The sequence below is a fragment of the Erythrolamprus reginae genome, chromosome 2 (assembly GCF_031021105.1).
Source record: "Erythrolamprus reginae isolate rEryReg1 chromosome 2, rEryReg1.hap1, whole genome shotgun sequence".
NCBI classification, from domain to species: Eukaryota; Metazoa; Chordata; class Lepidosauria; order Squamata; family Dipsadidae; genus Erythrolamprus; species Erythrolamprus reginae.
The window spans coordinates 13,367,307-13,439,395 of NC_091951.1; the positions used below are offsets into that span (position 1 = coordinate 13,367,307).

At 42.5% G+C, this 72,089-nt stretch overlaps 1 protein-coding gene across 1 annotated transcript; it reads right to left on the reverse strand.

Annotated features, from left to right (window-relative positions):
* Nucleotides 1-11,223: 11,223 nt before the first annotated feature.
* On the reverse strand, nucleotides 11,224-44,990 carry LOC139159761 (major histocompatibility complex class I-related gene protein-like). Its single transcript, XM_070737134.1, has 7 exons — nucleotides 44,592-44,990; nucleotides 29,693-29,968; nucleotides 27,453-27,728; nucleotides 22,226-22,504; nucleotides 17,894-17,989; nucleotides 15,729-15,761; nucleotides 11,224-11,950 (listed from the first exon to the last, which is right to left on the reverse strand). Exons 1-7 carry the CDS (start codon nucleotides 44,656-44,658, stop codon nucleotides 11,859-11,861), a joined length of 1,119 nt encoding a protein of 372 aa, XP_070593235.1. The 5' UTR covers nucleotides 44,659-44,990; the 3' UTR covers nucleotides 11,224-11,858.
* Nucleotides 44,991-72,089: the final 27,099 nt, after the last annotated feature.

Consider the following 72,089-nt stretch of genomic DNA (forward strand, 5'->3'; position numbering starts at 1 on the left):
CCTGTCCTATTGCTCTCCTATATCTCCTATACCTTTCTTCTATTCCTATTTCTCTTCTTCTATTCTTCCATTGATATGTTCTATTACTATACCTTCTTTTCTGTTATTTCTTAGATATATTTTACTATGAGTATCTCCTCTATAACCTTCATCATGTATTTTACTATGTGTATATAGATATATACCCACTAAAACCCTCATTGTGTATTGGACAAAATAAATAAATAAATAAAATAAATAAATAAATAGAAAGACTAGCACACAAAGGAGAGAGAAAGGCCTACAATGGGCTGAAAATATGAAGGTCAGCTGTTCATGCTTTCTTTTGGCAGTCAGTTCTTTTACTCTGTCCACTTAAAAAACTGTGCAGTTGCTTAGTGATCAAAACCAGGAGACTCCGGGATAGTGGTCATTTAAAAAAAATATTTATTTTTAATAATAACAACAGATACACACTACACAAAAGGCAGTGCACAGTGATGCGTGAGCCCACCATACAACATCATTCATTCAGACCCCTCCACTGAAATGAGGGTATACTGATTTATATTATTTTAAACTGAGAACATTATCATGCTTACCAATTATAGAGCAATTCCAGTTTACCCTTTATAACTCGGTCTCAAATTTTAAACCAAGAACATTACCATGTTTACAAATTATAGGGTGATTCCAGTTTATTCTTTATAACTCGGTCTCAAACCTCTAACCCTGTCCCATCTTCCCATCATTTTTTTTCACTTTATTTCCATTAATCGTATTGATTTTTGTATCCATAATTTCAAACTGAATGTGTTCCACCATGTATGGTACCAATTTTGTATTGTCTATTCTGTTGCATGCTTCCAATCTAAGACTATTACTGCTTGGGCACTTTCTATAGCTGCTTCCTTGATTTCTCTGAATTCACCCATATCACTCCTTTGGGATAGTGGTCATTGAAGACCAGCTGTCAGTTGCTCCCAGTTCGGACCGGTCCTTAGAACCAGTAGTGCCAGTGGTGAGAGGCTGTGCCCATTCCACCCGGATGCGCAGAACATGTGCAATATGCGCAGAATAGTTGTAATAATAATATAATATCCGGAACCGCCTTCTACCGCACGAATCCCAGCGGCCAATAAGGTCCCACAGAGTTGGCCTTCTCCAGGTCCCATCGACCAAACAATGTCATTTGGTGGGCCCCAGGGGAAGAGCCTTCTCTGTGGCAGCCCCGGCCCTCTGGAATCAACTCTTCCCAGAGATTAGAACGGCCCCCACCCTCCTTGTCTTTTGCAAATTACTCAAGACCCACCTTTGTCGCCAGGCATGGGGGAGTTAGGATATTCCTTCCCCTTTGCCATTACAAGTTATGTATGGTATGTTTGTGCGTATGTTTGGTTTTTTATAATAAGGGTTTTTAGTTGTTTTATTAAATTGGATTGTTACATGTTGTTTTTTATCATTGTTGTTAGCCGCCCCGAGTCTGCGGAGAGGGGTGGCATAATAATAATATTTTATTTATTTATTTATTTATTTATTAGATTTGTATGCCGCCCCTCTCCGAAGACTCGGGGCAGCTAACAACAATATAAAAAGACAATGTAAACAAATCTAATATTAAAAGACAATTTAAAAAACCCCAATTTAAAGAACCACTCATACATACTAGCATACCATGTATAAATTCTATAAGGGAAGGGAAATTTCAATTCCCCCATGCCTGACGACAGAGGTGGGTTTTAAGGAGCTTGCAAAAGGCAAGGAGGGTGGGGGCAACTCTGATATCTGGGGGGAGCTGGTTCCAGAGGGTCGGGGCCGCCACAGAGAAGGCTCTTCTCCTGGGTCCCGCCAAACGACATTGCTTAGTCGATGGGACCCGGAGAAGGCCAACTCTGTGGGACCTAACTGGTCGCTGGGATTCGTGCGGCAGAATATAATAATAATAATAATAATAATAATAATAATAATAATAATAATAATAATTTATTAGATTTGTATGCCGCCCCTCCCTGAAGATTCGGGGTGGCTCACAGCAATAATGAAAGACAATATAAGCACATGCAAGTGCATGCAAGTGCATGCACGAAGTAGTGGCAAAATAATTTACAACCAGGGGTGGGCAGCAAGCCCAGCTCCAGCTGATCGGCGGCAGTCACTTCCGGGATTACCGGTCTCAGCTGGGCTCTCCTTTTCCCCCCTGCTGCTGCACCTCCTTGCTTTTTTCCTCTTTCCTCCTTTCTGGCCTCGGATGAGCTTCCCTCTCTCCTGCCCTGCTCCCCTCCAGCCTCACACGGCCACCTCCCAAGGCCAGGAAGGAGGAAAGAGGAAAAAAGTGACAAGCGCACAGCAGCAGCAGCAGCAGGGGGAAAAAAAGGAGAGCTGAGCTGAGCCACACCAAAGCGGTCTGGGCTGCGGTCTTTTTCCCCTTGCAAAGCCCTCACCCCGCCCACAGCTGAGATGAAAAGATATTGTGCAGCAATAATTAGATTAAATTTATTGGATTTATATGCCGCCCCTCTCCGCAGACTCGGGGCGGCTCACAACAATGGTAAACAAAACATAGCAACAAATCTAATATTTCACAATCTAAATTACAGTTTTAAGTTAAAAAATCCAAAAGAACCCCAATATATTTAAAAAAAAAACCAAGCACACAATCGAATCATACACAAAAACTACATGGGCAAGGAGGAGATGTTTCAATTTCCCCATGCCTGACGGCAGAGGTGGGTTTTAAGGAGTTTCCGAAAGGCAAGGAGGGTGGGGGCAATCCTAATCTCCGGGGGGAGTTGGTTCCAGAGGGCCGGGGCCACCACAGAGAAGGCAATTGCCCCCACCCTCCCTGTCTTTGGTAAATTACTCAAGACTCATTTATACTGCCAGGCATGGGGGAGTTGAAATATTCCTTCCCCCTAGGCCATTACAAGTTATGCATGGTATGTTTGTGTGTATGTTTGGTTTTATAATAGGGGTTTTTAGTTGTTTTTTATTATTGGATTGTCACATGCTGTTTTTATCATTGTTGTTAGCCGCCCCGAGTCTACGGAGAGGGGCGGCATACAAATCCAATCAATCAATCAATCAATGTTTCCCCCACATTCACCTCCACATTCATTGGGGCAGGAGCTGGGCCAGAGCTAACCACAACACCACCTACATGTAATCCACATGTAATCAGATTTGGCCCACAAGCCTTATGTTTGACATTTCTGCTCTAAAACAAGGACTGGCGACTTTTAGCATTGAGATGCTGTGGCTACTGGTTGCAAAGACTGAACGTAACTCAACAGAGTGTCAAGAATTGCAACTTGGTGTGAGAATCACAACCACTTCCTTTTCGCCAGAAAAGGATGGGTTGAGAACAAACTACCAGGCCAAGCAAACACAAGCACACAGAGAGGAAGTTTGCTCCCTTTACTCAGTGAACTTTGCAAGTAAGTAAACAAATGAATGCAAATGCATGTACAGGCGATCCTCAACTTACCAACACAATTGAGCTCCAAATTTATGTGGCTGTGAGAAATTTATTAAGTGAATTTATTAAGAGGAATCTGCAATTTCCTCATTAGGTCTGAAGCAAGCTCTCCCAAACAGCAGCAGTGAGCATTTTTGGCAGTCACAAACCAGGACAATGTGGACTGTAAAATTTGTGCTGGAGCAGTTCGTGGACGGAGCATTGAAACTGAGTGAGATAATTACCGACTTTTACTTTAAAGATCTGATTTAAGTCAGATCACAAAGAAGGAAGTCAACCTATTCTCTAAAGCACCTGAGGGTGGAAACTAAACAAGGAGAGAAGTAACTTAGAACTAAGGAGAAATTTCCTAACAGAACAGTTGATCAGTGGAACAGCTTGCCTCAAGAAGTTGTGAATGTCCCAACACTGGAAGTTTTTAAGCAGATGTTGGATAACCATCTGTCTGATGTAATGTAGGGTTGCCTGCCTAAGCAGGGATTGGACTAGAAAACCTCCAAGGTCCCTTCCAAATCTGTTGTTGTTACAAGAATTTTAAAAGATAGGTAGAGGGAGGAGAATACAAGATGCAGACTGATGAATAAGAGTTGAATATTGCTGCAAAATAAGATATTGACTTATGATAGATTGACTGATTTAAAATGGTAGGGAAGGTTTGCCTATTTGCCGATGACTCTAAAGTGTGCAATAGGGTTGATATTCCTGGAGACGTCTGTAATATGGCAAATTATTTAGCTTTACTAGATAAATGGTCAAAGCAATGGAAACTGCAGTTTAATGTTTCCAAATGTGAAATAATGCACTTGGGGAAAAGGAATCCTCAATGTGAGCATTGTATTGACAGTTCTGTACAGTGATCCCTCGAGTTTTGCAACCTTGATCTTCGTGAAACGCTATATCACGATTTTAAAAAAATATTAATTAAAAAAAAAACCACTTCCGCGTTTGGCTTCGGGAGTCAGCTGGGAAGCGGCGCGGCTGTTTTAAAAGGTCGCAGCCGGCCTAAGGGGCTTCTCAGCACCCCCCCGAACCCCCAACCCGGGTTCGGGGGGGTGCTGGGAAGCCCCCCAGGCCGGCTGCAACCTTTTAAAACAGCCGCGCCGCTTCCCAGCTGAGTCCTGAAGCCAAACGCCAAAGGCGAACTTCCGCGTTTGGCTTCAGGACTCAGCTGGGAAACGGCGCGGCTGTTTTAAAAGGTCGCAGCCGGCCTGGGGGGCTTCCCAGCACCCCCCCGAACCCCCAACCTGGGTCTTCCCGGCCGCCCACGCAAAGGGGAAAACCCGGCTCCTCGCTGATGCCCGCCGCTCGCCCGCCCGCCAGCAAGAGGGGGAAGACCCAGGGAAGGTTCCTTCGGCCGCCCAGCAGCTGATCTGCTCGGTAGCGCAGCAGCAGCGAGGAGCCGAATCGGGGTTTTCCCTTTGCGTGGGCGGCGGGGAACGCAAACTCCACCATCTACACATGCGCGGCCGTAGAAAAAAAAGGGCGCACATGCGCAGATGGTGTTTTTACTTCCGCAACCCTACATCGCGAAAAATCGATTATCGCGAGAGGGATCACTGTATTAGCAAAATCTTCAGAAGAGAAGGATTTAGGGGTAGTGATTTCTGACAGTCTCAAAATGGGTGAACAGTGCGGTCAGGCGATAGGAAAAGCAAGTAGAATGCTTGGCTGCATAGCTAAGATATAACAAGCAGGAAGAGGGAGATTGTGATCCCGCTATATAGAGTGCTCATGAGACCACATTTGGAATACTGTGTTCAGTTCTGGAGACCTCACCTACAAAAGGATATTGACAAAATTGAACAGGTCTAAAGACGGGCTACAAGAATGGTGGAAGGTCTTAAGCATAAAACTTATCAGGAAAGACTTAATAAACTCAATCTGTATAGTCTGGAGGACAGAAAGGAAAGGGGGGACATGATCGAAGCATTTAAATATGTTAAAGGGTTAAATAAGGTTCAGGGGGAAAGTATTTTTAAATAGGAAAATGAATACAAGAACAAGGGGACACAATCTGAAGTTAGTTGGGGGAAAGATTAGAAGTAATGTGAGAAAATATTATTTCACTGAAAGAGTAGTCGATCCTTGGAACAAACTTCCAGCAGACGTGGTTGGTAAATCCACAGTAACCAAATTTAAACATGCCTGGGATAAACATATATCCATCCTAAGATAAAATGCAGGAAATATTATAATGGCAGACTAGATGGACCATGAGGTCTTTTTCTGCTGTCAGTTTCTATTTTTCTATGTTGTTGATATATAGTATTTTAAGGCTGTGATGGCGAACCTTTTTTGGTTCACATGCCAAAAGGGTGTGTGTGCATGTGGTAGCACTCAAGCATGTGCCCACACCTATTCCCCCTCATGCCTGCACACACACCCGCACTGCCCCTGTGCTTGCACACAATCCTCCACCCCATCCCCGCACATGCTCAAAGACCTCACTGAAGTCTGGGATGGTGAGAAAACAGGCAAAATGGAAGTTTGGAAAAAACAGTCTTCCTGTTTGCCCATTGTGCTGTTTTTTGCACTCTGGAGCCTTCAAGGAAACTTCCTGAAGCGTCCCTAGTGCAAAAAACAGCACAATGAACAATAATAATAATAATAATAATAATAATAATAATAATAATAATAATTGATTGGATTGGTATGCCGCCCCTCTCCGTAGACTCGGGGCGGCTAACAACAATAATAAAAACAACATGTACAATCCAATAATAAAAACAACTAAAAACCCCTATTATAAAACCAAACATCCGGAGGTAATCTGGTCCAATGCCATGTAAGTCCATTTTTCTGAACTTCCGGCTTGTCCTTTGGGCAGTTTTTTGCACTCCCCTGAAGCCTCTGCAGGGCGAAACAGCCTTCCCCAAGGCCGAAAATCAGCTGGCTAGCACACATATGTGCACTGGAGCTGACATAGGGCAACGCCTCATGTGCCCTCCGATATGGCTCTGTGTGCCGCCTGTGGCACATGTGCCATAGGTTTGCCATCATGTGTGTATTGATATATAAATGGAATTTGTAGAAGAAAATATTTTTTTAAAAATTAAAAAGATAACTTCCAAACATAAGATTAAATACATGGGGTGGGGTGGGGTGGCTGAAAATCAAGAGGTGAAAAAAGCCCAAAGAGAGCTTTGAAACAACAAAAAGCCTGTGAAAAAAGCTTAAACGATTTGAAAGGTGATTCTCCGGTGAACCTGTTTTGTTTATTTGTATTTCTAAACTCCCTGGATTTATTGGATAATCAGCTGTTTTCAACAGACTGTTTAAGCTTGGATTTGAAAACAAGAGAGCCATCTACTGGAACAAGAGAAGTATTACAACACTATAATCACAGTACTGTACTGTATACTCAGGGAAAGTGAATTCAATTCATAGAACAGAATAACATCTGGAAGACAGCGTGACTTTGACTTTATGCTATGACTTGGACAATTTGAAAATATTTTTTTAAATTTTATTAAATTTTATTTTTTAAAACCACAAAACAATACATACATCAACCCACATCAACACATAAACACTGTTTACAGCAATTTTGTCGCAGTAATATTGTATTATTTATATATTTTATATTTTCCCCTCTTAAACTTATCTGATTATATTTACATTGATTTACCTATTTTCACATTTCTATCTTAGAAACATAGGAGATTGACGGCAGAAAAAGACCTCATGGTCCATTTAGTCTGCACTTATATTATTTCCTGTACAGTGATACCTCGTCTTACAAACTTAATTGATTCCGGGACGAGGTTTGTAAGGTGAAAAGTTTGTAAGACGAAACAATGTTTCCCATAGGAATAAATGGAAAAGCGATTAATGCATGCAAGCCCAAAACTCACCCCTTTTGCCAACCGAAGCGCCCGTTTTTGCGCTGCTGGGATTCCCCTGAGGCTCCTCTCCATGGGAAACAACACCTCCAGACTTCCATTGCCAGCGAAGCACCCATTTTTGCGCTGCTGGGATTTTCCTGCAGCATCGCAAAAACACGGAAGTCTAGAGGTGGTGTTTCCCATGGAGGGGAGCCTCAGGGGAATCCCAGCAGCACAAAAACCGGCACTTCGCTGGCAACAGAAGTCTGGAGGCGTGGTATCCCAGTGGCGGTGGCTTGGGTTTGTAAGGTGAAAATAGTTTGGAAGAAGAGGCAAAAAAATCTTAAACCCCGGCTTTGTATCTTGAAAAGTTTGCATGACAAGGGGTTTGTAAGACAAGGTATCACTGTATTTTATTTTAGGATAGATATGTTTATCCCAGGCATGTTTAAATTCAGTTACTGTGGATTTACCAACCACGTCTGCTGGCAGTTTGTTCAAAGTATCTACTACTCATGTGAAGAATCTTTGTTTCTTCACATGGATTAGAACAAAGTGGGTGTCAACAAACTCAAACTCAACCCAGACAAGATGGAGTGGCTGTGGGTCTTGCTTCCCAAGGACAATTCCATCTGTCCATCCATCACCCTGGGGGGGGGGAACTACTGACCCCCTCAGAGAGGGTTCGCAACCTGGGCGTCCTCCTCGATCTACAGCTGACATTGGAACAGGGAGTCATTGCTCACAGTCACTCATGCCCTCATCACCTCGAGGTTCGATTACTGCAACGCTCTCTACATGGGGCTACCTTTCAAAAGTGTTCGAAAACGAACCCGCCGCAGCGAACGCCAAACCTGGAAGTTCGGCAAAAGTTTGGGTTCAGGAGAACGCCGAGAAGCACCGCCACCCATCTGTCACCTTCTGAAACAGCTGGGGGGCTTCTCGGCATTCCACCGAACGCCGAACCTGGAAGTTCGGCAAAAGTTCGAGTTCGGCATTCGAGTTCGGGAGAACGCCGAGAAGCGCCGCTGCCCGGCTGTCACCTTTGCAGAAGAGCCGTGGAACTTTCGACCGGTCGGGAGGCTCAAACAGAGGTGGGGAATCCCAATAGGGAATTCCATGGGCGGACCTTTGATGTCACGAAGATGTCCTTCCTGGAGTCCACGTTTCGGCCGGGCAGGAAGGACATCTTCCTGACGTCAAACCTCTGCCCATGGAATTCCCTATTGGGATTCCCCACCTCGGTTTGAGCCTCCTGACCGGCCGACAGCTCCACGGCTCCACGGGGTCCACAGCTCCATGGGGCAACATTTTACGGTGGTTCTCCTTCTACCTCTCTGGTCGGTCAGTCGGTGTTAGTAGGAGGGCAGAGGTTGACTCCCAAGTCCCTACCTTGTGAGGTTCCTCAGGGGTTGGTTCTCTCCCCTCTGCTGTTCAATATATACATGAAACTTCTGGGTGAGATCATCCAAGGGCATGGGGTGAGTTACCATCAGTATGCTGATGACACTCAGCTGTACATCCCCACCCTATGTCCACTCAGTGAAGCAGTGGAAGTAATGTGCCAGTGTCTGGAGGCTGTCAGGGTCTGGATGGGTGCCAACAGGCTCAGACTCAATCCAGACAAGATGGAGTGGCTGTGGGTACTGCCTCCCAAGGACATGTCCATCTGTCCGTCCATCACTCTGGGGGGGGGAACTATTGACCCCCTCAGAGAGGGTTCGCAACTTGGGTGTCCTCCTCGATACACAGCTAACTTTAGAAAACCATATTTCGGCTGTGGCGAGGGGGGCCTTTGCCCGGGTCTGCCTGGTGCAGCAGTTGCACCCCTATTTGGACAGGGAGTCTTTGCTCATGGTCACTCATGCCCTTATCACCTGGAGGTTTGACTACTGCAATGCTCTCTACATGGTGCTACCTTTGAAGAGTGTTCGGAAACTTCAACTCGTCCAGAATGCAGCTGCGCGAGCAGTCTTGGGCCTTCCAAGAAATGCCCACATCTTGCCATCACTTTGCGGATTGCATTGGCTACCGATCCATTTCCGGTCACAATTCAAAGTGTTGGTTATGACCTATAAAGCCCTTCATGGCATAGGACCAGATTATCTCCAAGACCGCCTTCTGCCACACGAATCCCAGCGACCGGTGAGATCCCAGAGTTGTCCTCCTTAGGGTCCTGTCGACCAAACAATGTCAGCTGGTGGGAGCTAGGGGAAGAGCCTTCTCTGTGGGAGCCCCAACCCTCTGGAATCAGCTCCCCCCAGAGATTCGCACTGCCCCCACCCTCCTCGCCTTCCGAAAGAGCTTAAAAACTCATCTTTGCCGCCAGGCTTGGGACTTTTAAATCTTCCCCCTGACCAATGAATGTTTAAGTATGAGTGTTGAATGATTGGTTTGATAGGTTTTCCTTTTTTAATTAAATTAAATGGTTGTTTTAATGTAGTATTAATTATTATTTAATTAATTGGATTCAAATTATTGTTTTGTTTCTTGTATATGCTGTGAGCCGCCTCGAGTCCTCAGAGAGGGACGGCATAGAAATCCAAATAAATAAATAAGTAAGTAAGTAAGTAAGTAAGTAAGTAAGTAAGTAAGTAAGTAAGTAAGTAAGTAAACAAACAAACAAATAAACAAACAAATAAAGCCTTTGATTCAGTGATACACGACAAACTACTTCTGAAACTATAATCATGCCTTAAAATGTTGATATTAAAAGGACCTAGCGTGTTTTCTCCAAAATAAGCCCCAGCTTGATTTTTACATGTGTGCTCAATATAAGCCCTACCCCACAAAATAAGCCCTAGTGAAGATCCCGCCCACTCCATTGCATCTGGTTGCCTGGGGTGGGGCAAAGTACATGACTAAAAATCAAGCAAGGGTTGGAATTGTGGGGTGGTGCTGCTTATCATAGAAACATAGAAACATAGAAGTCTGACGGCAGAAAAAGACCTCATGGTCCATCTAGTCTGCCCTTATACTATTTTCTGTATTTTATCTTAGGATGGATATATGTTTATCCCAGGTATGTTTAAATTCAGTTAATGTGGATTTATCTACCACGTCTGCTGGAAGTTTGTTCCAAGGATCTACTACTCTTTCAGTAAAATAATATTTTCTCATGTTGCTTTTGATCTTTCCCCCAACTAACTTCAGATTGTGTCCCCTTGTTCTTGTGTTCACTTTCCTATTAAAAACACTTCCCTCCTGGACCTTATTTAACCCTTTAACATATTTAACTGTTTTGATCATGTCCCCCCTTTTCCTCCTGTCCTCCAGACTATACAGATTGAGTTCATTAAGTCTTTCCTGATACGTTTTATGCTTAAGACCTTCCACCATTCTTGTAGCCCGTCTTTGGACCCATTCAATTTTGTCAATATCTTTTTGTAGGTGAGGTCTCCAGAATTGAACACAGTATTCCAAATGTGGTCTCACCAGCGCTCCATATATAAGGGGATCACAATCTCCCTCTTCCTGCTTGTTATACCTCTAGCTATGCAGCCAAGCATCCTACTTGCTTTTCCAACTGCCCGACCATACTGCTCACCCATTTTGAGACTGTCAGAAATCACTAACCCTAAATCCTTCTCTTCTGAAGTTTTTGCTAACACAGAACTGCCAATGCAATACTCAGATTGAGGATTTCTTTTCCCCAAGTGCATTTGGAAACATTAAACTGCAGTTTCCATTGCTTTGACCATTTATCTAGTAAAGCTAAATCATTTACCATATTACAGACCCCTCCATGTTAAAACAAAATGCATAAGCCACGCCCACAGTGTGATAGTAAAAAATTTGGTAGCCCATCACTGGGTGGGCCGGCAGTGGTCACACAGGCTCCCACTGGGTAGGACTGTTGTTGCCACTGCCACGAGGTGAGACAGTGGAAGACATTCCCTGAAAGTAAGACATGGCGCCTCTTTTGAAGACAAAAACACACGCAGAGAGATATAAATCCCGGTCTTATTTTGGGGGAATTTTCCCCATATAAAAATAAAAGGTAAGTTTATCAAGGTTCTTCTTTAAAACACAAAATCTAGAAAGGGCAAAAAAAATTGTAGTGTAATCCTGGGTAGATGTAGATTTAAGTTTATAAAAGTCCAGCAAGGTATTATAAAGTAGAAGTCAACTAGTCATAAATCAAACAACTGTAAAATGTAAGGCTTCAAAAAGTGCAAAAAGTGCAATTAAAACCCAGGCGTGTTTATGAATGACAAGCATCTGAAGGGAAAAGGTGGCAAGAGATTAGATGTGGGCATCGAGACTCCACTGTTTCATGTAGCGTATATAAGCATATTATAAGCCATCATTGTCCAGAAACCATTTTCCTTGCGAGCAATACAACAGGAAACAATCACGTGAACAATAGAGATGAATCCTAGAGTGGCAATGTGATACAACAGCATGATAGATAGAGATGCATAGAAGGTAGGCATAACACCTGTAACACACACACCCTCCTGCTTCTCCTTCAGTTCATGATCATCTGAAACTCCGCTTGGGTCCTTCCTAATCTCTTCTTCATAAATCCAAGAGCAAAGCGACCAAATAATCAGCTTGGTGGCAAAAGTAACTGTTCATCAGCAGCAGAAAAAGAATCCTTGACAGTTCAAGACGCCATCTTGAGGGAAGAGTCCCTTCCTCTGTCCTTGTGATGGAGAGTCCACTCGTGCTGCAAAGAGGAGGGGGGAAAAACAGGCAGGGTCAGTCTGAGAGGGAACCAAGAGGAGGAATCCGTCCAGGCTGAGGGATCTGCAAAGATCAGCCCAGCGAAGGAACAAAAGCTGCAGATTCAAGAGAGGGATCAGGTGGGGTGGGATTTTCCTAAATACAAGATGGAGGGTGTTCTGTTGGGCTCTCTGGTAGACTCCTCCCAAAAATTTACAGGTACAAATTTCAGACACACACACACGTTTGAAAATTCAAAACAATGTTCTTTATAATGAAAATTCACTTAACCTAAGCCCTCTTTTGGTATAGCAAAGAGCACTCATCTCCAAACAAACTGGTGATTTGTACAAGTCCCTTATCAGTTCTGTGATACTTAGCTTCCTTCTTCTTTCACAAAGTGAAACACACTTTGCTCTGGTTTAGTTTCATAGTGGGGAAAAATCAGCACACAAAGGTCAAAGTCAGTAAAGCAGTCACGAAACACAACGATCAGATAATCCTCCACAATGGTCAAACCCACAGGCTGCTATTTATAGCAGCCTCACTAATGACTACAGCCCCACCCAACCACAGGTGGCCTCATTTTCTTTGATAATAATCTCTCAGCTGTTGCTGCCTATGCATCGCTCTCCGCATACGTGGCTGTATCATTAACTCTTGTTCTGAATCCAAGGAGGAGCTAGATAATTGATCTCCTTCTGAGCTGTCTGCCACACTCTCCTCCTCCCTGTCACTCATGCCTTCTTGGTCAGAGGAGCCTTCATCAGCAGATTCCACAGGGAGCAAAACAGGTCTGCGGCATGTTTTATTATTTATTTATTTATTTATTTATTACTTAGATTTGTATGCCGCCCCTCTCCGAAGATTCGGGGTGGATGTCTCCCTCACATCCGCAGTCCTTGGGGCAGGAGCTGGGCCAGAGCTAACCACACCACCACTTGTTAGCAATAGCACTTTATTACAGAGCCAGCACATTGCCCCTACAATCCGGGTCCTCATTTTACCCACCTCAGAAGGATGGAAGGCTGAGTCAACCTTGAGACAGTGATGAGATTTGAACCGCTGACCTGCAAATCTAGCAGTCAGCTTTAGTGGCCTGCAGTACTGCACTTTACCCACTGCGCCACCTCGGCACATATCTGATCAGCAGAAGTAGCTTGCAGTATTGCACTCTAACCACTGCACTACCTTGGAACACCCACTATAGCTTGCATGGGTGCATTTTAAACTAGCGGAAGCCTCGAAATGCTTTTCAAGGGTAACCTCATATAGAGAGCATTGCAATAGAGAAGGCGTGAGATGATGAGGGCATGAGTGACCTTGTGAAGAGCCTCCTGGTCTAGGTAGGGTTGCAACTAGTGCACAAGACAAACCTGTGCAAAGCCATCCCCCCCTGCAGCCATAACTGAGAGATATTAATCTAGTCTCAGCTGAGAATCTAGGAGGATGCCCAAGTTGCCAACCTTATCTGAGGGGGTTATTTCTCCCCCACCCAAGACAGACAGATGGTATGGTCCTTAGGAGGCAGAACCCACAGCCACTCAGTCTTGTCCAGGTTGAGCTTGAGCCTGTTAACTCCCATCCAGACCCTCACGGCTTCCAGGCACTGGCAATTACATCTACCGCTTCTCTGAACTGACTCGGGGTGGAAATGTACAGTTGAATATAATTGAACGGGTCCAAAGACGAGCCACAAGAATGGTGGAAGGTCTTAAGCATAAAACGTATCAGGAAAGACTTAATGAACTCAATCTGTATAGTCTGCAGGACAGAAGGAAAAGGGGGGACATGATCGAAACATTTAAATATGTTAAAGGGTTAAATAAGGTTCAGGAGGGAAGTGTTTTTAATAGGAAAGTGAACACAAGAACAAGGGGACACAATCTGAAGTTAGTTGGGGGAAAGATCAAAAGCAACATGAGAAAATATTATTTTATTGAAAGAGTAGTAGATCCTTGGAACAAACTTCCAGCAGACGTGATAGATAAATCCACAGTAACTGAATTTAAATATGCCTGGGATAAACATATATCCATCCTAAGATAAAATACAGAAAATAGTATAAGGGCAGACTAGATGGACCATGAGGTCTTTTTCTGCCGTCAGACTTCTGTTTCTATACAATTGTTAAAGGATTTAGATATTGAAGTGAGTTATGCCAATATCTGAAGATACAACATATATACAAATGGCAACAGGAGAGAGAGAGAGAATAAAAACCAGAAGCAAGCACATTGACATAAAATATTGTAATGTCAGAGAAGCAGCAGAAAGAAATTACAATAGATCTAATTTATTGTCCATCAGAAATTAATTTAGCTGACCTCATGACAAAGCCATTAAGTATACAAAAAACACAAGGTTCTTACAGTATATGCTGTCCAGCTATAAATAGATAGATATTGCTAGGATATTGGATTTAATAGCTAGAAGAGTAAAGTGTACATTAGGCCAGAACACCCAGTTGTAGTAGTAAAAAGGGTTTAACTCATGCATGAGGCAATTGACGCTATGATTGGCTGCCTTAAGTATAAAGGGGGAGTTTCCCTTCCACTCCCCTCCTTTTTTTCTTCTCTATTTTATATATAACTTGGCTTATGATATTCCTGAGTCCCTTACTATCTTGTGTTTTTCTTTCTGGATGGTGACAAAGGCTGCTGTAAATTTCAATCAAAAATATATTTATTTATTTATTTATTTATTTATTTATTTATTTATTTATTTATTTATACATACATACATACATACATACATACATACATACATACATACATACATACATACATATATATAAAATACAACTTCGTGTAAGTATTAATGACTCCATCTGGACAGATACTATGCAATTCTTTGACAATAACAAATTTATTTATTTATTGGATTTGTATGCCTCCCCTCTCCAAGGACGCGGGGCAGCTCACAACACATATAAAAAAAATAGTGGTACATCTAATCCAAATAACATAATTTAAAAAACCCTAAAAATCTTAAAATAATTTAAACCAATTCACAATCACTCATTCCACAAAACACACTAAAAAACACTTGTTGGTCAGGGGGAAAGATCTAATGACCCCAGGCCTGGCGACAAAGATGAGTCTTTAAACTTTTCCGGAAGGCAAGGAGGGTGGGCAAATCTTGGGGGGGGGAGCTGATTACAGAGGGCTGGGCCCCCCACAGAAAAGGCTCTTCCCCTAAGTCCCGCCACTCAACATTGTCTGCTGAGGGGACCCTGAGGAGACCAACTCTATTGGACCTGACCGGACACAGCAGAAGGCGGGGTCTCGGAGGTAATCGGAGTGATCGGCATATAAATGCAATAAATAAATAAATAAATTACTTTTTTCCCAATCAGTTTATACTTAGAGAGCCTTTGTTGATGGGAGACCAAGACGAGATCCAGCTGACATCTCCCCCAAAACTCCTTTTCCCTCAAAATGTCTATTCCTGATCTGTACTTTTACGGAGCTTCCTGATCATGCTTAGGCCAACCCTTTCCGTTCTGCCTGCTTGGAAAACAGAGCAACCTATCAGAGGGATCTTCTACTCAGCTGGGTCCTTCCACAGTTTCTCCTATCAGATGTTTCTTCTTGGGTCTCCGCTCACAAGAACAGCCTGGCCCATCTTCCTCAGCGTAGTTTTCGGTCCTCTGAAAGCTTCATGAGTTGCTCAGGATATTTGGATTCGCAGGGACATGGTCATACTTCTGAACTCATTGGAGCCTCTGATCCCTATTCTGAGTGGGAGTTAACATGTCAAGCGGGGGGCAAACCACTCACTTGTTCCTGCTCTGTAGCCATCCTTTCGGTATCCTGCAAGGGAAAAAAGATATCAGTGAAAAAATGAATCCACCAGAGATCATAGAAACATAGAAGACTGACGGCAGAAAAAGACCTCATGGTCCATCTAGTCTGCCCTTATACTATTTCCTGTATTTTATCTTACATTGGATATATGTTTATCAGTTACTGGGGATTTACCAACCATGTCTGCTGGAAGTTTGTTCCAAGCATCTACTACTCTTTCAGTAAAACAATATTTTCTCACCTTGCTTTTGATCTTTCCCTCAACTAACTTCAGATTGTGCCCCTTGTTCTTGTGTTCACTTTCCTATTAAAAACACTTCCCTCCTGGACCTTATTTAACCCTTTAACATATTTAAATGTTTCGATCATGTCCCCCCTTTTCCTTCTGTCCTCCAGACTATACAGATTGAGTTCATTAAGTCTTTCCTGATACGTTTTATGCTTAAGATCTTCCACCATTCTTGTAGCCCGTCTTTGGACCCGTTCAATTTTGTTAATATCTTTTTGTAGGTGAGGTCTCCAGAACTGAACACCAGCCAAAAACCAGCCGGCTGGCACACACATGTACATTGGAGCTAAACTAGGGCAATGGCTTGCGTGCCATAGGTTCGCCATCACTGCCCTAGGGACGCAGGGAGGCTCACAATAAAGACAGGTATAAATCAATATAAAAGATGTTTCAATTTAAAATAGTTACAGTCATCCAAACATTCATGAGCCAGCCTCGCTAATCATCTCCCCGAGGTCAATGGACCCAGGCCTGTCAGAAAAACCAGGTCTTTACAGCTTTCCGGAAGGCCAATAAGGCTGGGGTAGTGCAGAAGGTAGTTGATTCCAGACAGTTGGGACCACAACAGAGAAGGGTCTGCCCCATGGACCCTCTAGCTGACATTGTTTAGCTGACGGGACCCGAAGAAGGCTAACCCTTCTTCAAGGCGTTAACAAGGGGACACAATCTGAAGTTAGTTGTGGGAAAGATCAAAAGCAACATGAGAAAATATTATTTTACTGAAAGAGTAGTAGATCCTTGGAACAAACTTCCAGCAGACGTGGTTGGTAAATCCACAGTAACTGAATTTAAATATGCCTGGGATAAACATATATCCATCCTAAGATAAAATACAGGAAATAGTATAAGGGCAGACTAGATGGACCATGAGGTCTTTTTCTGCCATCAGTCTTCTATGTTTCTATGTTTCTAACCCTGTGGGCTCTAACCAGTCACTGGGAGGTATGTGGTAGGAGGTGGTCTTGGGCCATGTAGGGCTTTAAAGGTAATAATAAGTTCAGAAAATGGACTTCCAGTTTGTCCGTTTTGCTGTTTTTGCACTCTGGAGGCTTCAGGAAGCTTCCCTGAACCCTCTGGAGTGTAAAAAACAGCACAATGAGAAAACCAGAAATTCATTTTTTTGAATGTCCAGTATACCCACTAGGCAGTTTTTTGCACTCAGGGGCTTCAGGGATTACTTTTTTTCCAATTAGTTTATACTTAGAAAGCCTTTGTTGGTGGGAGACCAAGAAGAGATCCAGCTGACATCTCCTCCAAAACTCCTTGAAGCCTCCGGAGGGCGAAATGGCCTTCCCCAAAGCTGAAAATCACCCGGCTAGCGTGCGCATATGCACTGGAGCAGACATAGGGCAATGCCTTGCATGCCCCCCAATATGGCTTTGCATGCCACCTGTGGTATACATGCCGTAGATTCACCATCACAGCCCTATATCATTTCAAAGAAATGGTTGTCCAGTCCCTTCTCCAGTGTTCCGTCCCCTGTCCAATTGTCTCTCTTTATCTCATTTATCTTTCCTTCCTTTCAAATATGTTCACCTATACTTTTATATCTTTTCTTCTATTCTTTTCTTTACTTATATTATTACATATCTTTCTCTTCGATGTGCATTATGTATTGGGCAAAATAAATAAATAAATGAATGAATGAATAAATACATACATACATACATACATACATACATACATAATAAAACAAAACAAAACAAAACAAAACAAAATAAACTTCTGAAGGCAAGAGAACAGAAGGAAGCCCAGAAAAAGCCCTCCCCCCTAAGGGAGCAATTTGAGAGGTATCTCCCCATCTTCCTTCAATCACCCACCCCACCCACCCACAAAAAAAGATACTTACTGATGAATACCAGGATCCCAGCCAACAGCATCACACATGCCAGGAAAATACTAGCCACAATGATGCTGATGAAGAGCCTCGGGTTGGATTCTGGAACTGAATTGGGAGAAAGAGAAGATAATTGAACGAGAACCCCAAACAATCCTCCCAATTAAAGGAGAGAATTAATGCAGCCCAAGGACTGCAATTTCCCAAAATTAGGAAGTTTAAGGGTCTCATCTTCATGTCCCTCCAACTGTAGCATGAAGACCCAAGATAACCATTGTTATAAGTCATGTCCTCATGATACTGCCTTCTCACACTAGCCCATCATGAAGGCAGCTGATATTCCTCTTTAGATGTTCAGCTCCAAAACAGTAGTTTGCAATCTTGTGACTCTCAGCAATTTATATACAGTAGTACCTCTAGATACGAGTTTAATTCGTTCCAGAACGGAGCTCGTATGTCGAACAACTCGTATCTGGAACAAATGGCTTTAGACTTTGTTTTTCCCCTCCGAGATAACCAGAAGCAAGGATTCTTGCGCCACCTAGTGGAAGCTCGGCTTGTATCCCGAATTTGAGCTTGAGTTTCGAAAAGAAATTTCGCTCCCGTCGTGGCTCGTATCTTGGAATACTCGCATGTGGAGCAGCTCGTATCTAGAGGTACTACTGTATAAACAAAAACTTCAATAACACAATCATGTATCTATCATCCATCATTTATCCTCTCTTTCTATCATCTATCATCTATCTATCTATCTATCTATCTATCTATCTATCTATCTACCTACCTACCTACCCATCCATCCATCCATCCATTCATCCATTAAAAACCACAAAATAAAAATATTTTTTGCTTTTTATAAACTGTTTTGATATGTCATAATTGTGGAATTGGGCATCTTTTCCCTTATGCTTGACTATTTACATTTTATTCTTTAATCACCAAGAGTTCATATCATATAGTTTCAGTTTGTTTGCTTCGTAAAAATTAGAGCCAGTTGGTCTAATAGTGACGATCTACAAAAGCTACAAAGCAGGAGAGATGGTGAATTGTAGCATGGCCTTAGCCATAAAAGCCAGCTGGGGGACTTTGGACCCTCTCTCTCCCTATCCCTCTCTCTCTCTCTCTCTCTCTCTCTCCAATTTATCTCACAGGGTTGTTGTTGTTGTGGGAAAAAATAGGAGGGGAAAGGTGTGTTGGATCTGAGTTATTTGTAAAAGTAATAAAGGCCCCGCAATGAATGAGATCTAGTTCACCAATGGCCTGTACGTACATTAAATGTCTCTGGCTGGTGAGACTGGGTCTGTGAATATCATATTTCATGCCGGTACTTTAGGACAGAGTTTCCCAATCTTTCTGGGTTGTCGAGCCAGAGCTGGAGGAGGAGGGAAGGGGGATGATTTTGTGGGAGGGGCAAGCACATGGGTGTGCTTGCAATGTTTGCAGTGATGCTCACACGAGTGAAGCCGCAAGCACCTATGACAAAGCTAGCACAAGTGGGGCTGAAAGCACCCACCACAAGGCTCGTGAGTGGGGGCACAAATGCTCATGATGACACCATGCATCTGAGGCACACACACTTGCCAGCGATTAGCCTACAGCCTGGTAGTTGGCCATGGCCCACAGGCTGGGACCTCCTATTTTAGGCTGAAATATAATCCAGGCAAGGTGGCTAACCCTTCCAAGGCCATCTCATTCAATGTGTAGCTTGAATCTATAAAGGCTCTATAAAGGCTAAGACAAGGTCATTGGTCAGGCTCCTCTTTGGTTTATCAAAAGCCTTTTCACACTGCTTTGTTTATTCTGCTTGAATCAACTCCCAGGACTTCCTAGGCCCCTTATCCTGCTAGAGCGGACTTAAACTGTCAGACCCATCTATTTCTTCCTCATTTTTCAACAGATAATTGAGAGGATGAGCTTCCCAACAGATGGTTGGTAAAACTAGCATTTCTCCAGGGACAGGTTCAACCCTTCTTCAAGGAGATTAGTCAGAACCTTCTCCATGTTCTCAAGTCTTGAAACCAAGACTTACGGAGAGATTGTGGGAACTGGGCATGGATAGCCTAGAGAAAAGGAGGGCCAGAGGGGACATGATAGTGGTATACAGGTATATGAGAGATTGCCACAGAGAGGAGGGGGGCCACTCTATTCTCCAGAGCACCAGAGGGCCAGGCGGGGAACAACAGCTGGAAGCTGACCAAGGAGAGATTCATCCTAGAAGTAAGAAAGAACTTCCTGGCGGTCAGAGTGATCAACCAGTGGAACAACCTGCCTGCGGAGGTTGTGAACTCCCCAACTCTGGACACTTTCAAGAGGAGATTGGACTGCCACTTGGCTGGGGTGCTTTAGGATTCCTGCTCAGGCAGGGAGTTGGACTTGATGACCTGCATGGTCCCTTTCAACTCTAACAATCAATCAATCAATCAATCAATATTGTTCAAGAGTCACACCAAACATGATATCGTCTAGGTATACCAGCACCTCTATCAGATTCATGTCTCCTAAAGGCCTCTCCATAAGTCACTGAAATGTTGCTAGGGCCCAAAACATAGCAACGTGTTCAAGCGTCTGATGTATTCTGCCAGAAGTCAAGAACAGAGAAAAAGGACTATTTGGGAGTAAGTCTTGGAGATAATTGTTCCCTCCCAAAGGTTATATAATGGGAGCACACAGAAGGGCTCATCACAGGAAGCAACTTTGTTCAACATGTGTCATTCTAGCTCAGACTCTTTTTTTCTGTTTGGCCTTGCCAAGTTTGTTGCTAATTGGTCTTTGGAAGCTTGTCAAGGAAGTTTAAGGTTGGTGTGCTTATCTGCCTTTCTCTGAAAGACTGTTGTCAGACTTGTTATCATTATTTGGGACTTATTACGGCTGGGAATGAAAATAATTACCACCCGATAAAATAAAAAAGGACTTTGGGATACCGTTTGTGCTGATCAGGAAGCCTAGGTCAGAACACCCTCTCTCTCTCTCTCTCTCTCTGGCCCGTATCACTTCTCACACAGGCCGACCAATCAGGGATCAAGAGGCAGGGTAGTGACAGGATAAGCTGACAAACATTCCCTCCTTTATACCTGCTATCCACACCTTCTCCTCCTCCTCCAATATACTTCTGCCTCAGTCTCCACTGTCTCTTTTTATTTTATTTATTTATTTATTTATTTATTTATTTATTGGATTTGTATGCCGCCCCTCTCCGTAGACTCAGGGCGGCTAACAACAATGATAAAAACAGCATGTAACAATCCAATCCAATACTAAAATAACTAAAAAAAACCCTTATTATAAAAACAAAACATACATACAGACATACCATGCGTAAATTGTAAAGGCCTAGGGGGAAAGAATATCTCAGTTCCCCCATGCCTGAGGGCAGAAATGGGTTTTAAGAAGTTTACGAAAGGCGAGGAGAGTGGGGGCAATTGTAATCTCTGGGGGGAGTTGGTTCCAAAGGGCCAGGGCCGTCACAGAGAAGGCTCTTCCCCTGGGTCCCGCCAAACGACATTGTTTAGTTGACGGGACCCGGAGAAGGCCCACTCTGTGGGACCTAACTGGTCGCTGGGATTCATGCAGCAGAAGGCGGTCCCCGAGATAATCTGGTCTGGTGCCATGAAGGGCTTTATAGGTCATAACCAACACTTTGAATTGTGACCGGAAACTGATCGGCAACCAATGCAGACTGCGGAGTGTTGGTGTAACATGGGCATATTTGGGGAAGCCCATGATTGCTCTTGCAGCTGCATTCTGCATGATTTGAAGTTTCCAAACACTTTTCAAAGGGAGCCCCATGTAGAGAGCATTGCAGTAGTCGAGCCTCGAGGTGATGAGGGCATGAGTGACTGAGCAGTGACTCCCGGTCCAAATAGGGCTGCAACTGGTGCACCAGGTGAACCTGGGCAAACACCCCCCTCGCCAGAGCTGAAAGATGTTTCTCTAATGTGAGCTGTGGTTTGAGGAGGATGCCCAAGTTGCGGACCCTCTCTGAGGGGGTCAATGACTCCCCCCCCTAAGGTGATGGACGGACAGATAGAATTGTCCTTGGGAGACAAAACCCAGAGCCACTCCGTCTTATCAGGGTTGAGTTTGAGTCTGTTTTTATCCTTCATGCTGCTTCTCTCCTTTCTTTACTCTCCTTCTTCTCCTCTCTTTACAGGCCCTTTTTCCTGAGCCGCCCCTTCCCCCCTAATTTTCGGGAGGTCTTTTATCTGGTGATGATCTCCTGAATAAGTACCACTCCTGCAACCATCCTGAGCACCCCCGGTAACTTGGTACCACCTTCTAGGATGTCCCTAGCTAGTTGCCGCTGATCGAATTGAGTCTTGGGGTACCCGCAACTGAGCCATTTACCTGTGATAGCCAAGTCCAGGGGGTCCTGCAGGCCATCGTGCTCCACATGGCACCGATAGCGGCCCCTCTCTTTAGGATCGATCTGGATGCTGATCCAGTAGTGGTAGGTCCCATCTGCGTTGGGGGCCACAAACCCATGGAAGGTGTCCTCCAGCCAGACCTCCCCGTCCCTTGTCCAGGAGGCATCGATCTCCCTGGGGTAGAAGCCATGGATCCGGCAGATGTGCATCTCCATCCCATCCTCAACCTCCATCTTGCTCATTGTCACCACTGGGGTCTCTGCAGAAATGTCACAACAGGAATTAACACCAAATTTCCCCACCATTTGACAAAATAAATAAATTCATTTTTGATTTGTTTCCTTTTATAGGACTGCCTGGAAAATTTATTTATTAATTTATTTATTTATTTTGTCCAATACACAATGAGGGTTTTAGTGGGTATGTAGCCTAGAGGATAATTCTCTGCCTTACAAGGCAAAGGTTGCAGGTTCAAGTCCCAGTGGGTATGGCTAGCTGATGAGGCCAAAATAAGGCCGAAATAGATCTATTCTAGTCTCCCTTAATTTTCAAATTCAGCAAAAAAAATGTGAGACATATATATATGTGTGTGTGTGTGTGTGTTCGTAGATTTTCACGGGTACAGGTATGACGGTCTTGGTATATTCGGGTTTCTTCCCGTGTAGGATTTGGAAATTTCTGGCGACGTTTCGACGAGGTCTCAGTCGTCATCTTCAGGCTGGTGTTTCTGTCCTTGTTCTCAGGTTAACATATATATATATGTATATATGTATATATGTATATATGTATATATGTATATATGTATATATGTATATATGTATATATGTATATATGTATATATGTATATATGTATATATGTATATATGTATATATGTATATATGTATATATGTATATATGTATATATGTATATATGTATATATGTATATATGTATATATGTATATATGTATATATGTATATATGTATATATGTATATATGTATATATGTATATATGTATATATGTATACAGTATACGTATGTACGTATGTACGTATGTACGTATATACGTATATACGTATATATGTATATATGTATATGTGTAGATTGTTCTGAGTTCGGGTTTTGCCCCGTGTAATATTTTCCCAATTGAAAACATCATATGTGGAGTTGAAGCTACCCTAAATAAAATCAACCCAGATGAAGCCAATAAAAATCAGACTTGAAGTCACCAATATTCTCTGCTCTAGAAAACCACCCAGAAGCAACATACAAAAAGAAGAACAAAATGCACTTATCAATTTGAAGAAAGACAACAATATAATCATCCTCCCAGCAGACAAAGGAAACTCCACAGTGGTGATGAATACATCAGACTACAAGGAAAAACTATCCATCCTACTACAAAATCCTGCCTACAAACTTCTAAACACAGATCCTACCACCTACCTAGAAAAAAACCACCAAATCCAAAATAAAAGCCTCTCCCAACAGTGAAGAGATCCAACAAAGAATCATCCCAGAGAAAAATCATCAAAATATTACACGGGACAAAACCCGAACTCAGAACAATCTACATACATATACCCATGAAAATCTACAAAAACACATGTTTTTTTGCTGAATTTGAAAATTAAGGGAGACTAGGATAGATCTATTTCGGCCTTATTCTGGCCTCATCAGCTAGCCATACCCACTGGGACTTGAACCTGCAACCTTTGCCTTGTAAGGCAGAGAATTATCCTCTAGGCTACAGTATCCAATCCCTTCACACACATAGTAAAATACATGATGAAGGTTATAGAGGAGATACTCATAGTAAAATATATCTAAGAAAGAATAGAAAAGAAGATATAGTAATAGAACATATCAATGAAATAATAGAAGAAGAGTTATAGGAATAGAAAAAAGGTACAATTTGAACACAATTTTAGCAAAGGGAAAAAAAACCTCGCAGAGCTGCTTGAAATATTTGCCTCACCAGCTCTCAGAGCATCTCTTCGCTTTTGGAACTGAAATGCTACACAGTATTATCCTGCGATTTAGGAGCAGAGCTTAAACACTGATTGCAAGATGTTCTGAAAGCTGCCTAGAAGGTGTTCTGGATCAGGCTAGAATCGGCTGACTGTTAATAATAAGAGCTTCACAGACTGGTAATCTTAAAAAAAAATGACATTCCTTTTATTTCTTCCACTTCAATCCTTGTAATTTACAGCTCCGGTAGGGAGAAAAATGCTTTCAACTCTTTCAGACTAAATGTAAGGTTATAAATCTCTCTAATTAACAAGCTGTCTACTTCGAAACATTTTCTTATCTCTGAGCCTGGTTTCTGCTGTTAAAAAGCAGTAAATCATGCAAATAACAACACTAGTCTTATTAATTGTAGAAAAAAAATAGAACTGGAAAATGCCTACCAGAAGTGCAGATGACACAAAATTGGGACTACAGTGTTCCCTCAATTTTTGCAGGTTTGAACTTCGCGAAAAGTCTATACGACGGTTTTTCAAAAATATTAATTAAAAAATACTTCACGGGTTTTTTCCCTATACAGTGATACCTCGTCTTACAAACGCCTCGTCATACAAACTTTTCAAGATACAAACTTGGGGTTTAAGATTTTTTTTGCCTCTTCTTACAAACTATTTTCACCTTACAAACCCACTGCTGCTGCTGGGATGCCCCACCTCCGGACTTCCGTTGCCAGCGAAGCACCCATTTTTGCACTGCTGGGATTCCCCTGAGGCTCCCCTCCATGGGAAACCCCACCTCCGGACTTCCATGTTTTTGTAATGCTGCAGGGGAATCCCAGCAGGGCAATCCCAGCAGGGCAAAAACGGGCGCTTTGCTGGCAACAGAAGTCCGGAGGTGGGGTTTCCCAGCGAGGGGAGCCTCAGTGAAATTGCAGCATCGCAAAAACACAGAGGTCCAGAGGTGGGGTTTCAAGGACTTCGGTGTTTTTGCGATGCTGCGATTTCACTGATGCTCCCTTCGCTGGGAAACCCCACCTCCGGACTTCTGTTGCCAGTGAAGCGCCCGTTTTTGCAATGCTGGGATTCTCCTACTGGGATTCCCCTGCAGCATCGCAAAAACACAGAAGTATGGAGGTGAGGTTTCCCATGGAGGGGGGCCTCAGGGAAATCCCGGCAGCGCAAAAACGGGCGCTTTGGCTGGCAAAAGGGGTGAATTTGGGCTTGCACGCATTAATTGCTTTTCCATTGATTCCTATGGGAAACATTGTTTCGTCTTACAAACTTTTCACCTTAAGAACCTTGTCCCGGAACCAATTAAGTTTGTAAGACAAGGTATCGCTGTACCACGGTTTTTCCCACCCAATGGTGTCATATGTCAAACTTTCGTCTGCCTTTAATAAATATTTTTAAAATAAACTTTAATAAATAAACACGGTGAGTAATAATCTAAATGGTTGCTAAGGGAATGGAAAATTGCAATTTAGGGGTTTAAAGTGTTAAGGGAAGGTTTTTGATACTGTTCATAGCCAAAAATGGTGTATTTACTTTCACAACTCTACTTCGCGGAAATTTGACTTTTGTGGGCGGTCTCGGAACGCAGGAGAGGAATATTGTAGAATTATATAGGTATATAGGACTGTGTGTTTTGAAGGGGAATAATATTATTATTATTATTATTATTATTATTATTTAGATTTATTTATTAGATGTATTTATTAGATTTATTAGATTTATTTATTGATTTGATTTGATTTGATTTGTATGCCGCCCCTCTCTGTAGACTCGGGGCGGCTCACAACAATGATAAAAACAATACATAATGACAAACCTAATAATTAGAATCTAAAATAGCAATTATACATATAAAAATCTAAAAGAGAAACCCCAGTAAATAAAAGCATACATACAGTCATATTGTGCACAGAAACTACATAGGCAAGGGGAAAGTGTCTCAGTTCCCCTAAGCTTGACGACAGAAATGGGTTTTGAGGAGTTTATGAAAGGCAAGGAGGGTGGGGGCAGTCCTAATCTCCGGGGGGAGCTGATTCCAGAGGGTCGGAGCCACCACAGAGAAGGCTCTTCCCCTGGGTCCTGCCAGACGCCATTGTTTAGTCGATGGGTCCCAGAGAAGGCCAACTCTGTGGGACCTAACCGGTCGCTGGGATTCATGCGGCAGAAGGCGGTCTCTCAGATAATCTGGTCCAGTTATTATTGATTAGCTGCTGTATGCATAGGACTGTATATTTTGATATCTTGTTTGTATATGATTGCTTGACTTGAATATGTATGTAGTGGATTGTTTACTGATTACTTTATTATATATATTGTAAATAATATTTATACTCCACTTATTAGTTTGTGTTATTGGCTGAACAACTACCACTGCCCCATATACTCTGTTTTCTAAGATTAGGATTCTAACATTGGTTATAAGCCAATGTGGAATACTAACAAGCGCAAATCCCCAAACCCCCAATACTTTACCCTTAGATTATCTACAGTTGACCTATCCAGATTCCTAAGAGGTCAGTAAGGGGTGAGTACAAGTGCACTAGAGTGCCTTCCGTCCCCTGTCCTATTGCTTTCCTATATCTCCTATTCCTTTCTTCTGTTCCTATATCTCTTCTTCTATTCTTTCATTGATATGTTCTATTACTATATCTTCTTTTCTATTATTTCTTAGATATATTTTACTATGAGTATCTCCTCTATAACCTTCATCGTGTATTTTACTATGTGTATATAGATATATACCCACTAAAACCCTCATTGTGTTTTGGACTAACTAACTAAATAACTAACTAAATAACTAAATAAATAACTAAATAACTAAATAAATAACTAAATAATAACTAAATAAATAACTAAATAACTAAATAACAACTAAATAAATAACTAAATAACTAACTGAATGAATGAATGAATGAATGAATGAATGAATGGAGTTTCTCCCACAAGTGCGAGTACCCGCCACTCACACAGGTGGAGCAATGTGTCGCACGTTTGCCCACTACTCATACGGTCCAGTCCCATATGGCCTGGCAGTTGGGACTCCTGGCTTATGGCAACGTTTCCCAACCTTGCCTGCTTGAGAGTCATGGTGAACATCAACTCCCAGAATTCCTCAACCAACGTTGCTGGTTGGGGAATTCTGGGAGTTGAAGTCCGCACATCTTTAGATTGAGAACCAGTGGCTCAGGACCTCATCTCTCATCTAACATAAACCCAGCACTGTTATTTCTCTTCCGCCAGGGCACCCACCTGTTCTTGGCACCATCTCCTTCCTGTAAGACAGGTACTTCTCCAGCCATTCAATGCATTCTTCCTCCAGATACCATTTATTTCTCTGGGACCACCGTGTATTAGCATCCCAATTCCTCTTGGTGATCTGGGCCTGGGGTTCAGGAGACAACCATCGCAGGTTCTCTTTATCGAAGGTGAGGAAGGTTCTCCCGTTGTAGCCATATTGCGAATAACCTTCTTTGGTCCTGTTTCCTCTGAGCTCACAGCCATAAGCGACCTGCCATGTGTGAAACCCTGTAGAAAAAAAAATCACAAAAAGGTCTAAGGAATGCCTGGAGCGTCTTCCCCCCTCCGGAAACCCCCCACAAAAGAGGCAAACTGGAACCCATACCACATCTCAGACATCAACACCCTTGAAAATGTCCAAAGATATTTCACCAGAAGAGCCCTTCACTCCTCCACTCGAAACAGAATATCCTACGAAAATAGACTAACAATCCTGGGCCTAGAAAGACTAGAACTACGGCTCCTAAAACGCGATTTGAGTATTGCCCACAAGATCATATGCTGCAACGTCCTACCTGTCAATGACTACTTCAGCTTCAACCGCAACAGCACAAGAGCACGCAACAGATTCAAACTTAATACGAACCGCTCCAAACTTGACTGTAAAAGATATGATTTCAACAATCGAGTTATCGAAGCGTGGAACTCATTACCGGACTCAATTGTGTCAACCCCTAACCCCCAACATTTCTCCCTTAGACTCTCCATGATTGACCTCTCCATGTTCCTAAGAGGCCAGTAAGGGGCGTACATAAGTGCACTGGTGTGCCTTTCGTCCCCTATCCAATTGTCTTTCCTTTCTTTCATCTATCATATATATTCTCTTCCTTTAATATATCCTCTTCTCTAAGTTCACTTTTACCCTTATATATATTACCAAATGTCTTTTTTTCTTCCTATGTATTTGTGTATTGGACAAATGAATAAATGAATAAATAAATGAATGAATGAATGAATGAATGAATAAATAAATAAATAAATAAATAAACAAACAAACTTTCCATTCATCCCACTGAGAGTAAGCAACCACAACACCAGGAAGGTGGGTAACCACAACACCTATAACTATTAAGCTATTCCATTGCTTAATAGTTATTGACAGTCAAGACTTTTCATCTCTTGAAATCGGATGGCCTTCTGTAAAGCTTCCACACATTGCATCTTGCCCTACCTTCAGGCACTACAGAGCGTGAATCTACATCTTAGAAACATAGAAACATAGAAGACTGACGGCAGAAAAAGACCTCATGGTCCACGTAGTCTGCCCTTATACTATTTCCTGTATTTTATCTTACAATGGATATGTTTATCCCAGGCATGTTTAAATTCAGTTACTGTGGATTTATCTACCACGTCTGCTGGAAGTTTGTTCCAAGGATCTACTACTCTTTCAGTAAAATAATATTTTCTCATGTTGCCTTTGATCTTTCCCCCAACTAACTTCAGATTGTGTCCCCTTGTTCTTGTGTTCACTTTCCTATTAAAAACACTTCCCTCCTGGACCTTATTTACCCCTTTAACATATTTAAATGTTTTGATCATGTCCCCCCTTTTCCTTCTGTCCTCCAGACTATACAGATTGAGTTCATGAAGTCTTTCCTGATACGTTTTATGCTAAAGACCTTCCACCATTCTTGTAGCCCGTCTTTGGACCCGTTCAATTTTGTCAATATCTTTTTGTAGGTGAGGTCTCCAGAACTGAACACAGTACTCCAAATGTGGTCTCACCAGTGCTCTATACAAGGGGATCACAATCTCCCTCTTCCTGCTTGTTATACCTCTAGCTATGCAGCCAAGCATCCTACTTGCTTTTCCTACCGCCCGACCACACTGCTCACCCATTTTGAGACTGTCAGAAATTACTACCCCTAAATCTTTTTCTTCTGAAGTTTTTGCTAACACAGAACTGCCAATACAATACTCAGATTGAGGATTCCTTTTCCCCAAGTGCATTATTTTACATTTGGAAACATTAAACTGCAGTTTCCATTGCTTTGACCATTTATCTAGTAAAGCTAAATCATTTACCATATTACAGACCCCTCCAGGAATATCAACCCTTTTGCACACTTTAGAGTCATCGGCAAATAGGCAAACCTTCCCTACCAAACCTTCCCCTATGTCATTGACATATACGATCGATCAATCGCCACACCCCAGAGGCCCCAAGTGTCGATTCCACCTTTGCTCACCTCTATTCTGCTTGTAGCGCTTCTGAACATTCCTCAGGTCTGCTTCCAATACCTGCTGTGTGGCCTTCAAGACTTTGCTTCCTTCCGTCCAATAGTCAGGATCCTCCTTCTCCACCTTTTCTATCCAGGACACCTTTGGAACTTTCTTTTTCTTCTGGCTGTCATAGTAAGTGAAGATCTGGTCATCCAGATAGCCTGCCGTGATGAACTGGGGAAGCCCCTCATTGGGTTCAGATACCACCAAATACTTATAGAACAGAGTGTGACTGAAAGAGCCTAACAAGTAAGAGGGAAGATGAGAAAACAGGGGATCTTCAGTTCTGGACATTGTGTCAGGCCTGCCCCAGTCACCCCCCACCCCCTCAGGAAAATGACGATTCTTAGATTACTGTAAATCAAAAGAACTTTTAATGAGAGAAACTGGCTGCAGTAAAGTACTAATACTAATATCAAATGACCTAAGTGCCAAAGCCCACTGCAACAATATCGCCAAAAAAAGGCTTCTAGAGTTGTTAACCTGATCCTACGCAGCTTCTGCTCCGGCAATCTCAGACTACTCACCAGAGCCTACAAAACTTTTGCCAGACCCATCCTAGAATACAGTTCATCTGTCTGTAACCCATACCACATCTCGGACATCAACACCCTCAAAAATTTCAGAAAATTTTTACATAAATGGTATTATATACCAGCACAACTTGCACACTTCCAGGGGAAAGAGAAAGGTAATTGTTGCCATGGTTGCCAAAAGAAAGGAATTTTCATGCATATGTTCTGGGAGTGTGTAGAAATTCAGAAATTTTGGAAGGAAGTGCAGAACGAAATAAATAAAATGTTAAATATTAATTGGATAATTACAAAAGAAATAGCGATATTAATTAAACAAAGAGAACTAAGAGATTTTAAAGAAATAAAAACTGCAGCACTGGAAAGCGCTCAAGCGGTAGTGGTATTGTGTTGGAAAGAGTCTATAAAATGGACACTACAGAACTGGTACTGTACATGGTGGATCACATTCATTTTGAAATCATGGAAATAAGATTAAACAACTTTGATGAAAATAAACTGGAGAAGCTGATGGCACGATGGAATAAGGTGAAAGGTTATATGCTGAGTAGAATCTGTGACGCAAATGTGAAAAATAAACTCCAATCACTCTTTCAATAATAACAAATGCAAAGTAGAACTAAGGAAATATATATATATAAACTAGTAAATATTTGAACCCCCCGCAATTGGTGGTGGTGGTGATGGTTATTGTCAGTCGGGTGATGGGCACACGCACTGTGCACTGTTTTGTGTTTGTTTTATGTAACCGTATCTACAAAATCAATAAAAATATTTTTTTTTAAAAAACACCCTTGAAAATGTCCAAAGATACTTCACCATAAGAGCCCTTCACTCCTCCACTCGAAACAGAATACCCTATGAAACTAGACTCACTATCCTGGGTCTAGAAAGCTTAGAACTATGACGCTTAAAACACGATCTAAGTATTGCCCACAAGATCATATGCTGCAACATTCTACCTGTCAATGACTACTTCAGCATCAATCGCAACAACACAAGAGCACACAACAGATTCAAACTTAATATTAACCGCTCCAAACTTGACTGTAAAAAATATGACTTCAGCAATCGAGTTGTCGAAGCATGGAACTCATTACCTAACTCAGTAGTGTCAACCCCTAAGCCCTTAGGCTATCCACGATTGACCTCTCCAGGTTCCTAAGAGGTCAGTAAGGGGCGTGCATAAGTCCACTAGTGTGCCTTCTGTCCCCTGTCCAATTGTCTCTCCTTTATCTTTTCTTCCTTTCATATAACTTCTCCTCTATTTTTATATCTTTTCTCCTATCCTTTTCTTTATATACAGTGGTACCTCGAGATACGAGTTTAATTCGTTCCGGACCTGGGCTCTTAAGTCGAGCAGCTCTTATCTCGAACGACTTTTCCCCATAGGAATTAATGTAAATAATTTTAATTGGTTCCAGCCCTCAAAAAACTCACAAAGTTAGTCTAAATTATGCAGAAAGACATGTTTTTAATGAAGAAATGTACATGTACATATAAATGAATAATGAAGTTTCTTTCACTTAACTTGTAAACTTTCTTAAACTTTTAAATTTACATATGTTCAACTTCTCTGCCACCCAATCCTGTAGGACAGAGGTCCCCAACCCTTTTTGCACCAGGGACCGGCTTTAAGCAATCAAGAGAGGAATGGGTGAATGAATGGACGGAGGGTGGGAAGGAAGGAAGGAAAGAGGGAAGGGACAGGAACAGAGGAAGGAAGCAAGGAAACTTATGAAAGGGGAGAGTAAGAGAGGAATGAGTGAAGGGAGGGAGGGAGGGAGGGAAGAAGGTGGGAAGGAGAAAGAAAAGAAGAAATAGAGGAAGGGAACGTAAAAGAGAGAAAGAAAAAGAGCAAGAAAGAAAGAAAGAAAGGGGGAAGGGACAGGAACAGAGGAAGGAAGCAAGGAAACTTATGAAAGGGGAGAGTAAGAGAGGAATGAGTGAAGGGAGGGAGGGAGGGAAGAAGGTGGGAAGGAGAAAGAAAAGAAGAAATAGAGGAAGGGAAGGTAAAAGAGAGAAAGAAAAAGAGCAAGAAAGAAAGAAAGAAAGAAAGGGGGAAGGGACAGGAACAGAGGAAGGAAGCAAGGAAACTTATGAAAGGGGAGAGTAAGAGAGGAATGAGTGAAGGGAGGGAGGGAGGGAAGAAGGTGGGAAGGAGAAAGAAAAGAAGAAATAGAGGAAGGGAAGGTAAAAGAGAGAAAGAAAAAGAGCAAGAAAGAAAGCTGCAAGCACTCCCCCGAGCCCCCCAGGCCGGCTGCAACCTTTTAAAACACGCGCGCCGCTTCGCAGCTGTCTCCTGAAGCCGAACGCGGAAGTTAGCATTTGGCTTCAGGAGACAGCTCCTTGGCGCTTGTATCTCGAATTTGGGCTTGTAAGTAGAACAAAAATATCTCTCCCCTCCCAGCTCTTATCTCGAGTTGCTCTTAAGTAGAGCAGCTCTTATGTCGGGGTTCCACTGTACAGTGTTCCCTCGATTTTTGCGGGTTCGAACTTTGCGAAAAATTAAAAAATACTTTGCGGTTTTTTCCCCTATACCACGGTTTTTCCTGCCCGATGACATCATATATCATCACCAAACCTTCGTCCACCTTTAATAAATATTTTTTTAATAAACTTTAATAAAGAAACATGGTGAGTAATAATCTAAAAGGTTGCTAAGGGAATGGGAAATTGCAATTTAGGGGTTTAAAGTGTTAAGGGAAGGCATGTGATACTGTTCATAGCGAAAAAATAGTGTATTTATTTCCGTATCTCTACTTTGCAGAAATTCAACTTTCGCGGGCAGTCTTGGAACGCATCCCCTGCGAAAATCGAGGGAACACTGAATATTACTACTTGTCTATTCTCTTCAATGTGTATTGTGAATTGGATAAAAATAAATAAATAAATAAATAAATAAAAAACAAATAAAGTCAGGCGGAATCTGAAGTTCCCAGACAAAGCAAAAAGAAATTCTTTCAGTTTCCCAATCCCAACCTCCGACCCTGACCAGTCCACTGGCAGCCAATGGTGATGCCAAGAAGATATTTTGAGAACACTGAGGTGCCAGGCCGATAACAGTTCACATTTAGGCCTTGGAATCTGGCAATAATCTGCTGGGAAGGTAACAATCTCCAAAGACAATTCCTGTAACGTACTGACATATGGAGTAAATTTGCATAGCCACTGCTGATTGGCCAATATAGCAGCAGCAGCAGATTGAACAATTGTCACTGGCTAGCTGGGTTGCAGGGAAGCCCTTAAAAGTGGCTTCCCTGCTGCTCGCTGGTATTCTTTTTGCTTAATACTTGCTTACTACAAATAAAGGTGCTAAGTGTAATCTGTCTCGATTCGTCATTCCCGTGCAAATCTAACACTAGCAAAAAAGATAGTGGAAGAAGACAACAGAACAGAAGCACCCCATGGCATCCGCAGTCATTTTTGAAGCACGACCTGATCTGCTCCGGCCAAACTAAAAGGATGGCACCCCAACAATCACCAGCACCATCTTTTTTCGATCCAAAGACAGAAGACTGGCAAAGCAGTGGAAGTGATGTGCCGGTGTCTGGAGGCTGTTGGGGCCTGGATGGGTGTCAACAGACTCAAACTCAACCCTGATAAGACGGAGTGGCTATGGGTTTTGCCTCCCAAGGAGAATTCCATCTGTCCGTCCATCACCCTGAGGGAGAATTATTGACCCCTTCGGAGAGGGTCCGCAACTTGGGCATCCTCCTCGATCCACAGCTCAAATTAGAGAAACATCTTTCAGCTGTGGCAAGGGGGCGTTTGCCCAGGTTTGCCTGGTGCACCAGTTGTGGCCCTATTTGGACCGGGAGTCACTGCTCATGGTCACTCATGCCCTCATCACCTCAAGGCTCAACTACTGTAATGCTCTCTGCATGGGGCTACCTTTGAAGACTGTTCGCAAACTTCAGATTGTGCAGAATGCAGCTGGGAGAGCAATCATGGGCTTTCCTAAATATGCCCATGTTACTCCAACACTCCGCAGTCTGCATTGGTTGCCGATCAGTTTCCGGTCACAATTCAAAGTGTTGGTCATCACCTATAAAGTCCTTCATGGCACCGGACCAGGGTATCTACGAGATCGCCTTCTGCCGCACGAATCCCAGAGACCAGTTAGGTCCCACAGAGTTGGTCTCCTCTGGGTCACGTCAACTAAACAATGTTGTTTGGCGGGACCTAGAGGAAGAGCCTTCTCTGTGGTGGCTCCGACCCTCTGGAATCAGCTCCCTCCAGAGATTAGAACTGCCTCCACCCTCCTTGCCTTTCGTAAACTCCTTAAAACCCACCTCTGTCGTCAACCATGGGGGAACTGAAACATCTCCCTCTGCCTGTGTAGTTTTCTGTATTTGATATGACTGTATGTATGTCTTTTATATATTGGGGTTTCTTGTTTTTTAGACTTTTTAAATGTATTATTGTTATTTTAGAGTGTAACTATTAGATTTGTCATTATATATTGTTTTTATCATTGCTGTAAGCTGCCCCGAGCCTAATAAATAATAATAATAATAATAATAATAATAATAAAAAACCTACATGTCTCAATTTTTGCATGTTCTTGCAAGAGAACAATTTCCAAAATGTAACAGACAAGCAGAAAAGGGCTCTCTTCCTCCTACTGCAGGCCACAGACATACAAAATGGCTCAAATCCTGGTGGCACTTCTCTAATTCCCAGGCGCATAGCAGAAGTGGGAAAATTCCAAGTACAGTGGTACCTCTACATAAGAACGCCTCTACTTAAGAACTTTTCTAGATAAGAAACGGGTGTTCAAGATTTTTTTTTTTGCTTCGTCTTAAGAACCATTTTCTACTTAAGAACCCGAGCCCAGAAAAATTTCCCAGGAAATTTGAGAGCGGCACGAAAGCCCAGCCAGTTTCCTGCCATTCCCCCTGGAGTTTTTTGTCTGGTGCAGTGTATGGGAGGCAGTCTTGCACCGGGTGTATTGGAGGCGTGTGCTCCTCCTCGCTGCCTCAGAGTCCCTCTTTTTTCTTTAAAGCCTTAAAGTTTTGGATTTTTTTGATTGCCCTCCCCTCACCTTCTTCCTTCAGCAGCGGCTGTCCTCCTCCTCTCCTTCCTCCCTCCTCCTCCTCCCACCCAAATTCCGAGCTTTTATTTCTTTCCTAAGGGGTTTGCACACATTATTTGCTTTTACATTGATTCCTATGGGAAAAATTGCTTCTACTTGCAAACTTTTCTACTTAACAACCTGGTCACGGAACGAATTAAGTTCGTAAGTCGAGGTACCACTGTATACCTTCCTCCCCTCCTCTCCCCTCCCCCGAAGCATAGTGGCAGCAAACCAGAATCTGATGGTGGACCTGACCCATCCCTCCAATCTACACTCAGTGGCACCCAAACCAAAGGGCCATCATCTTTCTGCTTCAAATGCTGTACAATTCTATCTATCTATCTATCTATCTATCTATCTATCTATCTATCTATCTATCTATCTATCTTTCTATCCATCCATCCATCCATCCCTATCTATCTATCTATCTATCTATCTATCTATCTATCTATCTATCTATCTATCTATCTAATCTATTCTAATCTATCTATCTATCTATCTATCTATTCCAATACACAATGAGGGTTTTAGTGGGTATATATCTATATACACATAGTAAAATACATGAGGAAGGTTATAGAGGAGATACTCATAGTAAAATATATCTAAGAAATAATAGAAAAGAGGTATAGTAATAGAACATATCAATGAAAGAACAGAAGAGGAGATATAGGAATAGAAGAAAGGTATAGAAGATATAGGAGAGCAATAGGACAGGGGGCGGAAGGCACTCTAGTGCACTTGTACTCGCCCCTTACTGACCTCTTAGGAATCTGGATAGGTCAACCGTAGATAATCTAAGGGTAAAGTGTTGGGGGTTTGAGGATGACACTATGGAGTCCAGTAATGAGTTCCACGCTTTGACAACTCAATTACTGAAGTCATATTTTTTATAGTCAAGTTTGGAGCGGTTAATATTAAGTTTAAATCTGTTGTGTGCTCTTGTGTTGTTGTGGTTGAAGCTGAAGTAGTCGCCAACAGGCAGGACGTTGCAGCATATGATCTTGTGGGCAATACTTAGACCTTGTTTAAGGCGTCTTCGTTCTAAACTTTCTAGGCCCAGGGTTGAAAGTCTAGTCTCGTAGGGCATTCTATTTCGAGTGGAGGAGTGAAGGGCTCTTCTGGTGAAGTATCTTTGGACATTTTCAAGGGTGTTAATGTCTGAGGTGCGATATGGGTTCCAAACAGATGAGCTGTATTCGAGGATGGGTCTGGCAAAAGTTTTGTAAACTCTGGTAAGTAGTGTGAGATTGCCAGAGCAGAAGCTACGTAGGATTAGGTTGACAACTCTGGAAGCCTTCTTGGCTATATTGTTGCAGTGAGCTTTGGTGCTTAAATCTTTTGTTATTAGTATACCAAGGTCTGTCCCTAAACCTGTGAAAAGCAGATTCTGGCTGATGGTAAAGCCAAACTAAACCGACTCTAGCCAGTGAGATGTCCTTGATGCTCCCTGAACTTGGTTGTTTTTTCCTGCAGATGTTTCCTTAAAGAAATGAGATAACGTCATTGGGGTGGGAATAGGACAGATCACTGCAGCCAGTTGGATGTGACTGAGTGGGTGTGGTCATCTGAGTGGCATCAGGAGGACATGGTGGGGTGGGCATGGTTAGGTCAACAGAGGTGAAGCCGGTTCAGGGCAGCTGACACAGCCCGATCAGGCGGATGCAACCACATGGGTGCGGCTCAACCCGATCTTCAAAACAATGCTATAGGGCACTGCACCCAAAGACAATTAGACACAAGAAAAAAATTTTCCCTGAATGCCATCATTGTGCTAAGCAAATAATTCTCTCACCACTATCAAACTAAGGCTGCATTCTGGAGACCTCCCCTACAAAAAGATATTGATAAAATTGAATGGGTCCAAAGACGGGCTACAAAAATGGTGGAAGGTCTTAAACATAAAACTTATCAGGAAAGACCTAATGAACTCAATCTGTATAGTCTGGAAGACAGGAGGAAAAGGGGGGACATGATCGAAACATTTAAATAGGTTAAAGGGTTAAATAGGGTTCAGGAGGGAAGTGATTTTAATAGGAAAGTGAACCCCAAAACAAGGGGGCACAATCTGAGGTTAGTTGGGGGAAAGACACAACATGAGAAAATATTTAGAAGCAACGTGAGAAAATATTATTTTACTGAAAGAGTAGTAGATGCTTGGAACAAACTTCCAGCAGACGTGGTTGGTAAATCCATAGTAACTGAATTTAAACATGCCTGAGATAAACATATATCTATCCTGAGATAAAATACAGGAAATGGTATGAGGGCAGACTAGATGGACCATGAAGTCTTTTTCTGCTGTCAATCTTCTTTGTTTCTATGTTTCTGCTATTACTATTAGTCTTCTCATCATTCCTATCACCCATCTCCTCCCACTTACCACTGTATGATTGTAACTAGTTGTTTGTATCCTTGAGTTATACTGTTTCCTGATTGCTTATTTGTACCCTATGACAATCATTGTTGTACCTCATGATTCTTGACAAATGTATCTTTTCTTTTATGTACACTGAGAGCATATGCACCAAAGACACATTCCTTGTGTGTCCAACCACACTTGGCCAATAAAGAATTTCTATTCTATTCTATTCTATTCTATTCTATTCTATTCTATTCCATTCCACTCGACTCCATTCCATTCCAATCCAATTCTATTCTATTTTCCTAAATGGTGGTGGGCTAATCTTATTATGTTTTAATCTTTAAATGTCCTGCTCTGTCCTTCTTGATCCCATCTCCCTACATTTGAAGACCTTTTGTTTATGAATAGGTTGTCCTAGCTTTCTTAAATGGGCACAAATATCTGTTTCTAAAGACTTCTTGCATCTTCTGGAGCCTGTTTTACAATGTAGGAAGTTCCAATTTCTCCTTTGGGGACATACAATATTCTGCCTCTTTTAATATCTTCCAAAACGTTTCATTCTCTAGGTGGGTGCTGACTCTCTGCAAGGTTTGATCCCCCTCTTCTCTGTTACAGATGTCAGAAAACTGCTATAGAAACATAGAAACATAGAAGACTGACGGCAGAAAAAGACCTCATGGTCCATCTAGTCTGCCTTTATACTATTTTCTGTATTTTATCTTAGGATGGATATATGTTTATCCCAGGCATCTTTAAATTCAGTTACTGTGGATTCATCTACCACGTCTGCTGGAAGTTTGTTCCAAGGATCTACTACTCTTTCAGTGAAATAATATTTTCTCACGTTGTTTTTTATCTTTCCCCCAACTAACTTCAGATTGTGTCCCCTTGTTCTTGTGTTCACTTTCCTATTAAAAACACTTCCCTCCTGAACCTTATTTAACCCTTTAACATATTTAAATGTTTCGATCATGTCCCCCCTTTTCCTTCTGTCCTCCAGACTATACAGATTGAGTTCATTAAGTCTTTCCTGATACATTTTATGCTTAAGACCTTCCACCATTCTTGTAGCCCGTCTTTGGACCCGTTCAATTTTGTCAATATCTTTTTGTAGGTGAGGGTTAAATAAGGTCCAGGAGGGAAGTGCTTTCTATCATGTTAGTCCTAGACATACCCAGTTCCCACAATCATTCAACAAAAGAGTTTAATTTTGTACAATAAAGCAACTTTATGTGGGGAAAACAAATGCAATTTTTATGTCTTTGTTCTGTACCATGTTAAGAAAAAACCCCAGACTGTCCCTTTTGGGAGAAAGAATGAGTTGAGCCTTGAAAAAGTGGGGTGGGAGGACTTTCTACGGAGTTTCAGCCCTTTTTGTGTTTTTAGTACACAATTAACCATGACACCAAAACTACTGCGTCTGAGATCCTCTTTCCTTCCACAAGGTGGCAGCACCAGAACGAATAGTACTGTCAATTCTACACTCTAGGGTCAACAGTTCATTTTCTCTCCCCCCCCCTTGCTCTTCAGCCCTGCAGTGCAAATCTATATTTAAATTTCAGACATTGAAAAACAAAGGATCATCTTACTAGAGAATTGAGAAGGAGATATCAATCAGTATGTTTCTTCCATTTTTTTTAAAAAAAATTATCCACATTACACACACACACAACATCTGATTAACTATTAGTATGTTAATGGATACAACCAAGCAGACCCCAGTAGTAACTTGAATAATACAATTGGAAGGGACCTTGGAGGTAATTTAGTCCAAAATCCTGCTTAGGTAGGAAACCCTACACCACAAATGGTTATCCAATTTCCTCTTAAAAACTTCCAGTGTTGGAGCATTCACAACTTCTGGAGGCAAGCTGTTCCACAGATCAATTGTTTTAACCGTTTAGCTGAAAATATTCTCTGGACTATAGTGTGTACAGTACATCTGTCAAAGAAAGAACATTAGATCGGAGGATTTATAGCGTTCTGGCTAGCTTCCCAGATTCCTGTTATTTATCGCTAATGAGAGAATACAGCAGGAGTCATTGATTTAACTTGTATATTTTAGAACTGTGCTTGCAACAATACACACTGCTCAAAAAAATAAAGGGAACACTCAAAGAACACATCCTAGATCTGAATGAATGAAATATTCTCATTGAATACTTTGTTCTGTACAAAGTTGAATGTGCTGACAATATGTGAAATTGATTGTCAATCAATGTTGCTGCCTAAGTGGACAGTTTGATTTCACAGAAGTTTGATTTACTTGGAGTTATATTGTGTTGTTTAAGTGTTCCCTTTATTTTTTTGAGTAATATATCTTACTATGCTAGCTTTTGATTTTTCAATGTGAATTGAGTCATTGCTAATAATTAAGGAGGCTGGGCAGAACAGTTAGAGACCTGTTGGAAGACCCTATCTTTACCACATTTAGCTTACTCCATATAAAGGGACCATTCTCATTGGTTCAAATTATCACCAGACCATGCAATCAAAATGCGCCTGCTATCTTTTTCACCAGCCTCGGTGCCAAGCAACTCCATTTTTACCTGTCACAGGTGTGACATCTATAATATATAGGTGCATAAAAACATGCGTATATGAATGCAACACTGTGCTAAAATAAAAAAAATAGTGAAAAGGAAAATAATCGTAGGAAATCGAGAATTATATCAAGAAAAGGTGCATTGGGTGAAGGAGTCGACCTCCCCCAACCCTCTTTGACAACACTTAGCTAGCTCCATACCGTTCTCTTAGGTTCAAATTATCACCAGCCAATCCAAATGCAGCTCCTATGTTTTTCACCGGCCAATCAAAAGGCACCACCTATTGTGGCACACTGCTTGTAACCTGTCTCTGCTCAGAAGGGGGGAGGGGGGAGTTTGGACTAGATGACCTACAACGTCCCTTCCAACAATGTAATCTAATTGGGACATTTCAAGGCTAGAGGCTACACTCCCTGCGCCAGCCTTGGCTGTCATGAGATATGGTTGCTAAGAGTCGACAAGGAATTAGATTACACAAAATCAACCTACCAATAAATGAACCTTGACGCCAAGGCCAAGCAGCAACAGATAAAAACTAATCGAGGAGAGAAGCAATTTCCTGAGTCGGAACAATCAACAACTTGCCTCCAGAAATTGTGGCGTCTAAGAAGAGATTGGACAGAAATTGCCTGAAGTAGTATAAGGTCTCCTGCCCAAGCAGGAGGTTGGACTAGAAGACCTCCAAGGTCCCTTCCAACTCTGTTATTCTGTTACAACAATTTCAGAATACAGTCTTGAAGATTCTCAATCACCCAGCTAGAATCGTCAGGAAGTTTGAGTCATGGCACCGACATTATTTTCCTTTTTCCGTTGATTACAAATATTTGCTGTTTATCCAAGTAGCTTTTTCTGTCTGACCAGGGTGGTTGGGAAAGTCCATATATGTCCCCCATGGTGAATAGGCTTCCATATACAGTATGTCCTCCCAAGGGTGAAAAGTCCCATTAGATGAGTAGGCAGATAGTCAGAGAATGTTGGGATGTTCTAAATCCTGAATTCCTTCCCATTCTTAAGTATAGCTTTCCTGTCCCAATGGTGCTTTTTCAGGAGACAACTGGACTTTCTTGTTTTGTTTCTGCTTTTTGAAGAAGTTCCCCTTTCTCATCCAAGAAGCTTCCTCAGTTCTGACACTGGAAGCCAAGGGAAGATTTTATCCTAGACCAGGTTAATGACATAGCTTTCTCCTCCACACCACCTCCCTTTACCCCAGAGCCTAGCTAAGTAAGCATGCACGATCTGTTGCCATAAGACCAGCTGTTCTGCCTTTGTCCTGGATCTGTTTGTTATTATAACAGGCTGTGCCAGATCAAGAGCCAGGTGATCCGGATTGGGCGAAGAAGATTAACAGAGTTGGAAGGGAACTTGTAGGTCATCTAGTCCAACCCCTCCCCCTCAAGCAGGAGACCCTACCCCATTTCCAGCCTTGAAATGTCCGATTAGATTGAAGAGTTGGAAGGGTCATTGTAGGTCATCTAGTCCAGTGTTTTTCAACCAGAGTGCCGTGGCACACTAGTGTGCCGCGAGACATGGTCAGGTGTGCCGCGAAGCTCAGCAAGAGAGAGAAAGAGAGAGAGAGAGAAAGCAAGAGAGAGAAAGAGAGAGAAAGAAAGCAAGAGGGAAAGAGAAAGAGAAAGAAAGCAAGAGAGAGAAAGAGAGAGAAAGAAAGCAAGAGAGAGAGAAAGAGAGAGAAAGAAAGCAAGAGAGAAAGAGAGAAAGAAAGCAAGAGAGAGAGAGAAAGAGAGGGAGGGAAGGAGGGAGAGAGAAAGAGAGCAAAAAAGAGAGGAAGGAAGGAAGAGAGAGAAAGAGGGAGAGAAATAGAGCAAAAGGGAGGAAGAGAGAGAGAATTTTTTTGTCCAAACTTTTTTAGCCCCCCCATTCCCCCCCGCTCAATGTGCCCCATGATTTTGTATATGTAAAAAATGTGCCGCAGCTCAAAAAAGGTTGAAAATCACTGATCTAGTCCAAACTCCCCCCCTCCCAAGCAGGAGACCCCACACAATTTCTGACAAATGGCAGTCCAAACTTTCCTTGAAAGCCTCCAGTGATGAAGCCCCCACAACTTGCAAAGGCAAGCTGTTCCATTGTTTGATTGTTCTCACATTCAGAAAAATTATCCCGATTTCTAGTTGAATCTTTCCTTGTTGAGTTTTTGTCCATTATTCTTTGTCCAGCTTTCAGGTGCCTTGGAAAATAGGTTGCCCATCTCCTCCCTGTGACAGCCCCTCAAATATTGGAAGACTGCTATCATGTCTCCCCTGGTCCTTCTCTTCACTAGAATAGCCATGCTCAGTTCCTGCAAACACTTTTTATATGTATATAGTCTCCACTCCCCTAATCCTCCTGGTTGCTTTTCTTTGCACTTTTCCTCTCAACACCATTTTCATAGCGTGGTGACCAAAACTGGATGCAATACACCCCAGAGTTCTTAAAGAACTCAGATCTGTCATTGCTACCCCCCCTGACTGATTTGTTTAACCAATCCCTGTTAACAGGAGAAGTTCCTGAGGATTGGAGAATGGCCACTGTTGTGCCTATCCACAAGAAGGGCAGTAGAGAAGAAGCTGGTAACTACAGGCCAGTTAGCTTGACATCAGTTGTAGTTAAAATGATGGAGACTCTACTCAAAAAGAGGATAAATCAGCACCTAAAAAACAATAACTTATTGGACCCAAATCAGCATGGCTTTACTGAAGGCAAATCATGTCACCCTAATCTCATTGATTTCTTTGACTATGTCACAAAGGTGTTGGATGAAGGTGGTGCCGTGGATATTGCCTACCTGGACTTCAGCAAAGCCTTTGATACGGTTCCACATAAAGAGCTGATAGATAAATTAGTGAAGATTGGACTTAATCCCTGCAGAAAAAACAATTGTCGCCAACCTGCCTTTCATTAAGGACCTGTATACTGCAAGAGTCAAAAAGAGGGCAGTGAAAATATTTACGGAGCCCTCGCCTGGACAACTCCTACCTTCAAAACTTCGCTACAGAGCACCGCACACCAAGACAACTAGGCACAAGAAGAGTTTTTTCCCCCAAACCTCATCATTCTGCAAAACAATACTGTCAAAATATTTGCTAAGTCTGCACTACTATTACTACTAGTTTTTTCTCATCATTCCTATCACCCATTTGTTTTAATTAATTAGATTTGTGTTTGTGTTTTATATTGTACCTGTGATTCACCCCGAAGGACAGCATACAAGTCTAAATAATAATAATAATAATAATAATAATAATAATAATAATAATAATAATTATTATTATTATTATTATTATTATTATTTGCTCCCACTTATGACTGTACGATTGTAACCTGTTGCTTGTATCCTTAACATTTTTATTAATATTTATTTATTTTTATTTATTTATTTTGTCCAATACACAATGAGGGTTTTAGTGAGTATATATCTATATACACATAGTAAAATACATGATGAAGGTTATAGAGGAGATACTCATAGTAAAATATATCTAATAAATAATAGAAAAGAAGGTATAGTAATAGAACGTATCAATGAAAGAATAGAAGAAGAGATATAGGGATAGAAGAAAGGTATAGGAGATATAGGAGAGCAATAGGACAGAGGACGGAAGGCACTCTAGTGCACTTGTACTCGCCCCTTACTGACCTCTCAGGAATCTGGATAGGTCAACTGTAGATAATCTAAGGGTAAAGTGTTGGGGGTTTGGGGATGACACTATGGAGTCCGGTAATGAGTTCCACGCTTCGACAACTCGTTTACTGAAGTCATATTTTTTAAAGTCAAGTTTGGAGCGGTTAATATTAAGTTTAAATCTGTTGTGTGCTCTTGTGTTGTTGTGGTTGAAGCTGAAGTAGTCGCCGACAGGCAGGACGTTGCAGCATATGATCTTGTGGGCAATACTTAGATCTTGTTTAAGGCGTCTTAGTTCTAAACTTTCTAGGCCCAGGATTGAAAGTCTAGTCTCATAGGGTATTCTGTTTTGAGTGGAGGAGTGAAGGGCTCTTCTGGTGAAGTATCTTTGGACATTTTCAAGGGTGTTAATGTCTGAGATGCGATATGGGTTCCAAACAGATTATTTCCTGATTGCTTATTTGACACCCCCCCCCCCCGACAATCATAAAGTGCTGTACCTCAAGATTTTATATACGGTATATTGTCGTTCTTATATATAAGAACAGTAGGCTCGAATCCAAGGACGACAATCGCGAGCGATTCTCAGGGCAGAGTTTCTTTACCTGCATTCCCACGGTCGCTCAATAACACTGCGCGGAGAGGGGAAAAGGGAGAATTCCTGAATAAATTCCGACCAGCCAAACAAAGGTCTGCAAACCCCACGCAGCCCAGAAAGCGCTTACCGGAGGAGCCTCCCAGCAGGAGCAGCAGCAGGAGCAGGAATTCCAGGGGTGCCCGGAAAAGCCCCATCGCGGATTTCTCCTGCTGCTCGCAGGGCTCGGGCCAGAGAGCGACTGAGAGCAGGGTGGGTGGTTGTTGTGTTTGAAACCTAAGCTGTTCCGCCCCGCGAGCATTCCCTAGGCAGGAGTCCAATCTTCGTTTCTAATAAACAGAAACGAAAGCCAAAGCGATTCCAGTGAGGGGAAAACACGAAAAAGAAAGAAAACCGCAGGGCTTGCAAAGGAGGAAATGGGGGAGGGGAGGGGGAAAACCCTCCTTGCGAAGTGGGTAACGGAGGGGGCGCTAGGAAAAACGGCGACATCTTCGGAGTCCGTAAAGCGCCTGGTACAGAGCCCCCCCCCACAGCCCAGCCCTTTTCTCTCAGCCCTAAGAAGGAGGCAATGGCAAATCAACTTCAGCTTCAACCGCAACAACACAAGAGCACGCAACAGATTCAAACTTAACCGCTCCAAACTTGACTGTAAAAAACATGACTTTAGCAATCGAAAGCGTGGGACTCATTACCGGACTCAGTAGTGTCAACCCCTGACCCCCGACATTTTTCCCTTAGGCTTAGACTCTCCAGGATTGACCTCTCCAGGTTCCTAAGAGGTCAGTAGGGGGCGTACATAAGTGCACCAGTGTACCTTCCGTCCCCTGGCCAATTGTCTCTCCTTTATCTCATATATACTTTCTTTCATATATCTTCTTCTCGATTTTTATATAATTAATAATTAATAATAATTTATTGGATTTGTATGCCACCCCTCTCCGTAGACTCGGGGCGGCTAACAACAATAATAAAGACAACATGTACAATCCAATAATAAAAAACAACTAAAAACCCCTATTATAAAACCAAATATACACACAAACATACCATGCATAACTGGTCATGGCCTAGGGCAGAGGTCTTCAAACTTGGCAATTTTAAGACTTGTGGACTTCAACTCCCAGAATTCTCCAGCCAGTATAGCTGGCTAGAGAATTCTGGGAGTTGAAGTCCACAAATCTTAAACTTGCCATGTTTGGGGACCCCTGGCCTAGGGGGAAGAGCTATCTCAACTCCCCCCATATCTTTTCTTCTATCCTTTTCTTTATATATATTACTACATGTCTATTCTCTTCAATGTGTATTGTGTATTGGATAAATTAAATTAAATTAAATTAAATTAAATTAAATTAAATTAAATTAAATTAAATTAAATTAAATTAAATTAAATTAAATTAAATTAAATTAAATTAAATTAAATTAAATTAAATTAAATTAAATTAAATTAAATTAAATTAAATTAAATTAAATTAAATTAAATTAAATTAAATTAAATTAAATTAAATTAAATTAAATTAAATTAAATTAAATTAAATTAAATTAAATTAAATTAAATTAAATTAAATTAAATTAAATTAAATTAAATTAAATTAAATTAAATTAAATTAAATTAAATTAAATTACTTCTGAAACACCATCCTAGGAGCTAATCCAGGCAGTCGCCAGTGTGTTAGTGGAGTGGAGTGGAGTGGAGTAGAATAGAATAGAATAGAATAGAATAGAATAGAATAGAATTCTTTATTGGCCAAGGCTGATTGGACACGCAAGGAATTTGTCTCTGGTGCAGGTGCTCTCAGTGTACAAAAAAGAAAAAGATACATTTGCCAAGAATTATGAGATACAACAATGATTGTCATAGGGTACAAATAAACAACCAGGAAACAATATAAATCATAAGGATACAAGCAACTAGTTACAGTCATACAGTGGTAAGTGGGAGGAGATGGGTGGTAGGAATGGGGAGAAGACTTATGTAATAGCAGAAACAGAAACATAGAAGATTGACAGCAGAAAAAGACCTCATGGCCCATCTAGTCTGCCCTTATACTATTTCCTGTATTTTATCTTAGGATGGATATACGTTTATCCCATGGGGTCAAATAAGTAATCAGGCTTCCAAACAGTGTTGGAAGATATTTATTTATTTATTGGATTTATTTGCCGTCCTCCCACCTGGATTCGGTTCCAAGAGGGAGAAAGAAATCGCACCATGGCGATGCTGCAAAGGCTATAAAACTGAAAAATGGACATAAGTCCCTTGAAACTTTGAACAGTCACTAAATGAACTGCTGTAAGTCAAGGACTCTATTCTAGATCTGGGGTCTCCAATTTTGGCGGCTTTAAGGCTTGTGGATTTCCAACTCCCAGAATTCCTCAGCCATCCAAGTCTACGAATCCCAGTGACCAGTTAGGTCCCACAGAGTGGGTCTTCTCCGGGTCCCATCAACCAAACAATGTCGCTTGGCGGGACCCAGAGGAAGAGCCTTCTCTGTGGTGGCCCCAGCCCTCTGGAACCAACTCCCCCCAGAGATTAGAATTGCCCCCACCCTCCTTGCCTTTCGAAAGCTGCTTAAAACCCACCTCTGCCGCCAGGCATGGGGGAACTGAGATACACTTCCCTCTAGGCCTTTACAATTTTATGCATGGTATGTCTGTATGTATGATTGGTTTTTATATAATGGGGTTTTAACTGTTTTTAGTATTGGATTTTGTTATATAATGTTTTATTGCTGCTGTTAGCCGCCCCGAGTCTGCAGAGAGGGGCGGCATACAAATCCAATAAATAAATAAATAAACAAACAAGCAAGCAAGCAAGCAAGCAAGCAAGCAAGCAAGCAAGCAAGCAAGCAAGCAAGCAAGCAAGCAAGCAAGCAAGCAAGCAAGCAAGCAAGCAAGCAAGCAAACAAACAAACAAACAAACAAACAAACAAACAAAGTAACTTGCCAAGGTTGGAGACCACTTGAAAAATGTCAACTTAAATTTTAAAGGATTAAATTGGTTTTCTTCCCCCCCCCCAAAAAAATTAAATGCTAGTTTAAAATTTCAGCTCTGCCCAACCTCAACCACCCCGGAAATAGATCCTAGCACAGGTGGGGTGCACAATGTGCCAAATACTCCATGGATCGTTTTTTCTGTGGTTTCCTTTTCCTTTCAGATGTTTACCGGCTGTATGAATAGTCCATGCAGGGGCTACATGGAGGAGGTTATGCGGTGTGTTATCTGAAGGTCTGGCTGGGGCCTGGGTCTTTTCAAGATTTTTATATATTTATTATTATTATTATTATTATTATTATTATTATTATTATTATTATTATTATTTTATTATTATTATTTTTTACTATTATTATTGTTGTTGTTGTTGTTGTTATGTCAGTACAACACAGCAAACGAGATCACTATGCTGGATTTCGTATTTCATCACCAGTCGGGCGCTTCCCAAGCACCTAGGACTGCGTGATGTAGCGGCGAATTATGTTTGTAAAGCGGCCTTTTGCAATTGACAGATGGAGATTTTGTCAATTTCGATGGTTTTCAAATGTCCCCAAGTACCACTGGGACCACTTTCACGGGCTTATGTCAGAGTCGTTGCAGCTCGATTTTTAGATCTTCGTATTTCACTAATTTCTCTAACTGCTTCTCCTCAATTCTGCTGTCCCCTGGGATTGCAATGTCGATGATCCATACTTTTTTTTTCTCCACAATCGCAATGTCTGGTGTGTTATGCTTCAGAATTTGGTCAGTCGGAAGTCCCACAGTAGTTTTGCTTGCTCATTTTCGACCACTTTTTTATTATTATTATTATTATTATTATTATTATTATTATTATTATTATTATTATTATGTCAATACAACACAGCAAACGAGATCACTATGCTGGATTTTGTATTTCATCACCAGTCGGGCGCTTCCCAAGCATCTAGGACTACGTGATGTAGCGGCGAATTATGTTTGCCGATCCCAGTAAAGCGATGGTTTTCAAATGTCCGCTGAGATCCATTGGCACTGCGCCCAGCGTGCCAAGTACCACTTATTGTTGTTGTTATTATTATTATTATATTTATTATTTATTTATTTATTTATTTATTTCTGGCAATATTACACTGCTAACCAGAGCTTACAAAACATTTGTTAGACCAATTGTGGAATACAGCTCTCTGTTCTGGAACTTGCACACTGCATTTCGGATATTAATACAATCGAGAGAGTCCAGAAATATTTCATAAGAAGAGTCCTCCACTCCTCCGCTCACAACAGAATACCTTATGCCACCAGACTTGAAATCTTGGGCTTAGACAACCTAGAACTACGTTGCTTTCATACCGATCTAAAAGTAGTTCATAAAATCATCTGCCACAATGTCCTATCTGTCAATGAATACTTCAACTTCAACTGCAATAATACACGAGCACACAATAGATACAAACTTAAAGAGAACCACCGCAAACTCGTCTGCAGAAAATAGAGCAACAGAGTGCCGGGATTCACTACCAGACTGTGGTTTCTTTCTCAAATCACAAAAACTTTAACCTTTAGATCAGTGATGGTGAACCTATGGCATGGGTGCCACAGGTAGCACGTGGAGCCATATCTGCTGGCACGCGAGCTGTTGCCCTAGCTCAGCTCCAATGTGCATGTGTGTGCTGGCCAGCTGATTTTTGGCTCATGCAGAGGCCCTGGGAGGGCAGTTTTGGCTTCTAGAGAGCCTCTGAGGGGATGGGGGAAGGTGTTTTTGCCCTCCCTTGGCTCCAGGGAAGCCTTTGGAGCCTGGGGAGGATCAAACATGAGCCTACTGGGCCCACCAGAAGCTGGGAAACAGGTGGTTTCCAGCCTCCAGAGGGCTTCCAGGGGACAGGGAAGCTGTTTCCACCCTCCCCAGGCATTGAATTATGGGTGGGGGCACTCGCACATGCATGATAGTGCACATCTATGCTCTTTTGGCACCTAAGGAAAAAAAGGTTAGCCATCACTGCCTTAGGACTTAGATCGTGCCTGCCAGTCCACCCTGGTCCGACCACACCTGGAGTACTGTATTCAGTTCTGGTCACCACACTTCAAAAAAGACATTGAAACTCTGGAGAAGGTGCAAAAAAGAGCAACCAAGATGATTAAGGGATTGGAAACCAAGACTTACCAAGAGAGACTGAGGGAACTGGGCATGGATAGCCTAGAGAAAAAGAGGGCCAGAGTGGACATGATAGCAGTCTACAAGTATATGTGGGGATGTCACAGAGAGGAGGGGATCACTTTATTCTCCAGGGCACCAGAGGGCCGGACGAGGAACAATGGCTGGAAGCTGACCAAGGAGAGATTCAACATGGAGATAAGGAGGAACTTCCTGACAGTCAGAGCGATCAACCAATGGAACAACCTACCAGCGGACGTTGTGAACTCCAACACTCTGGACATTTTTAAGAGAAGATTGAACTGCCACTTGACTGGTGTACTATAGGGTTCCTGCTTGGGCAGGGGGTTGAACTCGATGGCCTTCATGGTCCCTTTCAACTCTAACAATAAATAAATAAATAAATAAATAAATCCTTGTCTTAGTGTCCTATTGTCCTCATTTATCAGTACTTATTTTGCTTATGTTTATGTTTATTCCTATAACTGCTATCTTGTGCATGTTTGACAAACAAACAAATAAAATAAAATGTTTCATAACTTTTCCTTCTGAGTTGCAGTGGATGAGTCTAGGACAGGGGTAGGCAAAGTTGGCTCTTCTATGACATGTGGACTTCAACTCCCAGAATTCCTGAGCTAGGAAGTTGAAGTCCACAAGTCATAGAAGAGCCAACTTTGCCTACCCCTGGTCTAGGAGGAACCCAAAGTCTCCCCCCAAAAGATTCCCCATCTCAAATATAGGTAGTCCTCGATTTACCACTCAATTGAGCCCAACATTTCTTTTTTATATATAAGGTTTTTAATTTTTTTCCCTTTATACATACAAAAAACCCCATTCTTTTTCCATCAGCCCAGCATTTCTGTTGTTATGCAAAACATTTTTAAATGAGTTTAGCTCTGTTTCATGACCTTTAATGTCCTAGTTATTAAGTCAATTACTGTCGTGGTTAAGTTAATTACACAGTTGTCAAGTGAATCTGGCTTCCCCACTGACGTTGCTTCTCAGAAAGGGGAATCACGTCATCTTGGGATGTTACAATAGTCATAAATAGGCGCCAGTTGCTGAGTGGTTAAATATTGATCATGGGACTATGGGGATGTAGCAACAGTCATATGTGAAAAAAAGGTTCTTTTTCCAGTGTCTCTGAATGGTCACCAAATGAACTGTTACTACGGCCATTAAATGAACTTGGAACAGTCACTAAAATAAACTGTTGTAAGTTGAGGACTACCTGAATTAAGGTCCTCACACCTCTTTTCCCCCATCCATTTGCTTTCTTCGTCTGACTCCAATCAATGGGGTTGACTAGGTTAGAGGAGTGGGGCTGGTTGGGTGTATTTTAAATGAGGCATAACGAGGGGTGGGGGGGAGAACGCAGTAGAGTGGCAAAAAAGGAGTTCCACCCCAGAGCACCCAATTTGCACTGAAAGATGTTGAAAGAAAATGCAGGGCGTCCTGCATAAGCCAGGCCCACAGTGTGGTAGCAAAAATATTGGTAGCCCTTCACTGGGCGTACCAAACCTAGTCAGATGTTCTCTGAGACCATGTGGGGGTTTTTCCCAGATTCTGGGAAAAACAAAACTTTCACCAGACCCACCCTCAAATACAGCTCATCTGTCTGGAACCCACACCACATTTCAGACATCAACACTCGAAAATGTCCAACAATACTTCACCAGAAGAGCCCTTCACTCCTCCACTCGAAACAGAATACCCTACAAACTAGACTTACAATCCTGGGTCTAGAAAGCCTAGAACTACGATGCCTTAAACATGATCTAAGTATTGCCCACAAGATCATATGCTGCAACATCCTGCCTGTCAACGATTACTTCAGCTTCGACCGCAATAACACAAGAGCACGCAACAGGTTCAAACTTAATATCAACCGCTCCAAACGTGACTGTAAAAAATATGACTTTAGCAACCGAGTTGTCGAAGCGTGGAACTCATTACCGGACTCTGTGGTGTCAATTCAATTCAATTCAATTTATTAGATTTGTATGCCGCCCCTCTTCGAAGACTCGGGGCAGCTCACAACAGTAATAAAATAATATTATAGTGAAACAAATTTAATATTAAAATATCAACCCCCAACCCCTAACATTTTTCCCTTAGGCTATCCACGATTGACCTCACCAGGTTCCTTAGAGGTCAGTAAGGGGCAAGCATAAGTGCACTAGAGTGCCTTCTGCCCCCTCTCCAATTGTCTCTCCTATATTTTATATATCTTTTCTCCCATTCATATATCCTTTCCTCTACTCTTCATTGATGTATTCTATTCTCATATCTCTTCTTCTATCCCTTCCCTGATATTTACTACTACACATTTTTATTCTCTTTAACTTTCAATTTGTTTTGGACTAACTAACTAACTAACTAACTAACTAACTAACTAACTAACTAACTAACTAACTAACTAACTAACTAAACCAACCAACCAACCAACCAACCAACCAACCAACCAACCAACCAACCAACCAACCAACCAACCAACAAACAAACAAACAAACAAACAAACAAATTCTGCCTCCTTTCAGTTCCTCCTTGGAACTGCCGCTGCCGCCAAAAAAGCCAATGCAATGTAATCCTAAACTGGGATAGAATCAAGATCACATGAGGTATTAGTGCCACTCTATAAAGTTTTAATAAGACCACGCCTACTTCCAATTTTGGTCATCACACTATAAGAAAGATGTTGAGACTCTAAAAACAGTACAGAGAAAAGCAACCAAGATGATTAGGGGACTGGAGACTAAAAGATATGAAGAACGGTTGCAGGAGCTGGGCACAGCCAGTCTGGTGAAGAGAAGGACCAGGGAGACAGTGATAGAAGTGTTCCAATATTTGAGGGGCTCTTACAGAGAGCAGGAGGGTCAAGCTCATCTGTTTGGAACCCATATCACATCTCAGACATTAACACCCTTGAAAATGTCCAAAGATACTTCACCAGAAGAGCCCTTCACTCCTCCACTCGAAATAGAATACCCTACGAGACTAGGCTTTCAATCCTGGGCCTAGAAAGTTTAGAACTAAGACGCCTTAAACAAGATCTAAGCATTGCCCACAAGATCATATGCTGCAACGTCCTGCCTGTCGGCGACTACTTCAGCTTCAACCACAACAACACAAGAGCACACAACAGATTTAAACTTAATATTAACCGCTCCAAACTTGACTGTAAAAAAATATGACTTCAGTAACCGAGTTGTCGAAGCGTGGAACTCATTACCGGACTCCATAGTGTCATCCCCAAAGTCCCAACACTTTACCCGTAGATTATCCACGGTTGACCTATCCAGATTCCTAAGAGGTCAGTAAGGGGCGAGTACAAGTGCACTAGAGTGCCTTCCGTCCCCTGTCCTATTGCTCTCCAATATCTCCTATACCTTCCTTCTATTCCTATATCTTCTTCTGTTCTTTCATTGATATGTTCTATTCCTATACCTTCTTTTCTATTATTTCTTAGATATATTTTACTATGAGTATCTCCTCTATAACCTTCATCATGTATTTTACTATATGTATATAGATATATACCCACTAAAACCCTCATTGGGTATTGGACTAAATAAATAAATAAATAAATAAATAAATAAATAAATAAATGAACGAACGAACGAACGAACAAACAAACAAACAAACAAACAAGCAAACAAAGCACTTGAAAGTCAGATAAGGAATAATGGATGGAAACTGATCAAGGAGAGATTCAACCTAAATATCAGGAGAAAATTTCTGACTGTGGGAACAATCAACCAATGGAACTGTTTGCTTTCGGAAACTGTGGGAGCTTCATCAATGGAGACTTTCAAGAAGAGATTGGACAGCCACATGTTAGATAGGGCATAGGATCTCCTGCTTGAGCAGGGGTTGGACTAGATGACCTACAAGGTCCCTTGCAATTCTCTTATTCTATTAAGGAGCAGGACAATTGCAAATAGTGAAATCACTGGAGGAAGGAGGGATGAGCCATTGATGACATTAGCAGGAGCTAACAAGATTGAGAAGGAAGATCTGCAGAGTTGAGTCATTGCTGAATGAACAGGAGAGGGGGAAAGGCAAGATAACAGAGCAGAAATTCAAAAGTTTCTACTCAAACAGAGCATCCCAAGCAGTAATGGGCAGCCAAAATCTTTACAGTGATCCCCCGGTTATTGCGAGGGTTCCGTTCCAGGACCCTCCGCAACGAGCGGGTTTTCGCGAAGTAGCGCTGCGGAAGTAAAAACACCGTCTGCGCATGCGCGATTTTTTTTAATTATTATTTTTAGGCCGCGCGTGCGCAGACGGTGGGGCGACGGCAGTTCGGAGGCTGGCAATGGTTATTTTTCATGCCGGCCCCCCCCCAGTCCAATTTTGAACCTGGTTTTTTTCTGGTCAAGTTGCTAGCTCTCAGTGAGTAAACTTGCCACTTATGATTTCCAAGTCCATTTTGAACCTGGTTTTCTCCTGCTCTCAAGTTGCTAGCTCTCAGTGAGTAAACTTGCCACTTATGATTTCCAAGTCCATTTTGAACCTGGTTTTTTCCTGCTCTCAAGTTGCTAGCTCTCAGTGAGTAAACTTGCCACTTATGATTTCCAAGTCCATTTTGAACCTGGTTTTTTCCTGCTCTCAAGTTGCTAGCTCTCAGTGAGTAAACTTGCCACTTATGATTTCCAAGTCCATTTTGAACCTGGTTTTTTCCTGCTCTCAAGTTGCTAGCTCTCAGTGAGTAAACTTGCCACTTATGATTTCCAAGTCCATTTTGAACCTGGTTTTTTCCTGCTCTCAAGTTGCTAGCTCTCAGTGAGTAAACTTGCCACTTATGATTTCAAAGTCCATTTTGAACCTGGTTTTTTCCTGCTCTCAAGTTGCTAGCTCTCAGTGAGTAAACTTGCCACTTATGATTTCAAAGTCCATTTTGAACCTGGTTTTTTCCTGCTCTCAAGTTGCTAGCTCTCAGTGAGTAAACTTGCCACTTATGATTTCCAAGTCCATTTTGAACCTGGTTTTTTCCTGCTCTCAAGTTGCTAGCTCTCAGTGAGTAAACTTGCCACTTATGATTTCAAAGTCCATTTTGAACCTGGTTTTTTCCTGCTCTCAAGTTGCTAGCTCTCAGTGAGTAAACTTGCCACTTATGATTTCAAAGTCCATTTTGAACCTGGTTTTTTCCTGCTGTCAAGTTGCTAGCTCTCAGTGAGTAAACTTGCCACTTATGATTTCAAAGTCCATTTTGAACCTGGTTTTTTCCTGCTCTCAAGTTGCTAGCTCTCAGTGAGTAAACTTGCCACTTATGATTTCAAAGTCCATTTTTAACCTGGTTTTTTCCTGCTCTCATGTCCTCCTTCCATCCCTCCTTCCTTTCGTAAAAAGCACTTAAACAATGACAGAATAAAAACCCCCAGCCCTCACCTGTGTTTGAATTTCATTCACTCAGTCATTCATTCATTCTTCTCTATGCCACTCAGTCTCAACACTTTCAACCCACAAATTACCATTTCCCATCCCCTTAATGTACTGTACAGTACTGTACAGTACAGTACTGTACCTCTACCTGTACCTGTAACCTGTACTGTACACATTGAATAACACTTAGTCATCCTGATAGAAACAATAAAAATATTTATTTACATTTTTACATTTTTTTGGGGGGGTTAGCATAACTAGGATAAATCGGGATCTTCTTCTATCACCATGTCTACAATGGACGCTGCAGGTGATGTTGTGGCAGACCTCTTGGTTTTCGTGACAAACATAGTTATGGGCAGTTGTTGGCGCGTTTTCTTTTGCTTGGCTAACAAGGCTCTGTATGGTGCAATGGTGTTGTCAAGGGAGGCCTTAAAGTGTATAGAGCGAGTCATGTTGGGATCCCAAAGTTCTGCCATGCGTTGCAGATGTGCAGCAGTTCTGTTCATTTCTGCAAGCCGCTCTAGCGTTAGGCCAACATCTTCTTCTTCCTCAGATTCTACAGCTCCCTCCTCTTCTTCACTCGCTGACCTGGTCAGCTCCTCCAGATCTCTGTCTGTCAGCGGTAGGCCATGTTCATCAAGCAAACCATTGACTTCCTCTGGTGTCATGTCAACGAAGCCTTCTCCACCCAGTGCCTGTGCCAGCTTCACAGACTTCTGGACTGCAGCATCTTGAATTTCTTCGGGAGCAAATCCCCTGTGATCATGCACCACTTCTGGCCACAATTTCCTCCAGCAGGCATTCATTGTCTGTGACTTCATATCCACTAAGGCACTCTGAATGTTCTTCAGACAAAATGCAATTGTGTACTGACGCCAGTAGGCCTTCAATGTGAAGTTTTGATCAGCTTCCATTGCTTCCACGATGCTTCCAAGAGAATTGCGCGTGTACAGTGCCTTAAATGCGCGGATAATACCTTGATCCATCGGCTGGATAAGCGATGTGGTGTTTGGTGGCAAGAATTCGACTTGCACCCCATCATGTTCATCTGCCAGGTCATCATGGCCTCCAGCATTGTCCATTAGGAGAAGCACTTTGAAATCTAGTCCTTTGGCAGCCAAATAAACCTGCACCTGTGGGATGAAGCAATGATGAAACCAGTCCCGCGTGAGGGGTTTTGTAATCCATGCTTTAGGATTATGCATCCAGTACACTGGCAATGCATTCTTATTTCTGTTCTTGAGGGCTCTTGGATTTTGTGACTTATAAATTAGCCCTGGCTTCAGCAAAAAGCCTGCTGCATTCCCACACATGACCAAAGTCACTCTATCTTTCATGGCCTTAAAGCCAGGGGCTTTGGCTTCATCTTGCATCAAGAAAGTCCGTGAAGGCATCCTCTTCCAGAACAGGCCTGTTTCATCCATGTTGAACACCTGTTCTGGATGGTAGCCCCCTTCTGCAATTAGATCTTTAAAGGTGCGCCGGACAAAGTTTTCAGCTGCACCTGTATCTGCTGAGGCAGCTTCTCCATGCAATGATACACTCTTCAGGCCATAGCACCGTTGAAATCTGTCAAACCACCCTTTGCTTGCTGTGAATGTGGCTGGGGCTGAAGAAGCAGAAGATGTTGATGGCTGGGGGTCTTCAGAGTCATCTACAGAGAATGACAGGAAAGGGAGAGAGAAGTGACTTGAATGAAAGCATACAGTCCTTCCCTCCTAACATCCCTCCCTCCCTCCTTCCATCACTCCCTCCTTCCATCCTTCTCTCCCTCCCTCCCTCCTTCCATCCTTCTCTCCCTCCCTCCTTCCTTCCCTTCTCTCCCTCCCTCCTAACATCCCTCCCTCCCTCCTTCCCTCCCTCCCTCCCTCCTTCCATCCCTCCCTCCTTCCATCCCTCCATCCCTCCTTCCACCCTTAACACTTAACACTTAAATACAGTATGTAATGACAGAATAAAAAACCCCAGCCCTTACCTGCGTTTCCCTCATCTGCATCGCCTCCTTCTGTGTCTTCAAGACGGTTGTACAATTGCTGTGCCTTGGTCCTTATGGTGTTGGTATCCAAAGCAATGCTCTTTTTGCGGCAGTCTTGTACCCACACAGACAAAGCAGCTTCCATCTTCATAAGGCGTTTGTTTCTAGGCGTCACTATTCTTTTTGCACCCTTGTTGAATGATATCAGAGAAGTTTGCCTTATCTTCTTCTCCTCTTTCCTAATGTATCGCACAGTCGATTCGTTGATCCCATAATGCCGACCAACCTCTACATTAGAATGTCCCGCTTTCAGCATGTCCAAAAGTTCAATCTTCTCCTTGATTGTCAGCATCTTCCGGGTCTTTTTAGTATTGCCGGCTCCACTACGGGTGCAACGTTTAGGTGCCATCTTCCACGAAGTCTTCACAAAGAGCTCCAAGACACAGATGCAAGACACAGACGCAATTCACAACTCCAAACTCCAAGACAGAACTCCAAGACAGAAACGGCTGCAAAAGTTGCAAGTTGCAAAGCAAAGCAAAGCAAAGCTGAGCAAACAACACTGATTGGCCGAGATTTCTGCCCATCAGCAATGACAACGGTGATTGGCTGAAATTTTGCTGTATCACCATTGCCATTGCAATGGCAAAGCTGATTGGCCGAGATTTCGGCCAACCAGCAATGCTACACGTCAGTTTGGTCAGTTTGGGCGGGAAAAACCGGGCAAGTACTGTATTTTTAACTTTTTTTTTTTTTAAAAAAATTGCGATGTAGCCTGTAAAGCGTTTCGCAACGATCGAGATGGTAGCAATTGCTCAAAAATCGCAAATTAGCCTGTAAAGCGTTTCGCAACGATCGAGATGGTAGCAATTGCTCAAAAATCGCAAATTACCCTGTTCGCAATGGTCGGGGACGCAATAACCGGGGGATCACTGTACTGCCACCCTGTGGGTGTGGCTTATTTTTTGGGTGTGGCTTAAGGGTCATGTGACTGGCTAGGAGTGGCTTACCGGCCATGTGACCATCATCGTTCAAGTGAACTGTTAAGTCCTTGACTTACAACCTTACCAGTGTCACTTGCTGGGGTGACAATTTGCTTTGCGTTTCCCGTGCTCTCCTTCCTGGGTCAGGCTGGGTAGCTAAAGGAACGGGTGCTGCCAGAAGCATAAATGCTGACAGTGTCGCTTCCACCCATGCCTTATGCTTGCACCTCAGGGGGGAGGTGGCCACGTGAGGCTGGAGGGGAGCAAGGCAGGAGAGAGGGAAGCTCATCTGAGGCCAAGAAGGAGGAAAGAGGAAAAAAGCAAGGAGCGCAGATGCTGCAGCAGCAGCAGCAGGGGGAAAAAGGAGAGCTGAGCTGAGCCCAGTAATCCAGGAAGTGACAGCCGCCAATCAGCCGGAACTGCGCATGCATCTTCATTTCCGCCGGTGGAACTGTGTTCCACCCCGTCCTACCTGCTGCCCACCCCTGATCCCAAGGAAGATGAAACAGTAAGGAAAGGAAAGGATGCTGAGAATTAAAAGAATGGAGGTTCTCCAAACTGCACACAATCTTAGCTAGAGGTTTATTTTATTTTTATTTATTTATTTATTTTGTCCAATACACAATGAGGGTTTTAGTGGGTATATATCTATATACATATAGTAAAATACATGATGAAGGTTATAGAGGAGATACTCATAGTAAAATATATCTTAAAAAGAATAGAAAAGAAGATATAGTAATAGAACATATCAATGAAAGAATAGAAGAAGATATAGGAATAGAAGGAAGGTATAGGAGATATAGTAGAGCAATAGGACAGGGGACAGAAGGCATCTAGTGCACTTGTACTTGCCCCTTACTGACCTCTTAGGAATCTGGATAGGTCAACCGTGGATAATCTACGGGTAAAGTGTTGGGGGTTTGGGGATGACACTATGGAGTCCGGTAATGAGTTCCACGCTTCAACAACTCGGTTACTGAAGTCATATTTTTTACAATCAAGTTTGAAGCGGGTAATATTAAGTTTAAATCTGTTGTGTGCTCTTGTGTTGTTGTGGTTGAAGCTGAAGTAGTCATCAACAGGCAGGACGTTGCAGCATATGATCTTGTGGGCAATACTTAGATCTTGTTTAAGGCGTCTTAGTTCTAAACTTTCTCGGCCCAGGGTTGAAAGTCTCCTGAACCCCTGCAAACCTCCAGCAGCCCCCCACTCCACTTGCAGGGAGTCTTTCCAAGGAGACTTAAATGATTTAGCCAGGTGTCTAATCAATGAGTCAATGTGGAGGGTTTTCAGTTCTTCCTCAGGGTGTTGGTCCCAGTTTCATTTGAACAGGTGTCATCACCAACTCATTTTCATAGTTCTCAGCCCATAATCTCACAAACCTTTTTACTCAGTACATTTGTGGGGATCATTCTGTTGCATTGAGATCCAGCAATGTGCAATAGCTGCTAAAAAAAAGAAGCCAACACAGTCCTAGGCTGAGTTAACAGACTCAAGATCACATGAAGTGTTAACACTATTTTGTGATGCCTTGGTAAGGCCACACTTGGAATACTGCATCTAGTTTTGGTCTTCACAAAAAGATGCTGAGACTCTAGAAAGAGTGCAGAGAAGAGCAACAAAGATGATTAGGGTACTGGAGGCTAAAACATATGAAGAACAGTTGCAGGAACTGGGTATGTCTAGTTTAATGAATGGATGGACCAGGGGAGACATGATAGCAATGTTCCAGTATCTCAGGGGTTGCCATGAAGAAGAAGGAGTCAAGCTGTTCTCCAAAGCACCTGAGGGCAGGACAAGAAGCAATGGGTGGAAACTAAACAAGGAGAGAAGTAACTTAGAACTAAGGAGAAATTTCCTGACAGTCAGAACAGTTGATCAGTGGAACAGCTTGCCTCCAGAAGTCTGTAGAGAATCTCAGTCATCCAGGTGATGGTTGTTCCAAAGGTGCTTTTCAGAAGGCAACTGGACTTCCTTGTTTTTTTTTTGAAGACGTTTCACTTCTCATCCAAGAAGCTTCTTCTGTTCTGACAAGTCTTCAAAAGAGAAACAGGAAAGTCCCTTTGCCTCCTGAAAAAGCACCTTTGGGACTTGCTTCCAGAAGCTGTGAATGCTCCAACACCTTAGGTTTAGAAGAAGAGATTGGACAACCTTGAAATGGTATAGGGCAGTGATAGAAACATAGAAACATAGAAGTCTGACAGCAGAAAAAGACCTCATGGTCTATCTAGTCTGCCCTTATACTATTTCCTGTATTTTATCTTACAATGGATATATGTTTATCTTACAATGGATATTATGTTTAAATTCAGTTACTGTGGATTTATCTACCACGTCTGCTGGAAGTTTGTTCCAAGGATCTACTACTCTTTCAGTAAAGTAATATTTTCTCATGTTGCTTTTGATCTTTCTCCCAACTAACTTCAGATTGTGTCCCCTTGTTCTTGTGTTCACTTTCCTATTAAAAACACTTCCCTCCTGGACCTTATTTAACCCTTAAACATATTTAAATGTTTCGATCATGTCCCCCCTTTTCCTACTGTCCTCCAGACTATACAGATTGAGTTCATTAAGTCTTTCCTGATACGTTTTATTTATTTTATTTATTTATTTATTTATTATTTAGATTTGTATGCCGCCCCTCTCCGCGAACTCGGGGCGGCTCACAACAAAAAATATAAACAATCGTACAAATCCAAATAAATTCAATAAATTTAAGTATTTAAAAAAGTTTTAAAAAGAACCCCACTATATTAACAAGCACACACACAAACATACCATACATAAATTGTACGTGGCCGGGGGGAGGTGTTTCAGTTCCCCCATGCCTGACGACAAAGGTGGGTTTTAAGAGCTTTACGGAAGGCAGGGAGAGTAGGGGCAGTTCTAATCTCCTGGGGGAGTTGGTTCCAGAGGGTCGGGGCCGCCACAGAGAAGGCTCTTCCCCTGGGGCCCGCCAACCGACATTGTTTAGTTGACGGGACCCAGAGGAGGCCCACTCTGTGGGACCTAATCGGTCGCTGGGATTCGTGCGGCAGAAGGCGGTCTCGGAGATATTCTGGTCCGATGCCATGAAGGGCTTTAAAGGTCATAACCAACACTTTGAATTGTGACCGGAAATTGATCGGCACCCAATGCAGACTGCAGAGTGATGGTGAAACATGGGCATACCTAGGTAAGCCCATGACTGCTCTCGCAGCTGCATTCTGCACGATCTGAAGTTTCCGAACACTTTTCAAATGTAGCCCCATGTAGAGAGCGTTACAGTAGTCGAATCTCGAGGTGATGAGGGCGTGAGTGACTGTGAGCAATGAATCCCGGTCCAGATAGGGCCGCAACTGGTGCACCAGGCGAACCTGGGCAAACGCCTCCCTCGCCACAGCTGAGAGATGGTTTTCTAATGTGAGCTGTGGATCGAGGAGGACGCCCAAGTTGCGGACCCTCTCTGAGGGGGTCAATAATTCCCCCCCCCAGGGTAATGGACGGACAGATGGAATTGTCCTTGGGAGGCAAAACCCACAGCCACTCCGTCTTATCCGGGTTGAGCTTGAGTCTGTTGACACCCATCCTTATGCTTAAGTCCTTCCACCATTCTTGTAGCCCGTCTTTGGACCTGTTCAATTTTGTGAATATCTTTTTGTGAATGTTCCAACACCTTAGGTTTAGAAGAGATTGGACAACCTTGAAATGGTATAGGGCAGTGATTGCAAACCTTTTTTCCTCGGGTGCTGAAAGAATGTACGTCACACTATCGTGCAAGGCGAGTGCCCACACACATAATTCAATGCCTTAGGAGGGCAAAAATATCTTCCCCCACCCCCCAGAGGCCCTCTGGAGGCAAAAAACGGCCTGTTTCCCAACTTTTTGAGTTCTGGAGACCTCACCTACAAAAAGATATTGACAAAATTGAACGGGTCCAAAGACGGGCTACAAGAATGGTGGAAGGTCTTAAGCATAAAATGTATCAGGAAAGACTTAATGAACTCAATCTGTATAGACTGGAGGACAGAAGGAAAAGGGGGGACATGATCGAAACATTTAAATATGTCAAAGGGTTAAATAAGGTCCAGGAGGGAAGTGTTTTTAATAGGAAAGTGAACACGAGAACAAGGCGACACAATCTGAAGTTAGCTGGGGGAAAGATCAAAAGCAACATGAGAAAATATTATTTTACTGAAAGAGTAGTAGATCCTTGGAACAAACTTCCAGCAGACGTGGTTGGTAAATCCACAGTAACTGATTTTAAACATGCCTGGGATAAACATATATCCATCCTAAGATAAAATACAGAAAATAGTATAAGGGCAGACTAGATGGATCATGAGATCTTTTTTCTGCCGTCAGTCTTTTTCTATGTTTCTATGTTTCTGTGTTTCTGTGTTTCTGTGTTTCTGTGTTTCTGTGTTTCTGTGTTTCTGTGTTTCTGTGTTTCTATGATGTTTCTATGATGTTTCTATGATGTTTCTATGATGTTTCTATGATGTTTCTATGATGTTTCTATGATGTTTCTATGATGTTTCTATGATGTTTCTATGTTTCTATGTTTCTATGTTTCTATGTTTCTATGTTTTTGGTGGACCCAGAAGGCTCATGTTTCGCCCTCCCCAGGCTCCAAAGGCTTCCCTGGAGCCAGGGAAGAATAAAAACGCCCTCCCCCATCCCCCCGAAGGCTCTCTGGAAGCCAAAAACACCCTCCCAGAGCCCTTGTACGACCCAAAAATCAGCCGGCTGGCACATTGGACCTGAGCTAGGGCAACAGCTCATGTGCCAGCAGATATGGCTTCGCGTGCCATCTGTGGTACCTGTGCCATAGGTTCACCATCACTGGTATAGGGTTTCCTGCTTGAACCGGGGGGTTGTATTAGAAGATCTCCAAAGTCACTTCCAACTTGGTTATTCTATTCTATTCAGTTCGGTTCTGTTCCTTTCTGTTTGCCAATGATTTCTTGGGGACACAGTGTCCACCATCGTTACTGGCACTGCAAGAATTGTCTGTGGTGTTTGAGCCCCTGAATAAGTGAGCTTCATGTCTGCATTGGTTGCTGATCAATTTCCGGTCACAATTCAAAGTGTTGGTTATGACCTATAAAGCCCTTCATGGCATCGGACCAGAATATCTCCGGGATTGCCTTCTGCCGCACGAATCCCAACGACCGGTCAGGTCACACAGAGTTGGCCTTCTCCGGGCCCTGTCGACTAAACAATGTGATCTGGCGGGACCCAGGGGAAGAGCCTTCTCTGTGGCAGCCCCGACCCTCTGGAACCAGCTCCCCCCAGATATCAGAGTTGCCCCCACCCTCCTTGCCTTTCGCAAGCTCCTTAAAACCCACCTCTATCGTCAGGCATGGGGGAACTGAATTTTTTTTCCCTTCCCCCTAGGCTTATAGAATTTATTCATGGTGTGCTTGTTTGTATGATTGGTCTCTTAAATTGGGGTTTTTTAAGATTATTTTTAATATCAGATTTGTTACATTGTTTTCTTTATTGTTGTTAGCTGCCCCGAGTCTTCGGAGAGGGGCGGCATACAAATCTAATAAATAATAATAATAATTATTATTATTAGCTATCTTCAGTTCTCTGGGTCATGGGTGTCAAACTCGTGGCATCATGTTTGCCGTCGTGTGATGTTTTTCATTTCCCCCTTCCTGGAGCTGTGGGGGGCGACTGGGCATGGCATGTGATGCATTTGGCCCACAGGCCAACAGTTTGAAACTCCAGGCTAGGTGTTCACAGCTTTTTGTTTCAGTCCATTCTTGTCTGGATGTGTGAAAGGGGTCATTGTCTTCAGCCCATCCCTTCCCCCTGCCCCCCCCCCGGGGGGGATTTTTTCTCAGATTACTTGCAGTTCTGTTTTTGACACATTTTGTGTACTTTGGATTTTGCTTCCCCAGTTTACACTTCTACTTTTGTATTTACACCAATAATATGCAGACATAAAGAAGAACAGAGTTGAAAAGGACTTTGGAGGCTTTCTAGGCCAACCGCCTGCGAGGGCAGAAAATTCTATAACGGTGATGGCGAACCTATGGCACGCATGCCACAGGTGGCACAAAGAGCCCTCTCTGCAGGCACACCAGCCATCGTCCCAGGCAAATGCTCTATCCTCCACATTGGCAAAAAGAATCCAAACCACATATATGAACTGAATAAACAAATTCTCGCAGCCAACCCACACTCAGTAAAAGATCTTGTAATACTAATATCAAACGACCTAAGTGCTAAATCCCACTGCAACAATATCGCCAAAAAGGCTTCCAGAGTTGTTAACCTGATCCTATGTAGATTCTGCTCTGGCAATCTCTCACTATTGACTAGAGCCTACAAAACCTATGCCAGACCCATTCTCGAATACAGCTCATCTGTCTGGAACCCACACCACATCTCAGACATCAACACTCTCGAAAACGTCCAAAGGTATTTCACCAGAAGAGCCCTTCACTTCTCCACTCGAAACAGAATACCTTACAAAAATAGACTAACTATCCTGGATCTTGAAAGCTTAGAACTGCGGCGCCTAAAACACGATTTAAGTATTGCCCACAAGATCATATGCTGCAACGTCCTTCCGGTCAACAACTAGTTCAGCTTCAACAGCAACAACACAAGAGCACGCAACAGATTCAAACTTAATATTAACCGCTCCAAACTTGACTGTAAAAAATATGACTTTAACAATCGAGTTGTCGAAGCGTGGAATTCATTGCCGGATTCAGTGGTGTCAGCCCCCCAGCCCCCAACATTTCTCCCTTAGACTCTCCACAATTGACCTCTCCATGTTCCTAAGAGGCCAGTAAGGGGCGTACATAAGTGCACTGATGTGCCTATCGTCCCCTGTCCAATTGTCTTTCCTTATCTCATATCTCATATATTTTCTCTCCTTCCCTTCTCTTCTCTCTTACTTTCTATCTTTATATATATTACTTAATGTCTATTCTCTTTCATATGTATTGTATATTGGACAAAGAATAAATAAATAAATAAATAAATAAATAAATAAATAAATAAATAAATAAAATACGCTCCACCGCACATGCACGCAGAAATGGCAGAAATGTAGGAGAAAGCTAGGGCACACTGGGGGGGGGGGGGAGAAACTGCGGAGGCGTGGATGGCAGAAACGCAGGAGAAACAATCTGGAAGCCAAAATGGGGGCCTGGTGGGTGGGGTGCATATGCTGTGGGGAGCTAAGCATTTTGGGGATTGTGGCATGCACAGATGCATTTGTGTTTGTGTGTGTGCTTTGGGCACTCGGCACCAAAAAGGTCAATCATATAACATTTCAGACAAACGGTTGTCCAATCTCTGCTTTAAAACTTCCAGCACTGGGGAATTCACAACTTCTGCAAATAGATGGTTTCACTGATCAATTGTTCTCACTGTCAGGAAATATCTATCATGAAATTTATATGGAATGGAATGGAATGGAATGGAATGGAATAGAATAGAACAGAACAGAACAGAATAGAATAGGTATTACAGATAGTCCTCAAATTACAGAGGGTCTTCGGAGAGGGGCGGCATACAAATCTAATAAATTGAATTGAATTGAATACAACAGTTCATTTAGGGACTGTTTGGAGTTACAATATCACTGAAAAAAGTGACATAACCATTTTTCACACTTAAATCTATTGCAATATCACCGTGATCATGTGACCAAAGTCCAGATGATGATCGGAACTTAACTTAAAACTATAGATCTATTTCAAGCTATTTTGCTCTTATCAGCTAGCCATACCCTTACCGGGATTTGAAGCTAGAGAGTCTGCCCATAAGGCAGTAGCTTTAACCTCAAGACCACAGATTCTCCCCCTCTCAGCTTATAGCTCAACAGAAAAAGACATGCACACACAAACACACACACAGAGAAAGAGAGAGAGAGAGAGAGATGGATGGATGCATGGATGGATGGATGGATGGATGGATAGAAAGACACAGTAGAGATACATAGAGGTATCTGAGATCAGGGAAGGGAGAGAGAGAGAAAGTTATAAGATGAATAAGAAACCTAAAAGTAGAAGAACGTTAATTCATTAAATCAGGCATTTCCTCTGAATCATGCTTACTCAGTTTCTGATAATGCAGGGAAATTTATTAGCAAACACTGAAGTGACTTTCCACTGCCACCTTCTGAATTTTCAAATATTTCCCAGTCTAATCTTGGTGCAGAGTGCAGATGGATAGATCATGTAAGATTGATCAGGAAAAGACCCAAATATGCCAAGATCTACTCACTTATACCCGTGAATATCTACAAGTGTGTGTGTGTGTGTGTGTCCCTCTTTGCGTGTGTGTATCTCTCTCTCTCTCTCTCTTATCTATCTATCTATCTATCTATCTATCTGATAATCTATCTATCTATCGATACAACAATGATTGGACTCATTCGAGACAATGATGAATCCTCATACACATGGGAAGTTGAACAACTAACCTTGTGGTGTGACCGGAACAATCTAGAACTGAACACACTCAAAACCGTAGAATTGGTGGTAGCCTTTAGGAGAAACCCTTCCACCCTTCCACCTCTCACAATACTGGACAACACAGTATCAATAGTAGAGACCTTCAAATTTCTAGGTTCTATCATATCCCAAAACCTAAAATGGTCACCTAACATCAAAAACATCATCAAAAAAAGCACAACAAAGAATGTTCTTTCTGCGCCAACTCAGAAAGCTCAAACTGCCCAAGAAGCTGCTGATAGAATTCTACAGAAGAATCATTGAGTCTGTCATCTGCACCTCTATAACTGTCTGGTTTGGTTCTGTAACCCAACAAGACCGACACAGACTTCAGAGGATAATCAGAAAGAACCATTGCTCCCAACTTGCCTTCAATTGAGGACCTGTATACTGCACGAGTTAAAAAGAGGGCGGTGAAAATATTTACTGACCCCTCGCATCCTGGACACAAACTGTTTCAACTCCTACCCTCAAAACATCGCTACAGAGCACTGCACACCAAGACAACTAGACACAAGAACAGTTTTTTCCCTGAATACCATCACTCTATTAAACAAATACTATAATTCCCTTAATACTGTCAAACTTTTTACTAAGTCTGCACTTCTATTTCTACTAGTTTTTTTCTCATCATTCCTATCGTCTTTTTCCTCCCACTTAGGACTGTATGACAGTAACTTGTTGTTTGTATCCTAATATTTGTATTAATATTGTTTCTTCATTGCTTATTTGACCCTTGTGACAATCATTAAGTGTTGTACCACATGATTCTTGACAAATCTATATTTTCTTTTATGTACTCTGAGAGCATATGCACCAAATTCCTTGTGTGTCCAAGCACACTTGGCCAATAAAGAATTCTATTCTATCAGTGCAGTCAGGGAAAGCAAGTAGGATGCTTGGCTGCATAGCTAGAGGTATAACAAGCAGGAAGAGGGAGATTATGATCCCGCTATATAGAATGCTGGTGAGACCACATTTGGAATACTGTGTTCAGTTCTGGAGACCTCACCTACAAAAAGATATTGACAAAATTGAATGGGTCCAAAGACGGGCTACAAGAATGGTGGAAGGTCTTAAGCATAAAATGTATCAGGAAAGACTTAATGAACTCAATCTGTATAGTCTGGAGGACAGAAGGAAAAGGGGGGACATGATCGAAACATTTAAATATATTAAAGGGTTAAATAAGGTCCAGGAGGGAAGTATTTTTAATAGGAAAGTGAACACAAGAACAAGGGGACACAATCTGAAGTTAGTTGGGGGAAAGATCAAAAGCAACATGAGAAAATATTATTTTACTGAAAGAGTAGTAGATCCTTGGAACAAACTTCCAGCAGATGTGGTAGATAAATCCACAGTAACTGAATTTAAACATGCCTGGGATAAACATATATCCATCCTAAGATAAAATACAGAAAATAGTATAAGGGCAGACTAGATGGACCATGAGGTCTTTTTCTGCCGTCAGAATTCTATGTTTCTATGTTTCTAAGCGAAAGAGAAACAGAAAATGTCTGGAATTTTTCTTCTGAATCACACTTTCACAATTTCTGATAATTCAGGGAGCAGCATACATAATTAACTTTCCCTTATTTGAGTTGTTTAAATATTTCTCAGTTTAGACTTCATTCCGGTTTCACCCATTGGCCTCCCACCCTGTTTGATAGCCTGCTTAGTTTTTTTTTAAGGTGGATCAAGATAATCTATGTGTGTATGATTGATTTTCTGGCGGTGGGCACAATCACTGAGCACATGTTATATGTCATATGTTGTGTGTGTGTTTTATATTATAAAAATCAATAAAAAAATTAATTTAAAAAAAGATAATCTATGTGCTACTCAGTAGCCGGGTCTTTTCATAAAAAGGGGATAAAACCATATTGCCAAAGAACTTGTAACAGCTGATAGTTACTGTTGTGGTTCAACCTGAGTCAGATGAAAGACCAGCTGCGTCTCTGCTGGCTCCATGCCCGGGGGAGGATGAGAGCGAAGAGAAGGGTTCTGGGCAGTCGGACAGGGGAGATTACAGTCAGGAACGTGACGAGGAAGAACGGCCTGGGAGCCCTGGGGAGGGGCTCTCTCAAGCCAGTAGCTTGGAGTCTCTGGAGTCATTGGATGACGAAGCACAAGCTATTATCAGTATGCAACAGAGACGCATAGATCAAAGGAGGAATCAATTGAAGAAATATTATCAGCATTGAATGAGGAACACCAGGGGGTTGGGTGTGGTCCTCATTAGCAGGGAAGGGTTTAAAAGGCAGGCAAACTCTTTCGGCAGTGTGGAGTGTTATCAGAGTGGAGTTGCTGTAATCTGCATTGTCTCTCAGCGTTTCTGTTCCTGGCTCGTGGCCCAGCAGTCTTGAAGACCCGTGGGAGGTGTATGTCTGTTATCTACAGCCTCGTCTTGGCATCAAGGATCCTGTGTTTCTGTACGAAACAATTGCCTTCATGTATCCATTTGGAGTTCCAGTGTTTCTGTATGAACAATTGCCTTCATGTATCCATTTGGAGTTCCAATGTTTTCCTGATTTGTAAGGACATTTTCTGTTGGCTTCTTTTCTCTTTACCATTATAAAACTGTGTTTGGATTCTACCGGTGTGTCTGACTTATCTTTTTGGGTTGGTTATAGCTTCCGGAGTGACCCAGACAGAACAGTTACAAAGAAGAGTGGGGTTATCCTTCCCAAAATTGAATAAAAATTATTTTTACATGTGGTCCTGGGCAAAAAAACACACCAAAAAACACAGTTGACAGAAGAAAGAAGAAAACCCTCTTTTGGGCTTTGAATTTGAGCTTGTATTCTGATTGGTTGTCGGATTCCCATTGGGCCATGCAGGGCTAACTTTGTAGGTTGCCTTGAGTCCTAAGACTTGGTTGAATCGTGCTGGGTGATGTATTCTTCCCAGCTGCCATCTGGTGAGATGTCCTGAGGGCCATGTCTTAATCCCATCATCCTAGAGCTGAAGGGGGAGTGGCTGTAGGAAGCTGCTTTGTCTTTAAAAACATGTTTCTCCTTTTCTCATCCAGGGAAATATAATGTTCTGCCTTTTTAATATTTCCAAGAACATTTCATTCTTCTAGGAGATGGGTGGGTGCTAACTTTCTAGAAGATCAAAGTTCAAAAAACCAATAGCAGCCCAATCTAGAAACTGCCAAAGAAGTCAACAGCAAAAAACCCAACAAAAGAATCTCTTAAGACCACCACCCCCATCAACACTTCTAGGGTAGTGATGGTGAACCTTTTTTCCCTCAGGGGCTGAAAGAGCATGCCTGCGTGAGTGCCTATACCCATAATTCAATGCCTGGGCCGGACGAAAACAGCCCCCCCCCCCCCAGAGGTTCTCTATAGGCTAGAAATGGCCTTCTTTCCAAATTCTGGTGGGCCCAGTAGACTCGTGTTTCTCCCTCCCCAGGCTCCAAAGGCTTCTCTGGAGCTGGAGGAGGGTAAAAATGTCTTCCCCATCCCCCCAAAGCCAAAAACACCCTCCCAGAGCCCCTGTACAAGCCAAAAATCAGCTGATTTTTGGAGCTGAGCTAGGGCAATAAAGCCCTTCATGGCATCGGACCAGAATATCTCCGGGACCGCCTTCTGCCACACGAATCCCAGCGACCAGTTAGATCCCACAGAGTTGGCCTTCTCCGGGTCCCGTCGACTAAACAATGTCATCTGGCGGGATGCAGGGGAAGAGCCTTCTCTGTGGCAGCCCCGACCCTCTGGAACCAACTCCCCCCAGAGATTAGAATTGCCCCCACCCTCCTTGCCTTTCACAAACTCCTCAAAACCCACCTCTGCGGGAATTGAGACATCTCCCCCAGGCCTATATAGTTTATGCATGGTATGTTTGTGCGTATGTTTTGCTTTTAAAGTTTTTAAATATTAGATTTGTTATACAGTGATCCCTCGATTTTCGTGGGGGTTGCGTTCCCAGACTGCCCGCGAAAATCGAATTTCTGCGAAGTAGAGATGCGGAAGTAAAAACACCATTTTTGGCTATGGACAGCCAAAAATATCCCCTTGCACCCTTTTCCAAGGCCGCGCAAGGAGCCGGGCTTGAAGTTGGGGGCGGGGAGTGACGAAAGTGCGGAGGCCGGCAAAAATCATTTTGAATGTCAGCCGCTCCCACCCCCCCAGCACCTCCGGCCCCCTCGCCGCTACCCCCTGCCCGCCCGATCCGCCCATCTCACCGGCTTTCTTGGGGCACGGGTCCTCCTGCAGCAGCGCTGGTGGCTATGGTTTCTCGTCTTCCTCATTCGGCCGCTAACCGCTCTGAGCGCTTTGAGAATGCCCGCCCCGCCCCTCTCGCAGTCCCTTAGCTGAGAGCGCTTTTGTCCCAGCTGTCAGCGAGGGGGCTGCAGGAGAGGCTGGGCAGGCGTTCTCACAGAGAGAGAGCAACAGACAGAGCGAGATAGAAAGGAGAGGGAGAGGGAGAGGGAGAGAGAGAGGGAGAAAGAGAGAGAGAGAGCAAGAGGGGGGAGAGTGGAAGGTAGAGAGAGAGAGGGAAAAAAAGAGAAATGAGAAAATGATTGAAGCTGAGAATGACAGGAGAGAGAAAGAGAGAAAGAAGTGACTCTTGGTGATGACGTATGACATCATCGGGTGGGAAAAACCGTGGTATAGAAAAAAAACTGCAGAGTATTTTTTAATTAATATTTTTTGAAAAACTGTGGTATAGCCATTTCGTGAAGTTTGAACCCGCGAAAATCGAGGGATCACTGTACATTGTTTTTTATCATTGCTGTAAGCCGCTCTGAGTCTATGGAGAGGGGCGGCATGCAAATCTAATAATAAATAATAATAATAATAATAATAATAATAATAATAACAACAAAACAACAACAATAATAATAATAATAATAATAATAACTGCTTGCGAGCCAGCAGATATGGCTCTGCATGTCACCTGTGGCACCCGTGCCATAACTTCGCCATCACTGTTCTAGGGCAAGCCCACCAGAATATAAAATGACAGCAAACTGCAGTCCCTCCTAGCACTGCTGATGCTACCTAATTTGTGTAATGAAACATCTACAAGAAAATAAGGAAGCTCAGAGTCTATGGAGATTCTCAGTCATCCAGGTCACGGTTGTCCCGAAAGAGGAAACTTTTCAAAAAGGCAGCTGGACTTTCTGGTTTCTCTGAAAAAGTTTCACTTCTCATGTCATTGCAAAGAAGCAATTCATTAGAATTAATTCTGTAGGACCTTTCTGGAAGCTTTCAAGAAGAGATTGGGCTGCCGTTTGTCACAAAAGGTGTAGGGTCTCCTGCTTAGGTGGATGGGGGATTGGACTAGATGACCCACAAGGTCCCACCCCATTCTTTTAAACTGTTTAGGAGCTACAGGCTTCACTTCCAAAAAAAGCAAAAGCAGAGCCCTCTGGTGTCTAGAGGGAGGCATTACTTCTTGTTTCACTTTCCGATTCTCTGAAAGCTTTCTGTTTCCTGTAAGAGGTGGCGTCTGGGAAAGCAATTACAGGGAGTGTTCCCTCTAATTTGTTTTCCGTGTGGGCTGAGCGGCAGTCCATAAAAGTCATAAATAAATAGATCGTTAGATAGATAGATAGACAGACAGACTAGATAGATAGATAGATAGATAGATAGATAGATAGATAGATAGATAGATAGATAATAGAGATATAGAGATATAGAGATATAGATAGATAGATAGATAGATAGATAGATAGATAGA

Coding starts and splice junctions, on each gene's coding strand:
- LOC139159761 (XM_070737134.1), bottom strand. CDS start 44,658: ATGGGGCTTTTCCGGGCACCCCTGGAATTCCTGCTCCTGCTGCTGCTC. Junction 15,762..17,893: donor TGGGATCCTGGTATTCATCA/GTAAGTATCTTT, acceptor TTTCCCTTGCAG/GATACCGAAAGGATGGCTAC. Junction 11,951..15,728: donor TGGCTACAGAGCAGGAACAA/GTGAGTGGTTTG, acceptor TCCTCTTTGCAG/CACGAGTGGACTCTCCATCA.